The sequence below is a fragment of the Ictidomys tridecemlineatus genome, chromosome 7, assembly GCF_052094955.1.
Source record: "Ictidomys tridecemlineatus isolate mIctTri1 chromosome 7, mIctTri1.hap1, whole genome shotgun sequence".
Classification (NCBI taxonomy): domain Eukaryota; kingdom Metazoa; phylum Chordata; class Mammalia; order Rodentia; family Sciuridae; genus Ictidomys; species Ictidomys tridecemlineatus.
Genome location: NC_135483.1, coordinates 39,026,683 through 39,098,771, shown reverse-complemented (window position 1 = coordinate 39,098,771; position 72,089 = coordinate 39,026,683). Strand labels below are relative to the sequence as shown.

Below are 72,089 nucleotides of genomic sequence, written 5' to 3'. Positions count from 1 at the left end.
GTAAGATAGACAGTAAGGAATCCTCCCCAGAAAGTCTTGATCATCCATTATTTTTTTAATTACCCAATATTGATAAACATGTTAGCCTGGATGCAATTTGTTTCGAAGACCAGAATCTCCTAGGAATGAAGTCCAGTAGTGCTTTGCAAACATGCAGGGTCCAAGTTGGCATACCCAAATTCAGTTGCAGAAACTTGTCTCATGTATAAGGAGGGTAGTTCATGTGCGCCACCTTCTCTGCAACAGAGGCCGCCCACAGATCATAACTGCAGGTGTGCAAGCCAGCAGCCACCCCTGGAAAACTTATCCTGACTTCAGCAACTGCAGCATGCCTGGGGGGCAGTCACAACACACAAGAACTATTCAGGGCTCCTGTAGAAAGCAGCATCAGGGGCATTGAAGCAGAGCAGGAGGCTGGTCTTGGAGGCAGGCCTGTGCACAGGCCTCAGCCATGTGGTCTGGAGCACATCATTGACTCCCACACTGTTACCCTAGACATAAAAGGAAAAGTTTAAACTAAATGATCTCTAAGGGCTCTTTGGGAGGAAAAGCCATGATTATTCTTTAACAATTTCGTGGATTTCAGAGAACTCAGTGGCATAAAAGGGTTTTTTTTTTTTTTGGTGTTGTTAATTATTACCGTGATAAATGACATACTTGGAACATTATTAGTGCAATAATCAGGTGCTAGACAGCACACAGCATTCTCCTAATATTTTCTCTTGGGTTTTACAAAGTAACAACTGATCTAGCAGAGATGGTCAGTGTGTGAGGTAAGCCCCCTACTTGAATGTGACACATATAGTTTAGACACCCTTATTTATGACAAGGCACATTTTGGTCACATCTCTTACATTGGCTCTTATCCAAGGGAGAAAAAAATATTTGAGCTCAAGACAGAGGATATTACAAAGATTAATAAAATATTATAGCAGCTTTAACTGATGTCAGTACCTTAGAGGTTGCAGGATGGTGGTTAAATACATGTTGTGGCCCCTGAACCATCTGTGCAGAAGGGACTAAGTGCATATTGCAAGCAGACTTCTGCATATGTTTGCCAACAAAAACACAGTGCTAAGTTCACACTAAGCTTGGACTTTTGAAGGAAATTCAAGACTGATTTAGAAAAAGCTATTACTAATAATAGTTACTTTTAAAGTGGACAAAATCATAGACAAGACATATTTTTAAAATTAGAATAGTGTACTAATTAGGTTAAATAGCTGAAGGCAAATTTGAGGAGACATTAGGCAAAAGGAAAAAAAAACTTCAATAAAACTACTATTAATGGACTTTCAGAAAACAGAAGATATTAGAACCATGGAAAAAGAACAAGATGCTATAAAAAAGGAACATTACAAAGAGCAACAAATGTTCTTGGAAATCAAACATCTGAGAGCAGAAATGACATACTCAATGGAAGTTTTGAAAATCAAAGTTGGGAAAAATCTCACAAAAATTAGAGCAAAAAAAAACCAAATAAAAAATAAAAGATCAGAAAATAGAAAACAGTTCTAGGTGGTCTAATATTCAAAGGAGAGAAATTGGAGAAAAAAATGGGTAAAAGAGAGAAAAATAAATCACTGAAAAAGTAATTTAAGAAAATTTCTCAAAATTGAAGGATGCAAGGTTCCAGATCACACAATAAAAAAGTACTGCACCAACACATACTATCATAAAATTTTAGAAGACTACAAAGAGATTATGCAAAGTTGATAAAAATAAATAACTTATTTCTAAACAAGAAGTCAAGAAAAGGATGACATTGACCTTCTTAGCAATAACAGTAGAAGCTAGGTGGCAGAGGAGTACCACCAGGAACATTCTGAAAGAAAATGATTCACACTCTAGAATTCTATGCCCAAATCACAGGTAGAGGTAAAATTTTCAAACATGAAAAATATCCAAACAAAAGCAAACCAAAGCATCCCATGCACTCTTTCCCAGGAAGCTATTGGCAATCATAACCCTTAGTGAAGTTTACTAACTTAGAGTCTTTCGGGTTTAGACCTCTTCCCTGCCGGCTCTGTTTGGCTTTGTACTGCCAGGTCCATACTCTGTAGAAAATTTCTGCTTTCTTAGCAGACTCCATGTTCACTTTTGCCAACAAGTGGCACCAGCAAGAGAGAGAGAGAGAGACTATAAAGCTGGAATAAGAAGAAGGAATCTTCTTGTTTCTTGCTGTTTGCTTCCTGTGTCTATCAGTGTCATCCCTTAACACCAGTTAGTTCCATTGGCAATTTTTATGACCTATCCTAGTAACAGCACTAGCTGGTGCCTGCATCTCCAAGGCACAAACTCCAGCAGTATCTCTCCTCTGTGCTCCTGAGACATCAGTCCCAGCTCAGCAATAGTGCTTTGCCCATAAGCTTGGATCCCAGCTTTGGAGAGAGCCCTTCCTGAGCTTTCCCAATTGTGCACTTGTTTTCCTATTGATAGTACCGATTTCCCACAGTTACTGCCTCTGTGACACTCTGATTTTGCCCTTTAGTGCACTTTATAATTTACTATGTGAAACCCACTATGTTAATGAGTGTTGACTGCCTCCTGACTAGACCCTGACTGATAAAATGCTTCTCTAAACTAAGGAAGTAATTAAAGAGAAAGAGAAAGACATGGAGTCTAGAAATTAGATCTACATAAAAGTGGAAATACAGTCATGTACTGCATAATGATGATCCCCTAAGGTTCTATCATCTTTTGACATCGTCATAGTCACCTTAGTGCGTGATAGTACACTCATGCTTAGTTTGTCTAAGTTCCCACAAAAATGAAGATGAAATCAGCTAGCTCATTTCTCAGAACTTATCAAATGTTGTTATTCAACATTCCATTGCTTGAACAAAATACCTGGGATAAGCAACTTGAAAAAGAGGAAAGGTTTACTTTGACTCATGGTTTCAGAGGTTTCCTTCAGTTTATGGTCAACTTGGCCCTATTGCTTTGGGCCTGCGTCAAGGCAGTACCTATGGCAGAAGCACACAGTGGAGGAAACTGTTTACCTCATGATACCTGGGAAGCCAAAAGAGAGAGGAAGGGGCTAGTATTCCAATATCCTCTTCAAGGGCATGTCCTCCAATGATTTAACTTTCTGCCACGAAGCCCTATCTCCTAGAGGTCCCACCACTTCCTAGTGGCACCATTAGCTGGGGGCCAAGCCTTTAACACATGGGCCTTTGGGGTACACTTAAGATCTAAACCATAACACTGTCATTAAGCAATTCATAAATAAACTGAAGAGGATAAAGAGAGACACCAAAACATCAGCTATGTAGTTGACCTGAAGACCAACTGGTTCATTTTAGAGCATATCTAAAAGCTCCCAGGGCTTTGAGCTGTAATGTCAGGTCGTTTATTTGTTGACTTTTTCTTATTTTAATGAATGAACGCCATGCAATGAATGTTCCCTTTAGCAATGCCTTCATAGTGTCCCAGAGATTTTGATAAGTTGTATCAGAGTTCTCATTTACCTCTAAGAATTTTTTTTTATCTTATTCCTGATGTCTTCTCTTTTTCATACATCATTCAATAGCATATTGTTTCATCTTCAAGTGTTGGAGTAGCTTCTCCTTTTAATTTTATCATTGATTTCTAATTTTATTCCATTATGGTCTTATAGAATGCAGGATGGTATCTCTATTTTTTTGTATTTGCTAAGATTTACTTTGTGGCATAACAAACATATGGTCTATTTTGGAGAAGAATCTATGTGCTGCTGAGAAGAAAGTGTATTCACTTGTTGATGGATAGAATATTCTATATGTCTGTTAAATCCAAATTATTGATTCTGTTATTGAGTTCTATAGTTTCTTTGTTTAGTTTTTGTTTGGAAGGTTCTATTCAGTGAGAGAGGTTTATTAAAGTCACCCAATCAATGTTCATAGCAGCTCAATTCACATTAGCTAAACTGAGGAAGCAACCTAGATGTTCTTCAACAGATGAATGGATAAAGAAACTGTGGTACTTATATACAATGGAATATTACTCAGCATTAAAAGAGAATAAAATTATGGCATTTGCAGGAAAATGGATGGAGTTGGAGAATATCATGCTAAGCAAAGTAAGTCAATCCCCAAAAAACCAAAGGCCAAATGTTCTCTCTGATAAGTGGATGCTGATCCATAACTGGGAGTGGGGAGGTGTGGGAAAAATAGAGGAAATTTGATTGGGCAAAGGGAGGGGAGAGGGAGGATGCATGGGGGCAGGAAAGATGGTGGAATGAGATGGAGATCATTACCATAAGTACACGACATTGTATACAACCATAAAAATGTCAAGTTGTGCTACAATTGTGTACAATGTGTTCTGCTGTCATATATACCTAATCAAAATTAATTAATTAATTTTTTAAAAAACCAAAACAAAAAAAGCTCCAAGAAGGAGTGAGTCCTTCATGAAAACAAACTCAGTTTATATATACTGGGAAGAGATCTATACTGTTTAAGAAACCTGCAGGATTGAATAAACATAACAACTAAACAAAAACAAATGAATAAAGAAGGTGATTATAAATACTGGGAAAACAAAATGTTAGGCAGCTAAGAATGAGTGTCCTTACCATACAATATGGCTCTGCTATGAATAGCTTTTATATGGATATAATAATGTAATCACTTATTACTGATCTAACACCAAGTCAAATATACACATATTGGGAGAACTGGGGAATATAAACCCTGTGTGTGTGCACCATGTATATCTAAGATCATATTTTCTTGTGAGAAAAAGCTAAACCCTTATTTTCATAATAGGAAAATCAGTCAACATCAAATAAATTGATTTATATTTAAAACAATGGTCCATGGTCACATATATAAGCATTTGTTGAGTAGATTATCCATAGACATAATAGGAATAAACTTTCCTTTATGCTTCCTGAAGGGCTGCAAACTGCATCATTTCCAAAGAATTTTCACTGATAGCTCAAAACAAATAAGTACCAAGAATTGTTTCTTTTATCTCTCCTATTCCAGATGTCACCAAAGATGATAAAGAAGACACATGAGTCACAGGTTTCTAGAATTTTGAGGGAGACATAAGAAATAGCAGAGATGGTCCCTGGAGTAGGCCAAACTAGGAGGATAAAGTCATTCTTCCAAACTGCCAAGGCTGCCTACGACTTCTGACCCCAGAGGCAACAAATTAGGACCCGGTAACAAAATTAGAGGGAAGAGACCACAATGTTTTCCACACTCTGATATTAACTGAGTTCAAGGTTTTCCCCTGAATCTCCCTGGAGTTTCATGAAAGCACTAGAAGACTCACAAACTCAGTGAAGCCTATTATATTCACAGTCACATGTACCACACACTGAAGTCAGCCAAAGGAGGAGTCACAGAGGGAAGAACCTAGGAAAGTCTCAGACACGAAGCTTCCATTGTCCCCAGGATGCACCACTCTTCTAGTTCAACGTGTAACTACACACACAGTTTTGTCAACCTTGCCTGAGTTTCCATGTCTAGAATTTTACTGAGGCTTCAACACATAGGCAAAATTGGTTAATTGTCCATATGGATGAAGTCAGTCTCTAGGTCAACGGATCCCATGTGACCCAAAATTCTCCATAAATCATAAGGTTGATTTTTCCAGTCCCCACCCTAAAGACTATTGGGTCTGACCATCCAAAGGAGAGAAAAATGAAGGAGGAGAAGCAGCGATGGGGAGAAGAAAGAAAAGGAGAACGCTTTCTTCTGGAAAGGAAGTGATTGATTTCCTTAGTTCATGACCACTACTCAGTAATAACTGTCATTTGTTTTGACCTCCACATGAGCCAGAGCATTTGTATGCTTCTTATACTTCCCAACTAGAAAGAAAACACTGCAGGACTGGAAATTAGATCTTCTGTCCCCACAGTCCTGTTCTTTTCAATACCATGCACGCTATCTATTCTCCAGAGTTATAGCCTTCTTCTTCCTTTTACTCTGACTCTGCAAATTTTAGACTTCTGAAGTGCTCGTGACAATCTTTTTTCTTCTCTGTTAACTTCACATGACTCTCGTTAAGCTTTGTGATTAATTAAATAAAAATATTCGAATCCAATAACTTTGTAACCTGGGAACAATAATTCTGGACCAAAATTTATTGCCATCAGGATATGTAAATGTTTGTTTTGTTCTGAATTTTGTCACAAAGAAGCAGTCATTTGTTTCTTAGATCTTTTCTCATTCCCTCTACTCCTTCCACTACCTACTGGTGGGATTGATGTTTGCATCAAAGAGCTAACAAGAGATCTCCACGGAATGCAAACCAAGGGTTTCTAGGCTTGGGTATCAAGGGCTGGTGAGAAGCAGGTGCAGGGCATTTGACACCAGTGTTTAGATTCTATCTGCATTTGATTCCTATGACGGCACTTTCTGTCAGCTACTCTAATAAAAACTTATTAACTAGCATCGCTTTATCTAATTATTTTTTTAAAAAATTTTTAGAGAGAGAGAGAGAGAATTTTTTTTTTGTAGATAAACACAATACAATGCCTTTATTTTTATGTGGTGCTGGGGATAGAACCCGGGTCCTGCCCGTCCTAGGCAAGCACTCTACCGCTGAGCCACAAGATTTTCTTTAGCCATCTAATTCTTATTGAACATTACTAGAAGCAATAATCCACATAGAATAAAACGAGCACTGATTAAAACTGTAAAATTTCTTATGAATGAAAACCCAAAGAATTAGAAGTGGGAAACAGATTTTGTAGAAATATTTTTAACAGCATCTACTGTTCCTAAAATTGCACATGACTTAAAATGCTTATTAGCTGAAAGAGAATGGAATAAACAAGTCTTGATATATTTGTTTAATCTGACCTGAGAAGTAAGCTTGGTAGAAATAATTTCTGTGAAAGAAAACTCAAAATCACAAAATATATAAGTAGGTAAAAGTTGAGTCAAAATAAGCAAATTACACCAGATAACAATTGATTCTAATAATAATTAATATTAATAATAATTCTTTTATTGAAACTAAAATGATTTAACTTCTATTAGAATATCATCAAAAATTGAATTAACAAAGATTAGTTCTTACAAAGCTTTTTCAGTCAAAATTCATCAATTTTGATGGAATTCTTAATTAAATTATTTTATATAATATCTATGAAATTGATGTGGAAATCCAAAAGAGAGGGGTCAAAATAGCAAGGTCAAAATCTTATTCATTCTTTTGTTCCTTTCTTGTGAGACTGATGTAAAACTATATAACCATTAATATTATCAGATACAAGGAGTTGCTGTTGAGAATAAGATCAATATCTACAAAAAGTTACCTATGCAAATAATTTTAATTTTATTTTTTTTCACATCATCTAAAGTAGAAGTTCATTGGATTAGATAAAGGGGAATGAAGGGAAGGGGGGATGGAAATAGAAAAGATAGTAGAATGAATCAGACATAACTTTCCTATGTTCATGTATGAATATGTGACCAGTGAAACTCCACATCATTTATAATCACAAGAATGGGATCCTAATTAAAATGTTTATTCCATGTTTGTATAATATGTCAAATTACACTCTACTGTCATGTATTGTTAAGGTCTATAAACAAGCCAAAATAACACCTGGTATTTTGCCAGGGGAATGTTAGAGTTCATAAACAAGTCTGGATGGTGCCTGGCAAAATGCCAGAAGGAGTGGTTTGAAAAGTAACAAAAGCAAGCCATTAAGTGTGGAGATTCCTTATTGATTGACTGATGTATCTAGTTTATGCTAATTAAGATAAGCTGTGCAAAATGTATAAATAGCTCTGTTGTCCTACAATAAAGGGCTTCCACTCCTGCTGTATCAACTCGCACAATTTATTCGTCGTCACCCCCCCCATGGTGGCCCGTTACGGGGAGCCCCGGGACACTCGGGGGTAAGTGACGAAAAAAAGCTGCCCGTTCATAGATAGGATGGGAGCAATCTGCTCGTCCCTGGACAGATAGGGCAAGAGGAAAAATGGCCATTTCGAGAAAATGGAGAAGATTGATGCAGTATGTTTGTGTCTTGTTTTGTCTCAGTGTACTGTATTGTCTTTGTGATGAAAATATGGAAGGGGTGAGAAGTAAATTGATAAGGGAAAGAGACACCCCAGTGGAACCAAGAATAGTTAGGGCATGTGTTGATAAAAGCCCAGGAACTCTAGTCAGAAAGAAAAAGAAAGTTCAGAAGAAGAAGGATTATCAGAAAAAAAGTTGCAGCAAAAGGCTATTACTAAATACTTTTCGTTACCGGAGGGTGCGTGAATCGGAATCTGTGCAGCGGCTGCCATGTGCGCAAGCGGGTCATGGTGCAGCAAGTACTTTGCAAGCGGCAGCAGCAGCCGGCTCTTCCACTGCCGGGAGCCCAAATCTAGACCTGACCTGGAGGCACAGTCTCTCAGGCTCTTGCTCCCTGTGCCCGGTGGCAGTTTGAGTCCCGGACACTCCCCGTCTGGGGCTGCCCGGGGACACTGCAGCTGGGCAGAAGATGCTACAAGCGTCCCTGATGTTTGGTCATTTTCAATGCCAATAACTAAGCTACAATGGTTCTCCCACACCAGGAAGCTAATGAGTAATGAGCACTCTTAAGGCTTATTTCAAATGTAAAAAACCTTAAGATAATGTACTAAATTGTTCAGAAGGTTGTTTTCTTAGTGGAATGCTACAAGATTTTCTTTAGCCATCCGGAGTTCCTGCCCAGTGTTGCTAAAGACGTAGAAGAATTTCCAGTATTGCTGAAAACCGGAGGAGATTTCGGCTGACAAACAGAGGAGACCTCGGATCAAGCTAGCTGCCTGCAGAACTTACCTGGACTGTGATTTAAGCTAGCTGCCTGCAGACCTGGACTGTGATTTACCTGGACTGTGAGTTAATCTGTTGAGACACTGCTTTACCTGGACTGAGACAACAAACTGTAACATACAACAAATTGTAACTCAGTATCTTTGCTAATGGTGTCACTGCTGGTATAATTTTTCCAAGGGCTTCTTGCATGGAGCCATCAAGTGGCTTGGTATTGTGGCATTTTGTATCCTCCCTTTCTGTTTGTAGCAGGATATTTATGGTGTTTGTGTAAAAACCACTATAGGGTCATTATTTAAATTAAACAAAAGGGGGAAATGTTAAGGTCTGTAAACAAGCCAAAATAACACCTGGTATTTTGCCAGGGGAATGTTAGAGTCCGTAAACAAGTCTGGATGGTGCCTGGCAAAATGCCAGAGGGAGTGGTTTGAAAAGTAACAAAAGCAAGCCATTAAGTGTGGAGATTCCTTATTGATTGACTGATGTATCTAGTTTATGCTAATTAAGATAAGCTGTGCAAAATGTATAAATAGCTCTGTTGTCCTACAATAAAGGGCTTCCACTCCTGCTGTATTAACGTACACAAGTTATTCGTCACCCCCCCGCCCCGGGGCTATTTTGCTGCAGCCAGACTGCGGCAATGGCAATGTATATCTAAAAAGAACAATTTTTTAAACTTAAAAAAAGAAAGAAAGAAAGAAAAAGATGTCAAATCTTGTCTTGTGTATCTGCTTGAGTTTGCCTAGGACCTGAGACATTAAAGCAGACAAGAGCAGATGGTGAGCTCAATTGCTGGAGTCCTCCTTACCTCAAAAGTTCTTGCAATGACTTACAAGACCCCACATGATTTAAATCCCCTCCTATGACCTAATTTCCTTCCACAGCACCCCCTAAATATTTTCCAGCCACACATGCAGTAGAGGAGGGCTAGGGGAGGGAATGAAAGGAGAAGAGGAGGACTTTAAGTATTTTTGATCTAACTCGTAGAAGATTCTACATCAGCTTACCAGATTTCGAGTCCCAGTTCTCACCTTGAAATGCAGATGTGCCCACTCTTGAGCCTGCTCTTCCAACGCCACCCCCACAAGCATCCTCTCCAGCCTCAAATTAACTTTAAACATAAAATCCTGCCCCCAACTCCAGCCTCGTGCTTACAGCAACCACCTGCTACCAGGCTAAGCTGAGCTGCCCACTACAATGGCTCTGTCACATAGGCCTCATCCTATATTTGTTACCTTCATCTCTGTTTGCCTGCACTGTCACCATGACGCCCCAGTAGTGGGTCTAATCTGAGATAAATTTCTATGACCCACTCTTGATTCTGACTCTACCCCAGACACCTGTCCCAACCCTGTATCCATGTCTGATTCAAACTACAAAAACTCCCTGTCTGCCGCATCCCTGTTCTTTCTCAAGCCAGTCCTAACAAGATGAGCTGCTCGCTGCTTTCCCATCAGCACATTCACCGTCAAGCTGTTCCAGCCCTGCCAGGCAGTGTTCCAGGAGGCCCTGGAGACACGTGGTGATGCAGAAATGGCCAGGAAGTCCCTCTCAGAGATCTCTGAGTTAAGTTGAGGACACTATAGATTCCATGAGTTGAAGAGGTCAGATTCTTATCAAATCCCACTGTGTCCAGACAGCGCCCCATCCCCAGATCTTTCTTCTTTAAAACCAGTCAAAACTATTCTCCCTTGATCTCCCCACTCCTAAACCTCCTCTCCTCCTTCTCTCCTCCGTCCAGTCAGATTCACTACAATTGGTGGCTCACTGAATTCCATTTCCATCTCTGGTTCCCACTTTGCCTGGCAATTCTAAATTCACGATTCACACTTGTTCTGTAGAGCTAGCTTTCCAAAGGAGTCTTGAGTTTCACAATTAATGGACATGTTACAAAACAAAAATAAAACAGAACATCACCCTGGGTTGAAGCCATCTCGTGGCTTTTTTTTTTTTTTTTTAACCAGAAGTGGGGATTTGTGATATAAGCAGCTGCTCCAAAACCAAACAAACGACAGCACTCAACTCAGAGTTTGAGCCTATCCAGGGGCTGAATTATGTTTGCTTTGAGGTTTTGTGAAAGGTCGCGAGGCCTAACAAAGTTCAGATGAAACTTGGCTGTTTTTCCGTTAGGCTCTGGCTCAGAACTTGTGGCGTTTCATGTGGTTTGGAGTTTTCAAACACAGCGCTTTGCACAGTGCTAATAAATGATTTTTTTCTCAGCGTGGAAAGCAATTAAATGTATGGCCTCTTGGGTCTTGGTCTTAGAATCAGTATTTATTTATTAGGAGCTGGGAGAAGAGCTAAATGGCCGAGAAGAGGGATCACACATAATGAGGTGGGTAAATTTGCTGAAGACACCACATTTTTGATGACTGGAGGCCTAAAAAGCAAGAGAGGAACTCCTGAGGAACCCATAAAGTGAGGCCACTGGGAGAGTTGCTAATGAATGGAATTTAGCATCGGTCCACAAGGAACAAGTTAGAATGGCTTGCAAAGCCCCAGGAAGGCCACATGAAAGGACCCCAGCACCATCTGTCTTCAACCTTCACCCACCACTCTGAAGGGGTCCCCTGAGCTTTCCCCGCCTTGCAGCCCCCTCTTGGAGTGTCCTCTAGCAGGAGGCCTCTCACAGGCAGTCAACTTGCAGTCACCCCCAGGCTCACCCTGGATGTGGGGCTGGGGGATCCCCTCCCAGCAAGTCTCCCTGTAGTTTTGTTCTCTTTTAACAAAGAGAATGCATTCGTTTTCTAGGGCTGTAATTACAAAGTACCATAAACCAGATGAATTAAACAACAGAAATTTATTTTCTCACAGTCTGGAAGCTAGAAGTCCAAGATCAAGGTGTCATGGTGGACTCTCTCCTTGGCTTCCCTCTGTGTCTTCACCTGGTCTTCCCTTTGTGTATATTGTGTTCTAATCTTTTCTTATAAGGACAGCACTTGTATTAGATAAAAGCTCACTTTTAAAGACCTCATTTAATGTCACCCCTTTAAAGACCTTCACCAAATACAGTCACATTTTGAGGTACTTGGGGTTAGGATGTTACTATGAATTTGGGGGGACACAATTCAGTCACCACAGGAGCCTCATCCCTCCATAACAGTAATGTATCTGTTTGAGCTGTGGCACTAAACCAACTCCCCAGCCATAGAGCAATGATGAGGTGAAATATTTCCTAATGGTGAGAGGGCTCATCTTCTCCTTGTACTTCATGCCTTCACCTGGGCCTCATTGGATCAAACCTAGAAGAAGGAAACGAAACATTGATACAGAGGCAGAAGGAAAACACATCTGCAACTCATTTATTTTCAGGGAACAATTGTCTTCCTACTAGAATAGACCCATAAAGACCATTCTCCAAATAATTCTTCACTGTGAGCCCAGGAGCATTCACTTATGGCTTCAATGAAAAAATTTACAGAGCATGTATCATGTTAGATCACTGGAGGTACCGCTGTGTTCTCACAGGGCTTACGTTTCAGTAGGAAAATCTCACAATCAGCAGATAATTTGAGAGATAACAAATCTTCATTGCCTGGGATAAGGCATCTAGCAATGATGAGTCCATGGATCGCATTAATTCTCCCAGTTCTTTATCAGCTCCCCTAACCATGTGACCTTTGCCACGTGACTTTTCAGTTCCTCTCATCAAGAAGTAGAAGCTATTTAGTCATGACCCACTTTGACCAATAGGATGTTGATAGTTGTGACACACATAGAGGCTTAGAAAAAGCCTACGTACTCCATTTCTTTTCTGCTCTTGCCTCTGGGCCATTGTGCCAAGAACCTGCTGCAGCAATGGAAGACACAGTAGAAGAAGAATTTCATCAAACATTGCTTGACCATGGGCCAATCCCCAGAAGCCAACAGATTTGATGACCTTCAGATACGTGAGCAACCCAGTGGAGACCAGAAAATTTCCAGCCCATGTCATCATAGGCTTCTAGAGACTTCTCAGCTAAATAAATGTGTCCCATTCAGAGCCCATTTAGAAGTGCTCCCATAATCTGATCCAGGCATTTAAGGCTTCTAATGAATCAAAACATTACCTGAAAGGGGTACACAACCAGGCATTATTGGCCTTTAACCCCCTGGCTGGCAAAGAGCACCTAACATCAGCTTGTCAAGCTGTGAGAGATGGGATAAAGATTAGAGATAGAGGGTAGGTAAAATCTTTACCCTAGGGGATAAAGGTGATATGAGTAATGAAGTGGTAAATAGGCTTATAGAAAAATCAGAACCATTGGTTGGCCTGCTTAAAATACTTCTGGGACTCTCTGAGGCCTTCAATATAAAATCCAGGTACTTTATTCACAGCATACAGGGAATATACAAGGCCCTCCAATCTGGTACGTGCCATTTTCTGTGCATATCTATTCTCTTCTGAGTCACAAAGGACTAAGTTTCAGAGACTGTATTCACCAAGCTCTACTCTATGTCTTCTCATTGGGTTTGCCAATGGAAGGTTAGAGTAGAAGATCGAAAAATGGGAAGACCACCTTTAAGTCAGAGATTGCATTCCTCTGGCTCTGTCCCTGCTGAGTTATATTTTGGCCATGGTGTCTTTTTGGTTTTGTTTTATTGTAGACTGTGACTTCTAACAGGTGGTACCCTCCCGTAGTAGAACCTTTCACTACCTCTCAGTGACTCTTCCCTCCCATGGCCCCCAAGTCTAGGGATGATGACACTTCTGGTGGTTGCTAGTCCTGGGAGTTTACCATCCCTTATTGCCTTCAATTAACCCAGCTCAAAACTGTAAGTTCACACAGTGTAAAAGGACTTTTCTACTTTGCAGCACTCTCTTTAAGAATGCCATCTGTTTCCTCCTGGAACTTCCCATGTGCCCACCTCTTCCAATCTAGCTGATTATGCACCATTCTCCCACCTAGACCCCACATTCCAGCCACCATTGCATCCTCTGCCATGCTGCCATACTCTTGCTTATGGTGTACCCTTTCCCTCTTTCTTGGCCAGGCTTTCATACAAACCAAAAGTATAAATTAAAATGTCACATTTTCCAGGATAATGTCCCTAACCATTGCCCCAACTGTCACACTATCCCCCCTTAACTGAGTTAGGTGCCTCTCTTGTGCGCTCCCAACACAGCACCCATCCTAGAGTTTAAGGCTCATCTATGAGTACATCTGAATCCCCACCATGGGCAGAATGATGGCCTCCCAAAGTTGTTAGATCCTCTTTCCCAAAACTTGTGAACATGTTGGGTAAAATGGCAAAGGGTAGTCAGGGATTCCTAATCAGACTTAAAGATGAGGGGATCGTCCTGGATAAGCCAGGTGAGCCCAACATAATCACGTGGTCCTTAAAAGGGAGAAAGAGAGCATTCGGAGACTTTAGCCATTGCTCCATCCTTTGAAGATGGAAGGGATCACAAGATAAGAAAAGTGGGGTGATATCAAAAGCTAGAGAAGGCAACAGGCTCTTCCCTAGAGGATACAGCAGGGACCAAGCTGCTCAGCACCTTGATTTGGGTAAGATTTATTTTGGATCTCTGACCTTCAGAAATGTTGTTTAAGCCACTAAAGTATGGTAAGTTGCTACAACAGCAGCATAAAACTAAACAGATCTTGAGGACAGGGATCACATCTTACGTTCATGTCTTCCAAGCTCCTCCCACAAAACTAGTCTTGGAGTGGCTCATGAACATCCTTGTGGAAGAAAAGATAGAAGTAAAATTATCTGGTTCAACCCATTGTTTCTGGATCCTTCTAGGTCTATTGTCCATGTAGCAACAGTTTTTCTGAAAGAAGAGATCTGCATTTGTCCATAAAATTTTTAAAAATAGCTTGTAGTTATTAATCTACCATGTAATCACTGAGAAAAATAACTGAGCCAGTTGCCAAGGAGAACAAGGAGCAGGAATGTGAAGGCACACACGATGTCCTTCCTCTCAGGAAAGCAGCTGTGGTAACAGTGGCCTGCCTCAGGACATGCCCAGCTCCCCATATGGGCAGGGAAGGAACAATTTGTTCCTTCCCCTGGAGCAGCTGGCCCTGGTTTTGGCTGGATCTGGATTCCTGGGCTTCATAGGCACTGGTTGCTACAGTTTGGCAATCACCTCCAGCTCTGGCTTTTCCAGAAGGCCTGTTCTATTGCTAATCTGGAGCGGACACCTCCTATCATCACCATGATCTTGTTCTTATAGCAGCGTCAACAGCAGACAATCTGCAAATCCCACAACCTGGTCATGAAATGAGAGCAAATGCCTTGGTGGAAAGTCCATGTGATTTTGCTGAAAGCTCTGGACCAGGAGCCAAGAACCCAGGGGTCCTCTCTGGTTGTGCCTCTAGCCAGCTATGTGACCTTGACTGATTTCCTCATGTAGCACATGAAAGAGGAGGACTTATGCGGCCACTGAAGTCTCCTGTAGTCTAAGTCTATGACAGTTATACAATTCCCAAACGCACTGACGCTTAAAAAATACCAGTGACAAATTGTCCTCTCTAATGAGAGCATTTCACCAAGTCGGAAAATAAAGAGACTGAGAACATGGGAAAAAAAGAAGAGGGAAGGAAGGAAGGAAGGAAGGAAGGAAGGAAGGAAGGAAGGAAGGAAGGAAGGAAGGAAGGAAGGAAGGATTGAGTACCTAATAAGTACCAGCTCCTTTTGCCTATTCTAGCTCAAATATGCTCTAAGCCAGACTCTCACAAAACTGTCAAGTAGGAAAGGCCATCCAAGTAGGAAATCTTGAAGTCTCATTTTATCTTAAAATTAATGTGAATGTTGTGTTCTGCTCCATAAACAGTTTTCATTTCTTCTGAGGACTAAAGCTGTTGATGCAGGAAGACCTATCTATTAAACCTGTGGGGTACAAACCCTCAGCCCACTACTGTTTCTCTCTGACATGGAACATTCCAATTGTGGAGGCAAGAACCTGAAAACTGAGAGGCAGGACTTATTTCTTCACCTTATCCAGGCCGTGAGAGGACTGGAGGTTACCCAGATTATTATAGCCAGAGAAATCAAGCAAATGAGGTAAAAACTCAACTAACCCAAAAATTTTGCTTCATAAAATTGGGATGATAGGTTTACCGAGACAGTCCTGACTCCACCACAGACTGTGCCACAAAATAGAGGCCATATCTGCTTATTACTCTGTTTATTACTTATAGAAAAGCATGCGAATAACTGTCTGCAACATTGCTGGCAACTTGTAAAGGCAGGTTTGAGGGCATTCAATCACAAATGCAGTAGAAGTTGGGACAGGGGAGCAAATGCCCCAGGAAATGGATACTGTATGCTTAGGACTTAAGCAGGAGGCTCAGCCAACAAGAAACCTTAGTCATCAGAAGGAGGAGGACATGATGGGACTTAGTCACAGACCCAGCAGAGTAGGGAGGCAATCCCACGTGAGATTTCTGGAAGATCAATGAGGGCCAAGTCTAGATGCAAGGGACCTGTTGGTGGTGAATACAGCAAGTCCCATAAGTCATCCTCAGGACTGTGAGGGGGAAATGAGGTGGTCTCTGTCTGCCATATAGTCAGTTTGCTAGTAGTATCATCACTTATCAGGTCACCTGCCTTGGTGGCAAAGTCAATAATAATACAAAATACAAAATCGGGCCATAATACAAAATTGGGCAGCGGGCAGGACAAGGGAACTGGGCCTACACTTGCAAAGCTACAGGCGTTCTGAGAGGGGGAAATACAGAACAGATCCAGAGGCCAACAAGTCTGAATGGAAGAGAACTTTGTCCTGGGCTGGTAGGAGTTGAGTTGAAGGATTCAACACAATGCTGAGTACAAAGGAAAGGAGGATCGCAAAACAAGAGCATGTAACAGGAAATAGGAAGGGCAATAGGGAAGGACACAGGCTTACAGATAGGTTTAAATCCCAACTACCACACCTGGCTGTGTGAGTTTTCTTTTGGGGGGATTGAGGGGAAGCGAGCCATGTAACCTATCTGAGCCTCTGTTTCATCCTAGTTAAACTGACGATAAATCTCTCTCCCATAGGATTCTGTGGGATCCAAATGAGATAATCAGTGGAATCTGAAATGCTCTATACAAGTTCATTTTCTTACAGTTAGCTGTTGTACAGTGATTGGGAAATAATTATGTTTTGTTTATATTTAAGATTCTGAGATTGAGAAGGGAAAAAAAACTGGGGGAAAGTGCTTTGTCAGAGTCTTTAGATTTTATTTTGGAAAAGTCAAGATTTGGAAAGAATGAAGTTAAAAAAGGAAAGGAAAGGAGGAGAGGTAAAACAGAGAGAAAAGAAAAAATGGTGGAAGAAAAGAAGATGATGGATGAGGGAGGAGAGAGAGAGAAAGAAAAAAAAAGAAGAAGGCAGGGAAGGCCAGTTCTGGTAATTGCCAAAAGACAATTCAGCATGAGAATATTCCAAAATAAATCACCAATTGGCTCCCTCCTCTCAGCTTCCCTCACTCTTCCATTTCCCCCTTGCAGACTTCAGTTCTCCAGAGGCCTGCCCTTCACTTGGTCCCTTCTTGCCTCACAAGATCTGGATGAGCAATGCCATCCACTCCCATCCCTTCACTTGCTACTCATTCTCTAAGCATCAAATGTTTATTTTGAACCTGGATCTCTCTCTCTTGAGCTTCCAATTTGACCTGGGTAGATCAAAGTCAACACAAAATAAATCTTTCATCTTGCCACCCACCCACAAAAGCTTCTCTTTATCTTTTTTTTTTATTCCTTATTGAGGTTAATAGCACTTCCATATAAGATAATAAAAGAGTCTCCTTTTCCCAGGCCCTCTGGCATCTCTCTTGCCTAAATTTTCTTTGAATCTTACTTCAGCTTCCCCTTCTCCTGTTTCCTGCCTCAGTTCTAATACTTAGTCTCCAACCATACCTTGGGAAGAGCTGACAATTGGTCTTTCTGATGCCAGGCTTGCACCCATACGGTCCATCCTCTGTAATCCAACCAATGTGATGTGATGCATAACATTCCCTGGGAAATCTTTCAAGAATTTCAATGTACAGGATACAAACATAAAGTCCTTATCTTAACACACAAAGCCCTTTCCCTGATACCTGACTGCCTTTCCAGCTGCATCTGTCTTCTTCACCTCTCTTCTGCAGCCCAAATTTAGGAACACACTCCATTCCATCTGACTAAACACTTATTTGAAGACATCCTTTACTCTGTCTGGAAAATTTCTGATTATCCCATCTGCCTATCAAACTCCTGACCAACCTTCCTGGCTCTGCCACCTCCTCTAGAAAACCTTCTTTGACATTGCTATGTACATAATTAATCCTTCCTATAGTATAGTTTTTCTATGAACTTGCTATATTACTTAACATAACATATGATTATCTGCATATAATAGGGTCTTTCCAACTGGACCGAGTCCCAGGTGAGCAGGGGTTATGTTCTATTCATCATTATATTCCCTGTACTAAGAAAAGGCCCATGACATGGTGGTAAACAATGTGTTACACAAATAATTGAAAAAGAGATGAATAAATAACACTTAAAAGAAAATGAATATAGTTATATCTATGAACCAAATACCAACTAAGCAGAATTTCAACACATTTTTTAACAAACTATCATTCAACTCTCTCACATCTACAGTAAAGGAGATGAAGAGCTCATCTAGAGAGCCAGGTGGCCTCTCCTACCACCTTGGACATAGTGTCTCACAAAGTCATTATAGGTCATCTAGGATTGGCTCGGCAATCCTAGAAATTCTATTTGGTCTGTGTGCTGCATGATGTTTAGGCTTGGGAGATTGTCCATTTATTAATTAGACAAAAAATATAAGTACCAACAACTTTAGTTGCCAGTTTTCTGCAGTCATAACTTCCTCACTAAGAGAATCTGTAATTTTGTGGTATTGCATTATGAGCAACAGAAAACATTCCTATATAGTCAGCAACACAGAAGACTACTATCTATTGTCTTGGTTTATCAGTCAGGATAAGCTAGGTGATGCTACAGTAACAGATAGCTCCAAAACCTCAGTAGCTTAAAACAACAAAATTGACTGGTTGGTTGAGTGGTTGATGTTTCTTATCCTTTTATAGCTGGCTGAGGGCTTTGCTTCACATCATGACCACACTCATTTCAAGACCCAGAAAATGAAGCAGATTAACATTGTTTCAACATTACCAGGCAGAGAGGTGAAGGAAAATGTGACAAACACACCACCACACTTTTTCTCATCTTCCACCAATCAAAGTAAGACACACAGCTACACTTGATGCCAACTGGCCAGGAATCCTGTCAGCACAATCCTGACATGTGTTGGGGGAAAGGGAGCCAGATTATTAGATTCTAGCCCTGGTGACTATTACACTGGGATAAACATCAAGGAATCTGGCCCCACTGCAGAGCCCAGCTCCAAGGCTCAGTCAAGTCAGAGGGTCCTTCACATATGCTAAAAGCACCATTCTGGTGCTGGGCAGAGAATGGAGGATGGGAAGCAGAGGCTCAGTGAGGTGTCCAGACATGGATGAGGATGGCTTGCCCTTGGGGAAGAGGATAATGGGGAAGTTTCTGAGTCTGTATTTCCAAATCGAGATGAAGGGATTTGCAGAGGGATTGGGTGTACAGAATGAGGGAAATAGGGGAAACCAAAAATAACCTCTAGGAAAGTTGGTGCCCTCAATAGTGTGCCATAAATCCTTCTCCCCACAACCTCACAAGCACGATTTTTCCTCTTTGCCAAGATGATAAGCAAAAATGTTCAGTTGTTTTACAGTTCTTGATTACTACTGAGGTTCGGTGTGTTTTGTGTTTGCATACCATGTATGTTTCCTCTATTGTAGAAATAATATTTTTTTAACTAAAATGGCCTGTTTGAAAAATAGCAAAGATGGGTGTCTGTCTTTTCAATAGAATGTGAATTTCACAAAAGCAAATGACAAAGGGACCTTATCTATTTTGGTTACTATTTTATCTCTGGTCCCTATGACAGTGGCTTCTCTAAAGTGGTGATAAAAACCACTGCATTTAGATACTTTAATATGGGCCAAGCACTGCTGTAAGTGCTTCTCATGCAATGACTCATTGGTAACAATCTACTTGCAGATAAAGAAACTGAGCCAGAGAGGTTAAATAATTTGCCTAAAGTCACATAGTTAGTAGGTAGAGTAGGGGGTCTGAACTCAGAGTCCCCCTTTCAACCACTGTGTTCACTCTTTCTGTAGTTAAGTGCCAATAAGTATATTTGAATAAGAATTAATTAATTTTCTAACCTGTAAAGGCTAGTAGTAATATATATTTAATCTTAATTGTTTGGAAGAGGAAAAATGAAAGTAATTTAATAGATAAACTAAGCCAAATTAACTATAGAAATAGAGGATATATTTACTATAAAAGAGAAATTATATAAATCTATTTCATTAGAAAATTTTAGTATATTACACATTTACTATAGGATTATGCTTCAAGTTCTCAACAATGAAATTCATCTAACAATGAAATGTCTAACAATGAAATTCATCTGTGGATAATGAATGACCCAGAGATTCTAAAATGAACATTAGCCTCCAACCCCTCTTCTGCCCCGATAAAGCTCAAATCCATTACATACTCTGCCAATGAATCTCCTTGAAATGTTGCTGAACATACATCCTCATCTTTTTCTCCTTGACAATCCTCATCATGGACCAGAAACTGTTCTTGTGGAAAGAAGTTGGGATACAAGGGAAACTCTACTTTTGGTTCCAGAAATTGCTAGGTATGAGCCTCAGCTCTCCTGGTGGCTAGCAGAGTGGACACAGGAGGACCAAGCAGGTTATCATCCTCTGTGTCTCACCATAAAATGGGCCTCAAGGCAGTTGCAGTTGTGAGCCCCCAGTGAGATTAGGTGTGTGTGGTGGTTGATTTTATGTACCAACTTGCAGAGGCCACAGGCTAACCAGCCATCTGGCTTCTCAGAGGACAGCCAGCCCTTGATTTCTCGGCCCTTGATTGAATGTTTGCTGGGCCCAGTCAGGAGCATGCTCAGGTAGACAATACTTGGGTCTTACCTGGTCAATTCATGCTTTTCTTTTCCTTTATCTACTTTATTCTTCTTCTTCTTTCTTTCCTTCTTCCTCTCCTCTCCTTCCTCTTCCTCCTCCTGTTCCTTGTCCTCTTTATCCTCCTCCTCCTCCTCCCTATCCTCCTGCTCCTTTTCTTTACAGCTTTACTAGGGTAAAATTCATATATCAGCAGGTGATAAATAAATATTTGTTGGATAATCAAATGTTATTAAAATCATCTGGAAGTATCAACCCACATAGCTACAATGCCTTGAAAAGAAAATGAAGCCCGCAGTTTCTATTTTGCCACAATAATAGCTGAATAGTTCTGAAGTGCATAAAACTAACCCCGTCTTTCAAGTGATCTAATGTTCCGATCCTCTAGAAGCTAGCCTAAATTAATGTGGTTAATTCCTTCTGACTCACCAAGAGCATTTATCAACACCCAGCCCTCAGAGTTTGTGATTCAGCAGGTCTGGGGTGGGGTGCAAGCATTCGCATCTTTAACAATTTCTCGGGTGAGACAGGTCAAGGGATCACACTTGAAAAAGCACTGCTGAAAAAATCTGCTTTAAAATGTTCTTCATGTTATAATATAGTCTGGGCCCTTTCAAAGGGCCCTCGATGATTTTCATTATCTGATAAAACTCCAGTCTTCTCCAGCTTTCTCCACATGTCAACAAAGTTGGCTTTCCAGAAACAGCAAACAGAACAAATGAATCCAAGCCAGGCCGTGTCATGTCTCAGGCTTGCCTTCCTGGAGGCTTTGCAAGAAGCAGTTCGTTTCACTTTTCAGCCTCAGGTGGGAGCTCTGAGTCAGTGTGCCAAGCCTGACCACCCTCCTGGAGCTTTCCAGAAGTGGTGGCCAGGGTTCACGGAGACACTGCCTCCCACTGGAACAGGGCTGGCCTCTGTGCCTAATCCTGTAAATCTCAACTGCTCTTCTGCTCCCAAGGCAGATAGGAAGCTTGCCTGTTTCCATTCAGAGTACTGACCACAGTCACCCTTCTAAATAAACCACACTCTGCCCATGGGCAACACCTTTCTCTCCGTATTCCTGACAGGCATCAGGAAAGTGCAAGCCCAGGGTCTTCATTACACATGAAGGTATGGGGAGTGCACCTAACTCTGAAGGCATCATCTGTCAACGTTCCTACTAGGAACAACAAGACTTTGACAGGGATGCTGAGAGAGCTTAACTTGGGAAGATTGCTGAAAGATAAGATTGGACTCCGGTGCTGCTTTTCCACAGGTCACTTCTAGTTCCTTTGTGCTTAAATTCTCTACTTCCTCAGGAAAATAAATAAATAAATTAAAGAAGGGGAAAAAAGTATTTTGCCCTGAGTCAAACCCCCTAGGTATAATACTTAAGAAGATTTTGAGAATCTTATAACTGTTGGGGACTGGATTCAATATAATTCATGTTAAGACAAAAGGAACAACAGAAAACATAAAAGACATGGAAGATGAGAAAATAGAAATCCAACACATAAACTATAAAAGGACCTAAAGGGTAAAATTAATAATAAAGATATAATTTTTTTTAATCTAGAGTTTTTTAAATGACCAATTAAAAGAATAATTAATTAATTAATTATAAGAACTTTCACTGTCTCAAGTTAAACAAATAAACAGGAATTAACTTTCAAAGGCAGTTATAAAAATTCTTTAAGATTTTTTTAAACTTAAGAATGAAGATTTCATCCTTGCCAATGGATCACAATTAAAATTTCTTCAGATTTCTTTACTGCTATCCCAAGATTACTAGAGTTAGAGCTTCAGAAATCTGAAGGAAAAAAAAAAAAAAAGCCCAGTTCTAAGAATGCTTCCAGTAGCCAAGGCTTGAACTTCAAGTAAGGACAAATTTTCAAATGGTCAATCTTTTAGAAATGTATGAACACCTTCTCTGCAGATATCAAACAGGCATGAAGCAGCTCAGTCAGCCCAGGGGTGGGGTTCCCAGAAGTGAAAAGCTGATTCAGAAAATGACGAGTGGTATCCAGTGAAGCCAATTCCCTTTTTTTTTTTTCTTTTTTAAAATAAGCAAATGTTAATGGGGAAAGGTAGTGAGCTAATTCTGATAGGACCAGAGTGAATAAGTAAGGAATGAAAAAGGAGACTGCTATTGCTAAAGTATCTAATTGAGTAATTGTTTAAACAAAAGTAGAACAAAATAAATCAAAAATAACGAAGGCAAAAAAAAAAAAAAACCTCAACTTAAGCAAATGATGAATAGAAGAAAGAGGAATCACAAAGAAAGAAAACATCTTACCTGCCATAAAGAAGAGACTGAACTAACTGTGTTTAGGCATATAGATCTGAATTAATATGACACTAAACATTTGCCAAAAGTAACTGTGGCTGATTTATAGAAATAAGTTAATGACTACTGCAATTAAGAATGTATACGCCCTGGTTAAAATTAATCATATGTAATGTCAAGGTTAGGACGTTGAACTTTTAAATTATTCTAACATTAAAAAAGAATTACATCCATCAAATCCATGATCTAAAGAAAAAAAACATGGATGTTCTACTTTTAAAAACACAAAATAGAAAGGCAGAGGACAAAGAATATAAAATTATTTATTCACTCATCAAAGGACATATTATTTCATCATGTAAGTCCATGTATAAATTTAGGAAGCACAAAAGTATTAAATCATTTAAAATATAACATGAGAAAATATTGTTAATAAATTCTTTTAGTACAAAGAAGGTTACAATGTTGTGATAGCAACTATAAGTTAATTATAAAAACATACTTTAGGGGCTGAGGTTGTGGCTCAGTGGCAGAGCGCTTGCCTTGCCCACGTGAGGCACTAGGTTCCATCCTCAGCACCACATAAAAAATAAATAAACAAAATAAATATATTTTAAAAATTACTTTAAAAGAAGGTTAGTGTGCACTTAATAAGCATAAACAAAAATACAGATAAAAAATTTTAAGAATAAAAGAATTAACCAAAAAAACTGTATTGTACTTAGACATTTCCATTTTCCTAAATAAAAATCTCTAAATTTTATTAATATTTTAACTAAAGTATAAACTGCAAAAATTTAAAAGAACACCACAACTAGTACTTACTATTCCAAAAATAAAAGTATGATATAGTATTTTTAAATCTAATAAAATGACCACTTCAAAAATCTTTAAAATAAAATTAATTTGTTCATAGGAAGTCATAGATATTTAGGAAGTAAAATAGTGATATTTGGTATGAATTATGAAAAGTCAGTATCACTCATTTGTACTGCCCCAAACTATATAAACTATGTGTCATTTTCAGAAAAATATAGATCCAGAGTCCATTTGCAATTGGAAAAAAACAACAACAACAAAACAGGAATAAGCTCATGGGGAAAATTTTTTGGAAATTTTATTACTGCTATCAATATTTTTAAATTTTTAAATATAAAGAGAGATTAGTGATCTGGTCAAACAATATTCTTAAAAATTATAAAAATTGACTTTTCTGCCCTTATTGTTTTACAATTGCAATATCAGTGTAGCTATGGAATCTAAGAAATGCTGATAGTTTACAAAGAAAAAGAAACATGAAAATGGTAAAAAAAAAATTTTTTTTGAACCACAATAATGGTATTTACTTCTATGGTCATTAAAACTTATCATAAAGAACCAATAACTTAAATGGGATATACTTAAGTAAAATAAACACCACTCAATAAGAATCCAGAAATAGATTCAGCCAGCTATAAAAATTCAACAGATGATAAAATAGGGTCTTTCAAATAATCACAAAATAATTTTAATAAATGATTTAAAATTCCAGTATACTGTATGCAGATTTTATAGTGAAATGCAATATAGAAATGTCTTACAGTATATACCAAAATAAACTGCAGATGAAATTAAAGAGTCAAATAGAAAATAATAAACTGAGTATGTTAAGAATTGTTAACAAAGCTCACCAGCACCACCATTACCAGGATAGAGAAATTTGAATGTTATAGACAAGATAAATGATTATATCACAAAACATGGTAGATTATTCAAATAGCCACAATACTTTGCAATTCCTCTCATCAACATGTGATTTCTCCATTCCTTGAATCTGGATTTGCTTTGAAACTCACTTTGGTCAATAGGATTCAGACACACTGTTCAGGTGGTAGAAGATGTGTTCAAGGCGTCTTGAGATCATTCTTGTTCTTGGAGGCCCTAACACTGGTGCCATGTGAGCAAGTCCAGCCTCACCTGCTGGATGGTAGGACACAAGGTCCAGCAGAGAACATCCATTCAAGCTGAAACACCTGAGACCAGCCAACCCCCAGCTACTCAGGCAGCAGCTAGCCAATGCTTGATGTGAGCTCAATCAGCCACAAGCATCCCAGCCACCCATCTAGGGCAGACCAAATTAGTGGCCCATGAAGTGAATAACTGTCGATGTTTTAAGATACCAAGTATTAAGGTGACCTATTACACAATAATAAATGTGATATTCTGAACACTCAAAAGTAATCATCAGAGAGGTATCTCTGAGAGACTGATGGAAATCTATTACCTATACAAAAGATCAGAATATGTACAAGTATTTTCACAAGAGGATTCTGTCACATGATGGGAAAGGCATGGTACCTCATACCCAGGCATAAGCCAGGATCAAGAAGAGGCCATGGGGCAACTGACTATGGCATTGCTTAGGGCCCTCACATGACTATAGGAAGGCTGGTTAACCTCTTTACATCTTTCCTTACCTAAAAAAAAAAAAAAAAAAATATATATATATATATATATATATATATATATAATTAATCAATTTTTTTAAGTTTTATTTTAATTTGTTATATATGACAGCAGAATGCATTACAATTCATATTACACATATAGAACACAATTTTTCATATCTCTGGTTGTATACAAAGTAGAATCACACCATTCGTATCTTCATACTTGTACTTAGGGTAATGATATCCATCTCATTCTACTATCTTTCCTACCCTCATGCCCACTCCCTTCCCCTCCTTCCCCTTTGCCCTATCTAGAGTTCATCTAATCCTCCCAAGACCCACCCCCAACCACATTATGAATCAGCATCCTCAAGTCGGAGAAAACATTTGGCATTTGCTTTTTGGTATTGGCTAACTTCACTTAACATGATGTTCTCCAATTCTATCCCTTTACCTGCAAATGCCATAATTTTATTCTCTTTTAATGCTGAGTAATATTCCATTGTGGATATATACCACAGTTTCTTTATCCATTCATCCATTGATGGGCATCTAGTTTGGTTCCACAGTTTAGCTACTGAGAATTGTGCTGCTATAAACATTGATGTGGCTGTGTCCCTGAAGTATGCTGTTTTTAAGTCCTTTGGGTAAAGTCCAAGGAGAGGGATAGCTGGGTCAAATAGTGGTTCCATTCCCAGTTTTCCAAGAATTCTCCATACTGCTTTCCATATTGGCTGCACCAATTTTCAGTCCCACTAGCAACGTATGAGTGTGCCTTTTTCCTCACATCCTCACCAACACTTACTGTTGTTTATATTCTTAATAGCTGCCATTCTGACTGGAGTGAGATGAAATCTTAGAGTAATTTTTATTTGCATTTCTCTAATTGCTAGAGATGATGAACGTTTTTTTCATATATTTGTTGATTGATTGTATATCTTCTTCTGAGAATTAATATGTCAAAATGACCATACTATCAAAAGCACTATATAGATTTAATGCAATTCCAATCATAATCTCAATGACATTCCTCATAGAAATAGAAAAAGCAGTCATGAAATTCATCTGGAAAAAATAAGAGATCCAGAATCTCTTAGCAAGAAGAGTGAAGCAGGTGGCATCAATATACCAGAACTTAAACTATACTACGAAGCCATAGTAACAAAAACAGCATGATGTTGGCACCAAAATAGACTGATAGACCAATGGAACAGAATACAGGACACAGAGACTAACCCACATAATTACAGTTATCTTATATTAGACAAAGGTGCCAAAAAAGTACATTGGAGAAAAGATAGCCTCTTCAACAAATGGTGCTGGGAAAACTGGAAATCCATATGCAACAAAATGAAATTAAACCCCTGTTTCTCACCATGAACAAAACTCAAGGACCAAGGACCTATGAATTAAACCAGAGACACTGCGCTAAGAGAAGAAAAGTAGGCCCAAATCTCCATCATGTTGGATTAGGCCCCAACTTCCTTAATAAGACTCCTATAGTGCAAGAATTAAAATCAAGAGTCAATAAATGGGACTAGAGCTCCTTCAGTCTTCTGGAGTCCAACACAAAGTTTGATAATGCAAGAAAGTTTGTGCAGCTATCCAAATGGATGTGAGGATGACTGAGAAGCAACATCTATTAGGATGTGTTGTCTCTGGTCCTGATTTGGAGACTAAAGTATGTGAGTATAAAGAGCCTCTGGATTATCTGAAGTCATCTAAACTTAAGGAGGACAACATTGAAGTGCGTGATAAATGTCAACGATGTACTCAATGTCGAGTTGATGGTATGTTGATTCCTACAACTGTGAGAGGGCTAAGTCCAAAGTCAGTAAAGCACGCAAGTTAAATTTGACCTGCAGTGAGAAGCCACATCAAAGAGGACCTGTGGCTTTGGGGTCTGATTCGAAGCCTGACGTAGGTGCAGAATTTTAAAAGGAAGATGATATTGAAGTGCACAATGTATCAGAATTACCATACAAGGAAAAACTTGATATGCCCTCCCCAAAGTTACATTTTTTTACATAACTACCATCAAAGAGAGAGAGCTAAGATCCAAGTAGATGAAACTATCCAATGCGGTCTGAGCTGTCCTAAGAAGACACGTTACATAGAACGTATGTATGTTAAACCTGATTGTGACTCAGGTACACTATCAGAATACCTTGAAAACAGGGAAGAAATAGTCGTGGTTGAGACAAGTTCTTCTGAGAATGTCTGTCCCCTCCTCCCTGGCCGGCTCAGTCTAGTAGAATTAAATCAATGCAGTCAGACAGGAGTACCACTGAGAAGACCCCTACAGCAGATGGCTTTGCAACTGTGAAGTCCTTGAGAAGTAAAAAGACCTCAGGAAAAAAGTCAATGAAGAGTAGGAAGTACAAAACAGATGAAGAAACGGTCCTGAAAGGTGACATTGAGGAGGCCAATGATCACTTGACAAGCAGCCTCAAGAGTAAGAAGAGTGTCAAAAGCAGGGAGACAGAAGCCATTTCTCTCTCTCTCTAAATCAAAGGACAATTTGTATGTTGAAGAGAGACCCTGAGTATACATCTTACTTGAAAATTTAGAAGACAGCAAAGATGATTGTTTATATAAGGTAGAAGGCCTTTTTCAAGAAGTTCATGCGGAGGACCATCTAATTTTTAACAAGGGCAGAATTTATCAAGAGATTGGGAGAGCAAACCCTTGAAGTCTGAGAAACCTATCCCTCCCCTTCTATTATTCAGCTATGGTGGAAAGAAGGGTGAATTGAAGCTCCCTCAGCTTCATAGGCTGAAGATAGAGGAAGGCTGTGAAACCATTTATGTTGAGTAACAGAAGAAACCAACCACAGTCAAGTTGGAGGAATCACAGTCCGAGACAGGCTCTTCTGAATCAGACAGGTTCTTCTAAATCACTGGAAAGCTAAGCTCCTCCAAAGAAATTTTGCCTAATTTGTGTTATAAAGGGAAAGAACATCTTTCAAAATAACTACTCCAATGGACTAACAAACAAGTTATAAAAAATATGAAGCCTTTTGAATAATTCTTAAAACAGAATAAATGAAATTGTATTTTAAAAAAACAAATGATCAATAAATGGGATGGATTCAAACTAAAAAGCTTCTTCTCATCAAAAGAAATAATCAGTAAGGTGAATAGTGAGCCTACATTTGGGGAACCAATTTTTACCACACGCACATCAGATAGAGCACTAATCTCTAGGATATATAAAGAACTCAAAAATCTTAACACCAAAAAAACAAATAACCCATCAATAAATGGGCCAAGGAACTGAACAATCTATCAAAATTTGATGGATGCAAACAAGACAGTGCTTACAGAGAAATTGGTAGCATTTGATGTATATATTAAAGAATACAGATTTAAGCTTCCATCTTATGAAATTAGGGGGGGAAAAGAGCAAATTAAATTCAAAGTAAGCAGGAGAAAAAGAAAAATGAGGGTTGAAGATATAGCTCCGTGGTAGAGCACTTGCCTAGCATGTGTGAAACCCTGAGTCCAATCCCCAATACTTCTGAATAAATAAATAAAATAAAAATTAGAGAATAAATCAATGAAAAAGATCAATAGAGAAAATCAATACTGTAAAAGATTGTTTTTTGAAGAATAAATCAAATTTGTAAACCTCTAGACAGATTAATGAAAGAAGAGAGAAAACATATAATTACTAATAAAAGAAGTGAAAGAGGGGGCTGTGGTTGTGGCTCAGTGGTAGAGTGCTTGCCTGGCATGTGGGAGGCCCTGGGTTCAATCCTCAGCATCACATATAAATAAAAATAAAATAAAATAAAATAAAGGTGTATATCCATCTACAACTAAAAAAAAAAAACTTTTAAAAAAAAGAAGTGAAAGAGGCTCCTTCCATGAGTATTAAAAGGATAATAAAGGAATACTACAAGCAACTGTAGGCCCACAAGTTTGATTACCTAGATGAAAAGAATTCATAGAAGGACCAAGAGATCATATTAATAAACAAATATATGTGTTCCTAGCACAGAGAAAAAGGAAGAGAGACTGTTTCCTTAGAAAAGTTTTTAAAATGTTTATAATCATTGACCCAATAATTCTTTTAGGGAAACTAACCTTCTATGAAGAAATTCAATAAAATAAAAAGTCTATGCAGTATCTTGTGTCTAAACAAGATGGTATAACAAAGCATAGGTTTCTTTCATCTTAAAAGGACCTAAAATTAGGCAAAATATATGAAAAATTTTGGACAACAGACAATAACACTGAAAAGGGTAAAACAAAGAGCCCTGGAAATGCATTGATTTACTGCCAAAGTGCATACATGTGTACCAAACAGTGCTCAATGTTCTTGCTAAATTGGGGAGACAAAAATTGGAATTTTGAGATGGCATTTAGAAATTTGTGGGGTGGAGAACTGAAGGTTGGGGGTATTTTGAGAGAGAAAAAAACATTTCACAGATATATGGAGGTTCCACCTGAGTCTTTGACTCACTCAGTTTCATTCCTTATGTGAGAAGAAACCAAAACAAGCTGGAGGAAAGAAATACCACAGAGCAGAAGGCTAACAAATCCTGGAATTCACACACACACACACACACACACACACACACACACACACATATAAAATAAAGTCTTTGTGTTTTTTCCAGAGGCATAAAAAGACCTTGAAATAAATGGAACATCATTTCAAATAGTCAGGAAAGTTTCACTTAGTACTGAAACTAAATTAGTCCTAGGATAAAGTCTTCTCTAGAAAAACACTTTAAAAAGTTTAAAACCAAGCTTCAAAATAATCCCATTAGATGACTTAACTACAAATCCAAATATATTACAGCACCATTGAAGACAAAGCCAGCACTATATAAAGTCAGAATGTCCTGTATCACCAAAATTGCCCCACAAGCATAAAGGAAAATGACCCAGAGGGAGAAAAAAACTTACCAATCAAAACACATAGGGAAATTAAAGAGATCATGGCATTAAGGACCTTTAAACAAAGAAAAATATGACCAGAATGAAAAAGTAATGTGTGATGGTTTGGATATGAGATGTTCCCCCAAAGCTCTTCGTTAGTGCAGGAATATTCAGGGATTAAATGATTGAATTGTGAGAGTGGTAATCTAATTAGTCCATCTTAGCTTGAATTGATTGACTGGATGATAACTGTAGGCAGGTGGGGGCATGTATGGAGGAGATGGGTCACTGAGAGGGTGCCTTGGAAAGGTGCAGTTCTCTGTGGTCCCATCCCATACATCAAAGCTAAGCAGTTTTAATCTGCTGGGCCCTTCCCACATGATGTGGTGCCTTACCCTGGTCCCAGAGAAATGGAGTCAGCTATCTATGGACGGAGGCCTCTGAAACTGTGAGCCCCAAATAAATTTTTCTCCTCTAAGTTTTCTTGTTGGGCATTTTGATCACAGCACCACCAACAACAACAAAACAACAACAACAAAATCTAACTAAAAGAGAAGTGGGGTTGTTGCTGTGATTTATTTGACCATGTGGCTCAGAAGATATTGGAGCTGGTTTGGGATGAAGGGGATGTTGAAATGTTTAGAGATGTAAGCTGGAAAAGTTTTAGAATGTTGCAAGCATAGCTGAATGAGCAATTCTGGTGGAAGTTCAAAAGACCAGAGTGGCATGACCAGAGTGCTCATGAGATTTCAGAAGAAAATGAGGACTCTGTTGGGAATTAGAAAAGCAGCTGCTCATGTTATGAACTTGGCTACATTTTGTCCATGACATGATACTCTGTGTGAGACTGAACATGAACTAATTATTCTGATGGAAAAAAATGTCAAGGAAGCACAGCTTTCAGTCAGTGTTGTGGATATTGCTGGAAGCTTTCAGTCAGGTTTACTGTGACAAATAGGGGCAGGTAACAGAGATAAAGGATTTTAAAAATTTGCAGTTTGGCAGAAAAGTACATGAAATTTGAGGACAGAAAAGATGTGCTTATTGAAGAGATTACAGCCCCTAAAGTCATACTAAGTACTTTGTACAAGGCAATAGGAAAATTGGCTTGAGAGTATCTCAGAAATTTGAAAGACTACACCCATTTCAGGCTCAAGGATATACACGGGAAAAGTTCTTTAAGAAGAGATCATGGGGGCACTCTGCTCATACAGAGAGGGTCCTAGGAAGTTGTTTTACCATGCTGAGCTCTGCAGACACTCAGAGGTTTCTACAGCAGGGACCTGACTATTCTATAAGCTGCCAGAAGACCGTGGTTCCATCCATACAGTGCTGGTTTTGCAGGATTGCAGGATGCCCAAGTTAAGGGGTCATCAAAGCTTCCACTGAGATTTCAGAGGAAAGTCTGGGAGGCCAGGCATAGTGTAATAGGGTCAAAATTCCTGCAGGCTTCCCTGAGAAGGCAATATGTGGAGTTATAAAGTTGAAGCAGATGATGGAATGAAGACTTCTTTTCCCATGATATGCTGCCTCACTTTGGGCCCAAAGCAGTGAAGCCAGCCATCTATGGACAAAGATCTCTAAAACCACGAGCCTCAAATAACTTTTCCTCCTCTAATTTGTTCTTATCAGATATTTTGGTCACAGCGACAAAAAAAAACTGACTAAAATACCCATAAATCTAATAATTTCAAGGAAATCCAATAAAAAGAAACAAACCACATGAAGACACATCATAATCAGATTATTAAAAGTGAATTAAGGAGAATATTTTTAAATGGATAGAGGAATTAGAGATACAGTGATAAGAATGACAGCCAAATATTAAAAGTGAATTAAGGAGAATATTTTTAAATAAATAGAGGAATAAGAGATACAGTGATAAGAATGACAGCCAAAAGGAAAGACAATGGAATGAATCTGAAATAACTTTCCTATGTACATATATGAATGCACCACATTGAATTTCACCATCATGTACATCTACAAGATGTGGGTCTTAATTAGAATAATATTTAATGCTTGTATAATCATATGAAAATGGATACTACTGTCATGTATAACTAAAAAGAAATAATAGAATTAAAATATTAAAAATTTAAAAAGAATCACAGCCAACTTCTCATTAGAAACTATTCAAGAAAGAAGAAAAATAATCAGCATATTTAGAGACTAGAAAGAAAAAATAATAGTTGGTGTAGACTTCTTTAATGAAAATATCTTTTAAAAGTGAAGATAAAGACTTTACAGATCAAAAAATGAGCAAAGAGAATTAATCTCCATGCGACCTGTATTACAAAATATGTCTAAGGAAATTCTTCAAGCAAAAAAGAAAATAACACTGGAAGGAAATTTAGATCTACAAAAATAAATGAAAAGTACCCAAACTATTAGTTTGTAGGTACATATAAAAAATTTCGTTTCATTTTTTACTTCCCTAAAAGATGATTGTCTAAAAAGTAATAATGCTATTGTTATGTGAGGCATATTGTTATGTGAGGCATCCCCCCAAAGCTCACGTGTAAGACAAAGCAAAAACCTTAGAGGTGAAATAATTGGATTATGAGAGTCTTAACCTAATCAGTGTGTTAATCCACTGAGAGGAATTAACTGGATGGTAACTGTAGGCAAGTTAGGGTGTAGCTGGAGAAGGTGGGTCCCTGGGGATGTGCCTTTGGGGTCTGTATTTTGTCCTTGGTCAGTTGAATGCTGTGTCTGTCTGTCTGTCTGTCTGTCTGTCTGTCTGTCTCTCTCTCTCTCTCTCTCTCTCTCTCTCTCTCCCCGTCTTGATATTTATGTCCTGAACCTCCTTTTTCCACCATGCTTTTCTCATGATGATCTGCTTCACCTCAAGCCTGAGGTCTATGAACTAAGACCTCTGAAACTGTGAGCTCCAAAATAAATTTTTCCTCCTCTAATTATTGTATCCAGGTCTTTTGGTCACAGCAATTTAAAAAATCTGACTAAAACAGATGTATTATGGGGATTAAGGCATCTGTAAAAGTAAAATGTAGGACAACAATGGCATAAAAAAAGAAGGGAAAATGGAAGAGTAAGTGGAATTTTTAAAACTAAATGGCAATAAGCTAAAGATGTATATTGCACACTAAGAAAAACACACACTCAAAATGTAGCTAACAAGATATTATACTGTAGAATATTAAACTAATGTGAAGAAGGCAGGGAAAGAAGAAAGAAGGAACAAAGAACAAAAGAAACGAGCAGAAAGAAAGAGCCAGGTGGTAGATCTAAACCTAACTACCTGAATAATCATATTAAATGTAAATGGTTTATTTACTTTGCCATTTTAAAAGCATAGATTATCAGACTGGATTAAAAAGTTGATATATTTTTACATTTTAAAGCAAAAAATATCTGTGGTCCACTTTGGGTGAATTTCTGTGTGTTATGAGGTGAGGGTTTAGGGTTGTATGTCACTTTGGCTATCTAGCATCATTTGTTGAGAAGATTACCCCTTCTCCCATTTAAATTCCTTGCAACCTTTGTAAAAAATCAAGCAACCATAAAGTTAAGATTTATTTTTGGACTCTGTCCTGTTCCATTGAGTTATATATCTATCTTTGGGCCACTGTAACCCAGTCATCATTACCATAGACATATAATTGTTTTGACTTGGACAGAATAAGTCTTCCAACATTGTCCTTTCCAAATTTGTTTAGCTATTATGAGTTCTTTGCATTCTCATGTAAGTTTTTGAAAAAATTTGTGAACTTCTTCAAAACAGTCTTCTGGGATTTTAATAGAGAATGTTGAATACAAAGATCAGTTTGAGGAGAATTGCCTTCTTAAAATTTTGAGCTTTCAAATTCATGAACATAAAATGTCTCTCTAATTAAATTTTCTTTTAAGTTTTCTTAGCAACAAGTCACACTCTTCTTTTGTTAAACTTTCCTGAAGTATTTTATTTTCTTTGATGCTATAATGAATGAAATTATAGGCAATTTCATTTTCAGATTGATTGCTCATATATAGAAACACAATTGAATTTTCAATCTTTTATCTTGTGACCTTTCTTTTTTGTTTCTTGGTTCTAGTAAGTCTTTTTGTTGTTTTGATTTGTTTTGTTTTTTGTATACTATGTATAAAATTATGTCTCTCTATAAATATAGTTTTACTTTATTTCCAAAAAAAAAAAGTAAAAAGAAAAAATGTAAGAAGAGACAAATACTAAGTTAAAATACCTATAACACATCAGATAAGAAATATCACAATGGATAAAGATGGCTAAGTTACAATGATAACATAATAATATATAATAATCATGAATGTGTATTCTAATAAAAGAAGCTTAAAAGACATGAATTAAAAACTAATAGAATTAAAAGTAGAAATAGACAAATTCCTAAGTATAACTGAAAATTTCAACAATCCTATCCCAGTAATTAATGAAATGGACAGAAAATTTTTTATGTAAGATATAAAAAATGTTATCAATCAACTCAACAGTTATTTATACAACACTGTACACAAAAACACCTTAAAGCATATTTTTGAGTGCCTAAGAAATATTAACCAAAATAGATCACATTCTGGACTACAAAGAAAAGTTCAATAACTTTTAAAGTAACTGAATTTATGTAATGTATAGTCTCTGTCCACAAAGTAATAAAGCTAGAAATCAATCATGGAAAGGTTATAGGAAAATTCCCAAATACTTGAACTTTCATACATACTTATAAAACATGATGCCTTGAGGAAGAAAACACAAGAAGAAAAAATATTTTGAAATGGATGGAAATGAAAACACATCAAATTTTATGGAATGAACCAAGGAAGTCCCTGGAGGAAAATCTATATCAGTTAATACATATACTAGAAAAGAAGAAAGGGCCTCAAATCTATGATCTAAACTAAATGATGAAAACAGAAATGAACAAACCCCAGAATAAGCAAAATTAAGAGCAGAAATAGTGAAATGAAAAAAAAATATACAGAAATGTCAATAATGCCAAAAGATAGTTCTTTGAAAGATCAATAATGATAAACTACTAGACATAGTGACCAGGAAATGAGGGTCATCACAAGAGATCATATAGATGTTCAAAAAATAATAAAGAAGTATTGTGAAGTGTTGGCGAGGATGCAGGGAAGAAATACACTCATACACGACTTGTGGGACTGCAAATTGGTGCAACCACTCTAGAAAGCAGTATGGAGATTCCTTGGAATACTTGGAATGGAACCACCATTTAATCCCAGCTATCTCACTCCTCAGTCTATTCCTAAAGGACTTAAAATCAGCTAGTATAGTGACACAGACACATCAATGTTTATAGCAGCTCAATTCACAATAACTAAACTGTGAAGCCAAACTAGATGCCCTTCAATAGATGAATGGATAAAGAAACTGTGGTATATATGTACACAATGGAATATTACTCAGCATTAAAAGAGAATAAAATTTTGGCATTTACAGGTAAATGGATGGAGTTGGAGAATCTCATGCTAAGTGAAATAAGATAATCCCCAAAAACCGAAGGCCAAATCTTTTCTCTGATAAGTGGATGCTGATCTGCCCCATGCGTGAGAGGGCAGGAGGGGGCGGGGAGGAAGGAACTTTGTATTGGGCAAAGGGGAAGGAGAAGAGGGGAGGGTGCACGGGGGTAGGAAAGATAGTGGAATGAGACAGATATCACTATCCTAGGTTCATGTATGATTACACAGATGGCGCAACTCTACATCATGTACAATGAGGTAAATGGAAAGTTTTGCTCCATTTGTGTACAATAAATTGAAGTGCATTCTGTTGTCATATATAATTTGTAGAACAAATTTTTTAAAAAGGAAAAGGAGGAGGCATAAATGGTACTTTCTGAATATAGCCTCTTATCATGTAATCAATGTATGACCAACTATTTATAAAAGTTTTTTAATTAAAAAATTAATTAGTGTGAACTTTATGCCAATTAACTGGGCAATTTGGATAAAATAGGCAAATTTATATTTTTTAGAGGGGTAGCGGTACCAGGGATTGAACTCAGGGATACTTAACCATATCTCCAGCCCTATTTTTGTATTTTCTTTAGAGACAGGGTCCCACTGAGCTGCTTAGCACCTTGCTTTTCTGCTGAGGCTAGCTGTGAACTTGTGATCCTCCTGCCTCAGCCTCCTGAGCCACTGGGATAACAAGAGTGCACCAGCGCGCAAGGCAAAATAGGTAAATTTTTTTAAAGATATTGATTATCAAAACTGATACAAAAAGAAATAAGAAAATATGAATGGTCCTCTATCTTTTAAATGATTGAATTTATTAATTAAAAGCTTTCCAAAAGATATATCCAGTTCCAGAGAGTTTCACTCTAGGTTCTATTTGCATTTGGAAGAAATAATACCAATTATACATGAAGTTTTCAGATAGAAATGGATAAAAATATTTATAAGGAAAAAAAGCTATATATCAATATTCCTCATGAACATAAACATGAAAGTACTTAACAGGAATCAATGTGTGACACAGTGTGTGACTACAAACTGAAACAAACAGGATGCTACCCTCAAAGACTTTGATTTTGACAAGAGTTGACAAATAAAGCAAAGATAATTAGAGAATATCCATCCAACCACAGAGAAGTGGCAGAGGCAGCAAAGACCTAATTACAATGCTGCTGGTGATACCCAGTCCTTGAGGGAAGCATTGGCTATTTTCTGTGAACAAGTTTTCCTTGACCCTAGCCAATTGTCTACTCTTGGGGGTCCTAGTTTTCTAACAGCTCTGTGAGCTACCAAACATCTTTCCACAAATGCATTTCTGCTAAATATAGCAACCAAGAACATGAGTAATAAGTCTATCCCTAATTTATGCTCTTGCAACCAAGACCTGAACTTGTTTAGAAGTCAGTACCCAAAACTGGTTTGTTCTGGCCCCCAAAGAAATAGAATTTAGGAAAGTAAATCTGACTTCATGGAAATGAAGACTATGAGAATTCCATTAGTATTTAGGTATAATAATCTGGCATAACACCCAATAATTTATCAATTATCATCATCAGAAAAGTTCATCAAATTTAAGGCATTGAGAAGATTGTTCAAAAAGTGTATCCCAGATTCCCTTTATTCATCTCTCAGTCCTTATTTCCCATTATTAGGATCTATCATGTACTTTTACAAATAGCTACATTTAGCTTTGATCCTATAGAGTTTGAGAACTTTCAGAGTTTAAAAGAAAGAGTGTGTGTGTGTGTGTGTGTGTGTGTGTGTGTGAGTGAGTGTGTGCCTGCCTCTCTGTCCCTCTCCTGGCATTTACACAAATCTCTGTTCAAAGAGATTCTGGTGATGCCTGGAACCTATGGTACCCTGGAAATACTATCCATGGCATCAAAAGATAAAGGATAGGGGCTGGGATTGTGACTGAGTAGCAGAGCACTTGCCTTGCACATGTGAAGCACTGGGTTTGACCCTCAGCACCACATAAAAATAAGCAAAATAAAAATATTGTGTCCATGTATAACTTAAAAAAATATTTTTAAAAAAAGGTATTTGATTGGCTACCCTATACCACATGTCCACTCTTGTAGCAGAGAAGACAGGCCACAGGATTTGATTGGCAGCCCCACATAATTTATATGGAGTAGGTGAGAAACCATTTGCAAAATAAATGGATAATGGGGAAATGAAAAAGTTCACAGTTGACCACTACAGAGGAAAAAAGATAAATATGAAGAAGAAATGTGAGATGATCTATTGATGTGAGTCCCCTTTGAGAAAGCTGAAGTGGATGAATTCAAGAGCAAGTGTGGAGGGACTGACTTCAGATCCCAGGAGGGATAAATGCTGTTTTATAATGCATTTATTTACTAAGCTACCTGAAATCCTTAACACATCATATATATATAAAATTCCACTAGTATTTAGGTATAATAATCTGGCATAACATCTAATAATTTATCAATTATAGTCATCAGAAAAGTTCATCATATCTAAGGCATTGGGAAGATTGTATGTATGTGTGTGTGTGTGATATATATACATCATAAATGAGGGTACAAGGATATTATATCCTTGAAAGTAGACTACTTTAAGCATCTAGCACCTTAGCTATTTGAACATTTGCTGATGAATATTAATATGATCATTATTAATATAACTAATGAAATTTCTGACATAAAACACAAACCCATGGGATGCCCATTTTTCACAATAGTTTATGTTGAGTAATCCTATGTGAGAGGATTATAACTTATTATGAAATACATTTCTAAATTGATTATAGGGGTTATATATCTAATGGTTAAGAATACAGATTTGAGTTTGAATACAGATTTGAGTTTGAATCCTGACTGCTACAATACTTGCACCTATGTGATCCTAGAAAAGTTATTTACTGCTTACTTCATATAAAACATTCCACAAAAGGCCCAAAATCTAGTAAGAGTTCAATAGTATGTATTGTCTGTGGTTATAATTATGATTCTAGAACTTGAAAGCCAGCATTTAATACATTTTCCTCAATTTCTCATCCTTCTGATTCTTTTATAATTCAATTGGAATTAGTGAGGTTTGACTGTGCATTATACAGTATGGTACATAAACATGGAAGTACACAAGGTCACATCGGTAACCAATCACTTTGCCTTATTTTCCCCCTTAAGGAAAAATTCTCTAAATTTTCCTCACACAGAAATCCTTCCCAGACAGCTCCTTTAAGAACTGTAGCTCTTTCAAGATTCCCCACTATACTGAAAGAATTCGACCATATTTATGTTGTCCAGTCAAATACTTGGTAGTTTCCACTTTTAAGAGCATGTTTTCTAAACATCTCTGGTAAATGGAGATTTTGACTTTATGCCCAGATCACCCTGAGAGCTGCTCCTACAGAAAAAACTAATAGGATAATAAATCCTAAGTCCGTCCTTTCCCTCTCTCTCTCTCTCTCTCTCTCTCTCTCTCTCTCTCTCTCTCTCTCTCTCTCTCTCAGCAAGAGTTGCTTTAGTTCAACTTGCATTTGCTTCTCTCTGCAGGCTGTCCTCCTCTCTTCTCAGACCATTGTGTTTAATACAGGACTTTTGACTTGGCCATCATTACTCACACTTTACTGATTTTACTTTAAACACTGTTGGCTAAAGCGACAATTTATCAAGCCTGTTTTGCCTCGCAGTTGGGGATAATTTATTTTCCCGTTGAAGGGCTTGATATTTATTAGTGCGCAGCGAGCTGGTGAAGGGAGATTCACACCCCAGGAGACTGGATGGGCTCTGAGTGTGCCTCACAGGGCCTGCTCCACCCTCTTCTGCTGCGGAGGCAGAAACCCTGGGGCTCTGTGTCTTGGGAAAAGGAAGCTCAGGGTGCTGGACCTGCAGCTGTGAGTGCAGGAAGCCGGCGATCCCTTTGATGTGACCCCAAAGCCTCTCCCTGCTGGTGGGGAGAGTCAGCAAGACCCTAGCAGCATGCAGATGAGGACTCACCACAATATGCTGCATCAGCAAGGAGACCACCTTCGCCCCCAGCCGCCAAAGAGCACCTGGATGGCAAGAGATTACTCAGGTAAGCTTGGGTTTGTTTAAGAAGTGGAGAGCCCCAGGCTTCTACAGCAATGGGGGAACAATTCTTACACAGAGTAAGTATAATCACAGCGCCTGACAAGAGTAGGCTTTAAGACTAGATAGCTATAGTAGCAAAGGAATAACTAGAAGAAAAGAAAAGGAACTTAGATTTGTGATGTGCCTGGCACTGTGCTAGACTTATATACATCATTTCATTTAATCTTTGCAATTACCCCAAGGATGGGTATTTCCAGTGGACTCTGGGAGGTTATGTAAATTGCTTTCTATTCCACACATAGTAAGAGGAGGAGCCAGGAACAAGCCCAGATCTTTCTGACCACATGTCCTTCTGATGTTCCTATACTCTTTCTGTACTGAATAGGAGCCTTGGAAGGTGTCTCCAGCCCCAGGGCCTCAGCTGGTGCCTGGAGGTCCCACCACTTGGAGTCGCTTCTTGAATTAAGGCTTTATGTAATGGAAGTAAGCTATCTGGGAGACACAGCTAAGAGATCCATTAGCACTTAGGCCACATTAGTGGGAAAATATGGAACATGTTTCCCACCCCACCCCCACCCCCAGAACAGAGGGAATGGGACATATTAAATGAAGAGATGGCACAGTCAACCTGTGATGTTTCAAGTTCTCACACTTCTGTATGTGAGTGTGTAAGGAGGAGCTGCCTTATGGAACACCGTTGCGTGGGCTCTACCGACCCACAGGAGCATGAGCATGTGAACCCATTATTTGTGGTGAAGCCATAAAATGCTGACGCTAAGGCTATAAAACCAGATCGCACACAGTCCTCATGCCTGAAGAGTTTATGATCTCTTTCCCCTGAAAAGAGAAGCCTTCGGGATGCAAAATCCATTGGCTGAATAAGCCTTGCTTATTCCCTACGAGCCCATTTGGAGGTGAGGAAGGATAGATCCCCTAGGCTACTAGGGAATAAGGAGTAGAAAGAGACTCTACTGGTCTTCGTCCTGCTGGGATGACACCAGCATTAATACTGCCCAGATCCACCCCTTTGTCACTTTCTCCTTTGTAATTCCTGCTGGGTGTCTACCCGCCCCTCCTGTTTGTTGCCTGCCACCGCTACCACCATACCCCAGTTGGGATTGTATAATACTGCCTTAAAGAAATGAGATGGGGAAGCATTCTCCACCACAGAGTAAACTCTTCGGAAAAGAAATACACTGAGGAATGACTCGGCTTTGAGAACGTCAGTGGAGGCTCATTTGGTACTTGCAGAGCTGGGAGATTGACAGTAGCCTACAGGCCAACCAATAGACAGTGCCCAAGTTCCACCAAGATTGAGTCAATATGGAAACGGTTGAGGCAGAGGCTCACCCAAATTGACCAGCAGCAGTTCATCAGGCCTCCAGGCCTCCCTCTCCAGCCAATCACTGCAGGTCCCAGCTCATTGTTTTATTGAGTCCACCATGAAACGAAATTCTTTCCAGAGCCTTGATTAACCTTATTAGAGCTCATAAAACTCAAAGTATTTCAGTATGTCTGAATGTCTTCATTTTCTGGTAGATATTTGTGGTTGGGGGTTATTTTTGCTGTCAGTTTTCAATTAGAAAAGAGATGTGGCAAAAAGAAAAGGACAAATTAGAATTCAGGGCACCCAGACCCCAGGAAAGGGACAAGGTGCAGAGAATACCTCCAACCTTCTCATATCCCAAGTTCGAGTCAAGTGCTGGCATGTGGGATGCATGTCGTGCCATTCAATGACATAACATTTCATTCTTGTCACAAACTGAAAACTTTGCTGATGAGTACCCATATTTATTAGAATTATTTTTGTTCCAGGGCTTGTGTGTGGTCATGTTATCCATTAATGATGGAACATTGACCTGGGCCATATTCTGGGCTCGACGAACAGTTCTGTAGGATCTGGCAGAGCCCAAGGCATTTTTGCCAAACCTTTGTCTGCAACCCCCTGTCACCCCCTTCACTTTAAAGCCCATGTGTATTTTAACAAAAATATCATCCATCTGTTTCTGATTCATTTACACTCAACTCATAAAATTTCCTTTTGTCAGGGATGGCATGTCCTGCTTTGGTGCAACATGTTGAACCCTTCTGTCCTGAATATCAGGTAGTCTTGCTTAGCCCAGAGATGACATGCTCCACTCCCAGGACTAGAAGGGGATAGTTGGAGCAAGGGTTCAAGGAGGAAGAAGCTCCAAATTCCAAATCCCTAGTGCTTCAGTCCACAATGGGCTTGGCAAAATGTCTGCATCCATTCACAGTGCTGACTTAATTGAGCTGTTATTACTATGGTGTGTGTGTGTGTGTGTGTGTGTGTGTGTGTGTGTGTGTGTGTGTGTATGTGTGTGTTTGTAATTGTCTATGATTAAACATGTCTTCTGGCATTAATTCAGACTGGAGGTGAGCTCCATTTCTCTTTAGTCCAACCACCTGACTCTGTTTGACAGTGTGGGACTGGACTGAATTCCTTCTATGACTTGCCTGTGCTGAGTTTTATCTGCCTGTCGACCCAAAGCAGAAAAATGAAAGGCAAGAATGCTCAGAAACAGGGGGAAGAACTCAAGTTCTGAAAGCTCTCCTAGCACTGTATTCCCATTCAGGGCGATGTATGTTGGTGACCACAAGGGCAGGTTTACTCACAGTGTGAACAAGGGAGAAAAGCAATCACTGCCACTGCAGCCGTGGCAGACACTGGCATAATGCAAGGCTATGCAGAGCCTCCCCAGATTGGAACCCACATACACCTCTGGGCCACCTAAATCTGCCCTGGGAGCCCAGATAAGAGTTGCCATGCCAAATGGTGACTACTTTGCCCTGCCCATTACTTAAGAAACATATAGAGCTATCTAAATCTGAATTCAAACCCAAAACTAGCTTTACAAAGAAAAAAAAAGTCTATTGAAATCTTAGTTGTTCCGCATCCTGCCACCTCTCACAATGTTTAACATGGTGGAATCAATTGTATCTACATGCCCACTTTTCCATGATAAATTTTCTTTTCCCATAGACTCAGACTAACCCATTTCTTCATAGCTTTGTATAAAGACCTGAAACATGTAAATAGGTGGGGGAAAGTAACACAAAGTTACATGTGTAGAGTGACATGAGATAATTGGGCTAACATGTTAAAGTTCCTAAGGAAAAGACTTCAAACCAAGCATAGCACTTCACAGACAGACAATGGGGTGACATAAGCCACAACAGCATCCCCGAAAGACCAGAGTCCTGAGTACATGTTAGAGTGACAGTTCTCACAATAGTGATGGTACAGGGACACACCTGAATTCTGTGACATATCTGATTTGTTATTAATAATAAAAGCTTATGGGTGGCTCACTTTTTTAAATAACATGAGTTTCAATCCCCAGCACCACAAAAGCAAATAAATTTCAGAAGTAGTATATAATAATAATAATAATAATGTTGTTTTAAACCACTGCATTCCCTGATATGCCTTAGTGGGTTGGAGTGAAAGGGTTCATGTTACTCAATGACTCCTAAAATCACAGATAGAGACCCAATGGGTACATTTGTGGAAATGTGTTCTGCCTGTGAACATCATCCATCATGCACACTGTAGCAGAAAACAGCTGGAGATCTCTACACCCCAGGTCTCAGTACATATCATTGTTGCAATTGAGGTGTTCTTTGTCACTTTTTAATGTAGAGGGATTCTATTTTACTGTTCTTTTTTCTTCCGTTTTGCTATTCTTCTATTTTATGTTCATATTATGCAAAGCAGAATCACAGAAAAGGATAATCAAGAGTTAGAATGGCCAGAGTGGCCAAAGTGGCCTTTAATAAGGCACATTGAGACAGCACGACATTATGATAGTTCTCTTCTCTTTGCCTCTCCCTCCCTACATCCACACATGTGTGTGTCTGTGTGGGCATGTGCACTCGTGTATATGGTTGATTGGTTAGCTGGTTGTAGAAAATGAGTTACTGGTTCTGTGAGATATTGCCACAACTGTGTCTGAGAAGAGATCTGGGAAAACACCCAAGACTTTGCAGATGGCACTCAGCACAGTGCTAATGAGGCAGCATCACGGCTTCATGTTCAATCTATGTATTCAGATTACTCAGACCTACAATACCTCATTACCACAGCCTGGAGGGTTCCCTAAATCCACCCCCACTCCAGACTCATACAGCATCTTGCAAATACATGCTATGGTCATGATCTGGACCCAAAGATCAAACATGACAGCCAATATGGAGAACTGAAAGCTCAATGCTCCCCAAATTCCACTTATAACCCAAAATACTTATCTTCAAGAGAGATAAGAAAGAGCTCTCTGCAGGGGCATTTTTAAAATTTTTGAAACTCCAATTCTCAGCCAGAAGTGGTGGCAGACACCTGTAATCCCAGCAGCTCAGGACCCTGAGGCAGGAGGATCATGAGTTCAAAGCCAGCCTCAGCAATAGTGAGATGCTAAGCAATTCAGTGAGACCCTGTCTCTAAGTAAAATACAAAATAGGGCTGGGGATGTGGATCAGTGGCCGAGTGCCCTGAGTTCAATCCCTGGTACCCAAAAACAAAAACCCATTCTCTGGATAACTATGTAAATATGCATTGCAGACTGAGGTTTCATTACACATCCAAATGAGGAGGATGCCTCATAACTGCCTAGGCCAACATGCAGGGCCATTTATTCTTGTCTTCTTCCAGCATGTGCTCATCACCTCTGTTTTTTACCACCATCTGACCTTGATACAGAGGCTGTACTTCTACACTTGGACAAATCTTTGGCTATGATCCATTGAGAAAAAGAACTTTGACACCTGTCATTCTTCCTTTCACTTATATCCACTAATAAATAAAAATATAGGGTAAGGTAGATACAAACCCCAAATGACCTAGCCACGCTATTCAAGGTGAAGTTTGCCTTATCTGTCACTTCCCCAGGTAATTGCTAACTACTACTTTTCTCCACTCTCCTACCTCCCCCTCATTTTTAGGACTTATCAGTCCAGAAGCTTTTAGCTGCAAGGAGCAGAAATACAATTCAAATTACCTAAAACATCAAGGACTCGTATTGGTCAAGTAGCTGCAAATCCAGAGGGCAATGGACCCTGTTCCTGGTTCATTCCGAGCTCCATTTCTCTCATCACCTCTGTTTTTTACCACCATCTGACCTTTCTCTGTGAGTCTCTGGTGTCTTTCATTTGTTTGTTGCATCCTGAATCTGAATCCCCCTCTGGCCATAAGGTGGCAGCCAGCATCCAAAGGTAGGGAATCCCTCTTCTTTATTCCCATTCCTTGAAGGGAGACACTGACTTCAGACCTTTTCTCTTAAAGACAAGGAAGAACTAGTCCTGAAGTCTCCAGCAACCCTCTCCTCCACCACAATCAGGCAAGATGCCCATTCCTGAAACATCCACTGACACAAAGACTAGATTCCCATGGTTAGCTTGGATTAATTCTCACCTCTGAAACAAGAAATGGGGCAACTTCCCCTAAATCATACCAAGATAACTGAAATATCGTTGTGAAGGAAGAAGCAAATGGATGCTGGATAGGCAGGCAGTCCAAAAGAAAGATCTGGTAGGTTTGTTTTGTCTTTTTAAATGATACACTATTGTAAGCAATGAATAAGAAAGATTCATTGTGAAGCTCCACTCCAGTAACTGTTTGGATGGTGGAAGATCAGAGAGCTTTATTGATCTATGGGGGCCACAGCTGAAAGGTACTGTGGTTCAGGGGTTCATTTCTTCTCAATGGACAGAACTTACACCAGGAAGCATCCACCAGACTGCAAGCTCTCTGAACCTAAGCTCCCTGCCCGAAGAAGTGGCCAACTGCACATTCCCATGGCCCATAGCACTCAGGCCCTGCATGCAAACTCCTCACTTCTACTCTTTCAAAGAGCAAGCCATTCCTCAGATGGGGAAGGCCACTGGGCAGGGCATAGGCACATGGCTCGCATTTTCCTTCTCACGATATTTTTTCCATCAACTCAAGCAGCAGCTGCTTTTTGGAGGGCCATGTTTGCTTATGATGACACAAACTGTTTCCAAACTCTGAAGTGGTCATCTTCAGATTGACTGATGTGATATAACCCCCTTGGATTCCAACTTCTGTTGCCCTGACTGCCCTTGTAATTCTAAAATAGGATCTAGGATGGTAGAATTATCCATTAACATGTAGCCATAGCAGTTTCCTCCAAGCAAAAGAAGAAAGAAACCAAGATTGTTATCACTGATTCCTTGTCATTGGCTGGTCCAGAGTCGCCCTTACTCAGCTAATTCATTCCTTATGTTCTACCCTGAAGGTCCCAGAACACCCCCACCCTCCCACCAGCATACCTCATCCACATCCTAGGGCTCCTATTAGAGGTTCAAGGCTGCCCCAGGGAGACTTCCTGCCTCCTCACATCCTTACCTGGATGGTCCTAATCTCTAACCTCAGTCAACTCAAGACCTCTTTCTTCTCCTCTGCCAAAAATCAGTATTTCAATACTACTATTTTTGGATTCCTGGCTTACACCTAGGCAAGTCTAGCTCCAGTTTTGCCATTTTAATATGTTTGGAGTATATTGGTTTGCATAATTGAAAACAGTATACAAAGTGTATACGTATTAGTGTGGCCTCAATGAACTACTATGTGAATTGAAGCACATGTTTTACCTCTGTCATATAGTCAACATGTATTTATTAAAGGTAAGCTATGGACCAGGCACTGTGCTAAGTTCTAAAACTCAATTCCTTCATCTATTAAAAAAAATGAAGAAGCTAATAATAGAAAAAAATCTCAGAGTTGTTCTCATGTATTAAATGAGATAATACATGTCAAGCTGAGCACAAGATGCAAAGGGGGCATCCGTAAGTGCAAAGAACATCTGTAAATGGTGGTTCATCTGATTCTTCCTTCAGTGTGATCTGAGTTCAGGAGTTCCTCAATTCCTTCTTCTGAATTCATTCCAACTTGTCATGTTTCCTGGATATCCTACAGCTTTAGACTCGGCAGCTACTTAAAGTAGGTGCCCCATGGTAATGTCAACCCAACTGTGTCCCCACATGTGGAACTTGGTGCAGGCAAAGGTTCAATGGCCCCAGGTTCAAGTCCCAAGTGCTGTGTCCCTAGTCTACCCTGGAATGTGAGAGTGCTATGCCTGTATAAGAAGTACAAAGATCTTTTTAAAATACATATATTTATTTTTTTAGTTTTAAGTGGATACAATATCATTAGTTTATTTTTATGTGGGTGCTAAGGATCACACCCAGTGCCTCATGCATGCTAGGTGAGCACTCTACTACTGAGCCACAAACCCAGACCCAAGAGGTGCATATGTCTTTAACCATAAATGTGGTGAGACTGTTATAAACCATGAGGTCTGGTAACACTACAGCAGCTTATCAGTTTTCAAATGTGCCACATTCTTCAGGCTTCCAGATATTCTTTATCTCCCCTCCCACCCTCTCTTTCTCTCTCTCTCTCTCTCTCTCTCTCTCTCTCTCTCTCTCTCTCTCTCTCTCTCTCTCCTCCCCCCACTCTCCCTATCCTCATTTTAAAGTGTCTTGATTACTTACTTCAATCCAACATTTTTAAATTAAGTCAAAACTTCAGGAGGGGAAAATACAGCTGGAAGTTTATATTTAAGGAGAAACAGGAGTGGAAACTTACCACATGCCTCACTGTGCCATGAAGTTCTCACGGACCATTCATTGCACACAGGCTGACCAAATGAAGGTGGCCCAGTGCTCTCCAACCAAGGGGAAGGAAATGATGCGAGGCGCTGGCTTAGTGTCACCCCAAATTTTCAACTTATGTGAAGCTCCTTGTAGGAAAGGTGAACATTCACAAATATAAGGTCTATTCTGTTAACAACAACAACAAAAAAAACCCTTAAGAGGGTGTGCTAACTAGAAGCCACATACGATTTCAAGACTGCAAGGGAGAGCCCTTCCTATAAAATTCAAAACTCTATTTTGGCAAAAGCAGCATTACTAATAAGAGAGAGAATTTGGGTAAGTGGCTTTTTCTTCCCTGACTTACCTTCTTATTTATAAAATAGAAACAAAAAATACCTAGGACTACGTCTGTATCAAAAAGGATCTTCAGCACCTCCCAATAATCTCCCCGCTGTCCTATCACAGAGTTTTAGAGACTCTATTTACACTTCCTAAGAAAATTCCTAAGAAGATATTTGTTTTAAGGTAGAGCAACCCTTGGAAGGAATAGCAGAGAAGTCAACCCACTAGGAATTTTATTTTTCCTATTATTGATTGCTACTCATTGGCAGGGAGACAGTGGGTGATGAAATCAGACACTGGGCTAGGAGCCCTTGGTGGAGACAGGAAGCTAGGAGTCAGAGCACCTTAGCCTAGAGTGGAAATGTCCCTCTCAGAGTGCCAGCCGCAGAGAGTAGGAAAGAGCATCATGAGATGCTAAGGGGAAAAGAGCAGACACAGGGAGATGTGTTTAAAGGATGGAAGAACATGATCTACAGAATTCTCTTGGGCTTTCTGATCCCTACGATACAGTTACACCTCAGAAAAACTCAAGACACCCAGTTTGTGGCACTTTGTTACCATAGCCCTAGGAAATTAATACAGGTTTTGGTACCAGAAGTGGGGTTCCTGAAAACAACAGAATGTATTGCCTCATATTTCTAGATGCTAAGTTGGAAATCAAGGTATCTACAGGATCAAAGCCTCTCTTAGAAATCTGTGGAGGAAAAGTTTTTCTTGTTTCTTTCTCACTTCTCAAGGTGGCTATCAATGCATGGTATTTCTTGCAAGTGTATCACTCCAGTCTCTGCTTCTACCATTAATGGTGATGGTGTTCTCCTTGTGTGCTGTGTCAAATTTTCCCTCTTAATGATGACACTGGTCATGCTGGATTAGGGCCCACCCTAATGACCTCACCTTAGCTTAATTTCATATTCAAAGATCCTATTTCCAAATAAGGTCACATTCACAGGCCCTGAGAGTAAGGAATTCAACATATTTGGTGGGGTGGGAGGAGCAGGACACTATTTGACCTCCAATCAATTCAGTGGACCTCTAATTAGCTACAGTTAGCAAGTGGCCTCTGAGAGTGAACCGGGCTGAACTGTAAAGGCTAACTTGTGAGTAGATGTGCGATCACAGAAGATAGAAATGGACGCTGAATGTGAAGGATACTCATGACTTGGGCAAGTTCTCCTTTTTATTTACTCAACAGCTCTCCAAGCTCTCATGAAAGCCTGGAGAACTCTAAGAGGAGCCAGAGACCGTTGGCTCTTGGTGAAATGGAAGTTGTAAAGAAAGTGGTACAAGGTACCAAGTGGTTTCACAGGACACTGGATGCTGTCTTCCCAGCAAGCAGGCAGATCTTCTCTGGAACTCAAAACACTGAATTTCCCAAGACACTGGACAGAAATAATCATAACTTTCAGATATACAAATCATTCTGGCAATAGATTTTCCAAAAGCAAAGGATCCAGGATTCTTTCTTGGTTAGGCAAATCTAAGTGATGACACAGAGAAGCACCAGGACGTCTGTGTCTGTCATGGTAGAGGGTTACGCTTGCACTTCTTGGTCCAAGTGTTTTCAGGTGCAGTCAAAGCTCAGAGCTTGATTATTTCCTCTCCACACACAGAGGCACTTTCGGCATCTGGCAACATGGATTTCATGACCACAAAGTAAAAAATGAAATAATGCACATACCAAAACATAAACACATTGTAAAGTGCATTCAGCCTCAGATTCCAAACCCAGCGACCCTGCATGATTTAACAAAGGGTAAAGCCAGACTCCTGTCCCAGTGGGGAGAAGCTAGGCCTCCAAACTGACAGCTGCTATCATTCCAAAACAAGTCATTGTTTATAAATGAATATTCTTTGTGATAAATTATTGAATTACATGAAAATTCTATGATTGCCTGCCACTGCCAAATTTGGTTTTGTCTCAGAAGCCAGCATGGAATGTACTACAAACAGAGAGCAAAATTAAAAACTGATGGTCTTTTCTAAGGAAATTCTCCTCTGGACTCTGTTCCCCTCCCAAACCTGTAATGCTGGTCCTGGCTTTGAATACCAGAAGACTCTTCAGAGCATTTATAATATAGAGAGCTTTAGGTTAGAGACACTTTGACTTATTCTGAGAAAAGAAATGTTGGTATTAATTGCAGCTCAGGAAATACTTTATGATTAGGACTCAAGGTCTAAAAGCCAAAGGTACATGACTTTGCATAAGTATTTTTTTGTTACGTGCCTTACACATTTATCTTATTTAATCCTTTTAACAATCCTGAGAGGTCATTATTATACCCATTTTACTGTGAAAACCTAATGCACACAGAGTTGAAGTGATTTGCCTTAATTCACACAGCAGTAAAACAAGAATGCCAAGTTTGGCACTAGGCATTTCATTCCAAAACTTCTAGTGTTTCCTCAGTAGCAAACTGGTTCCTACAATGTTTAAAAATAATGAAGTTCTGTGCTAGAAATTACAGAATAGTACTGTGCTATTTTCTAAGCTCTCAAATTTATTCCTTGTATACTATCTTTTAAGTGGCCTGCTTTATAAAAAAAAAAGTCACATTGAAGATGAAAAAAATATCACTCTCTTCTTTTGTTTTGGAACTGAATTCTCCTAATCTTTACCATCTTGTGTTCCCAGGGAAAATCAATTAATTCTACTCTAATAATCAGGGCTCAGAAACAGTAACATTGACTTTTGACCCCCATTTCACTCCTCATTCATTATATATATAAGTTTCAGCCCCTTCATGTGCAAGGGGGATAATAAGACTTGCTCCAGCTGCTCCACAGGTTGTTGAAATGCTCAAATGATAAAATATTAGGAAAAAGCATTTGTAACTCAGAAAGCTCATACCTCTATAATTATTATGTCCCAGACTTTTTGATAGTCCAATGAGAAAGAGGGAGATTTTTTAGAAATAATAGTCTAATATTAGCCAGTGATCTACTAGTAGGCAGGATCTCTTTAAAAACAGTGACAAATGACAACAGATTTTTTAGCATTTGCCAATTTCCATAGTATGTACTCCCATCAAGGCGAATTTCAAACTACTGCATGTCATCACTGAGCACTGAGGTGGGAAGAGACACACAATCAACTCCCATAAGCTAGTACAAACCAGATCTAGCACACTAGGCACCCTAACTGAATTTTAAAAGAGGAGAATCTTTTTTAAAGCACCAGTGTACCTAGAGCAAGGACTGTGAAATGCCCAAAGTGTATTTCCCCTGTTTGTGCATTCTTTCAGGGGTAACAAGACCATGCCTCTAGACTGGTATGGAAAGCCCAGATCCCTGTGGACCCTTGTACAGAATCCAGTCAAACAAACCCTGCCATTTGACACTTTGACCCCAGTCTGAGGAGTATCTGCCTCATATAGAATTGGTGTGTTGCCCAGTGGGGGGGGGGAATATGCTCCAAGGAAATGTCAGACACTAGGTGCCAAGAACTCAATCCACCCACTCTTTCCTTGTTTACAGTATAACTGTTAGCATTCAATTTGGCTACATATAACACAGACACAGTGGCTTAAACAAGATGAATTAGCTCTCATGTAAAAGAAGACTGGGAAGATGTCAGCCAGATCTTCAAGTTCTCCTCCTTCTAGTCCTTATGGCCTAAAACATTTGCTACAGCCCCAGCCACCACATGTGAGTTCCAGGCAACAGAATGAAGAAAGGGGGAAAAATAAAGGCATATTCTCTCACCTTCAAGGAAACTTCCTAGAAGTCTCAAAAATGCTTTGCTTGTTGACTAAAAACTAATTGTTAGACCATATATAGCTACAAAAAATTATGAAAAATATACCCGTTTATCTTGGAGTCAATATACCTACCTAAATATTGCATTTGTTTATTAAGAAGGAAGAGAGAACGGATGCTGGGATAGGCAACAGTCTCTGATACATGTTTACTCACACTGGCATACTAATTCATCAGAGGGTAGAGAAAGAAAAGTACTCTTCTTTCTTCTACCTAAAGCTGGGCAGTCTCTTCTTCCCATTCATCTGCTGTAGGTAGGATGAGAAGTTAGCAGTCTATGGGTAATTCAAACTGCATATTCACTGAGGGCCAACTTAAGAGGAACTATATTTCTGGAATGGAAGTGTCAAAGGCTTATAATGCTCTGATTCTCATTAATTGGAAGATAACAGTCATATGTCATTACTAATGTTATGGAAGGTGATGATAGATGGAATTTCCTGTCTCCCTAAGTAAATTGTCTAAATGTAGCTATATAATTTAGTTACTTTGATAAAAGTGAGATATACATCTGACTTTAGCTGATGCTGCATAAATGGGGGGAAAGTCTTCCTTCCACATATCACTCATCTAGATTCTTTGTAGCCTGGAAGTTTATTGTAGGCATTCCATTAAAAAAAAAATCGTATTTGGGCATGAAATCTTCTACCTGTACCACTCACATCTTGCTCCTATTGGAACTTATAACTAACTAGTCAGACATCAAGTTGCCCCAACTCCTCTAAGGAAGAAACGTCATCCAGCTAAACAAGGCTCTTCATCTTTCTTTTTCCCAAAATGATATGGGTGCAAGAGCAAAGACATGTCAATCAACAGAAAAGCTTTCCAGTGACAAATGCAAAAGCCAAATAAGCATACAAAGGCACACATGAGAACAGAGATGCTCATACTATTGAGCCTAAGTACATTTGCAGATTATCAAACCCTGTGCAGAGATAAGGTGTGTCCTGAGAACATCTGCCTGCTCCTATGCCCATTTATCTTGGAGTCAGTATCCCTACCTAAATATTTTAGACCAGAAGAAAAATAAGTGCTAGTAGACATTGAACTTAAATCTCCAATTTTCACTTTGTTTTAATTGTATTCAATGTATTATTCCATGACCAGTCAGATACATCAATTCCTTTCATCTGCATTCAGTCCTAACAAGTTTAAGTCATTAGCTTTCTAGATTTTAGCCGTCTATTAGACAACAGAAGGCAGGGACTCAGTCCTGAAATTGATTTAGTCATTACTTGATTCTTGGCCTTTGGCCCTGCAGTTATTCTTTCATTTATTCACTTCTTCTACTCAGCAAGCCTATGACCACACTAGGGCTACCTCAGTGAGCAAGTTATTCCCAGACTCTGCTCTCAGGAAAGTGTGGCATGAGAGGAAAGACCATCACTGAACAGAGTGGCAACAGAGATATTGGGGACTAGAAAGGGAAGGAAGGAAATGGAAGGACTCCATTAAGCAGGACTTACAGGCCATCACAGGAATTTTAGAATTTTGAGCTTTATCCAGTGGGCAATGGGAAGCTATTTAAATGCTCCTCTTTATTATTATTATTTTCTTTCTTTCTTTCTTTCTTTCTTTCTTTCTTTCTTTTCTTTTTTGGTTTGGTACTGAGATTGAACCCAGGGGTGCTTAACCACGGAGCCACATCCCCAGCCCTATTTTGTATTTTATTTAGAGACAGGGTCTTGCTGAGTTGCTTAGGACCTCAATAAGTTGCTGAGGCTGGCTTTGAACTCATGATCCTCCTGCCTCAGCCTCATGAGTTGCTGGGGCTTTAAGTGTTTTAAAGTAAGATGCTTTATGATCAGATTTGCAACCTAGAAAGATTATCCGTCACCAGAATAAAGAAAGTATTTGGACAGGAATAAGGACAGATATTAGGGGACGAATTATGAGATTATTGTGACTTTTCAGGTTAGAGGTGATGGAGCTTTTAGTAGGCATAGTGTCCATAGAAATAGAACTGAATGAATGTATGGTGATGTTGAATATGGACGGAGTCAAGCACAGAAAGGTCACAGTGCATGAGCATCCTCATCTTCAGCAGGCTGAAGTGCAGGTGAAAATCTCAGGAAAGGTATTGAACTTCTCGTACATACTCTTTCTAGACTAAAAGAATTCCAGTGGCACCCAGGATCAAATTGTCAATCTTGCAAAAATAAGCATTCAGAGGAAGTTTGAAACTCAGGAACAGAGATACAAAAATCATATGCCCCAGGACCCTTCCTGATGTGATTGACTCTGGGTAAGTGACTCACTGTTTGTCCACAGACTGAAGACAGAGAGCTACTTACTCTGTTTCAAAGGACAGTGTTTTTTAGTTGCATCAAAGATCACTTTCTTCCGCCTGCCAGGGCTGTGAGTCCGGAGGCAATGTCAGCCTTGGGTGATACTTATCTCTCCCCAGACCAGGTTCCCCACTTCAATCACTGCTACTCAGAGAAACCCCACCTGGGATGACCCTGTCCGTCAGATGTTTCTGGATGGAATATTAGAATCCTTTTGATGTTTTTCCTTCAAGTCATTTGGATACATCACCTCTTGGTGAGTTGGAGCTTAAGAAAAAACTTACCAGCTTTCCCTGAAATGGACAATGGGTTCCAAAGAAGTAGCTTAGATTCTGGTGGGAGGACTGGGCTGTGTTCAATGTAGGTTTTTCAGACCAGGAGCAACAGGGAGTTTTAGGTCTCACTCAGACACTAAAATTGAGAAATGGAATTTAGCTTTTAGACTTGATTGATCAGTACATAAGAACCTTCCCATCTAGAGAAGATTTTCCCTTTGTATTACATACAGAGACCATCTTTGGGCCAGGAAAATCTGCCCAGAAAGAAAAATCTGCCCAAAGAAAATACAGATAACCTCTACTTGTCCAGAATACAACACAAACTACAACATAACACACGCACCACTAAAGACACAGACCACCACCACCACCATTCCAAAAAAGGTGTTCTCACTTCAACTTTTCTATGTAGGTTGGCTAAAGCCAGGCCCTGGAATGTTAATTAGGACCTGATCACCAACTAATGAACCAGAAATTATGACATGCTTCATGTTACCAGTCATTTAAAGTAGATAGTTAAAAGTCCAGTTATGGTTAGGTTCAAACTGAGTCTTCAATCTAATATATTTATTGCAAGTAACACTGAACATTCAAGTATCCTTATTTTAAATCTAAATGACACCACGTTTTGCATGCATTTCCTGGATCTTTGAGTCATGCAGCAGCTGAATCTGTCATCTCTCTTCCTCATGTGGGCATATTCAAAGTGACACCTCCTACTATGTCACCATACCTGGGAGAAAATAGGGAGTTTGGTTGCCACCCACTGTTTCACATTAGAAGAATTTAGTCTGAGAATCTGATACAGAGTCGGTGACCCAGCGGCCTGGGCTGTAAGAGGGTAGAATCCCAGGGTCACGGTTGTTCCTATTTTGTTCAGTTTTGATCTGTTTTCTTCATAAAACCATTTTATTTTCCTTGGTCCATCATTACACTACTTCTTTTTTCCTAGAAATACCCACTGGGGAATGTGCACAAAATATGGAGATACAAACACAAACCAGAGCTAAGAAGGGCCCATGTCCCTTGACATCAAAGTTTTTGTAAAGAAAAATACACAAAGACAGTCACGCCTCACTCTGGCTTCCTGGTAACCCCAGAAAAAAATTCCAGAAATGCATTTTAATTCTTCAGTCTGAGTGACAAAAAAAGGTTAAAATGTTTCCCAAAGTCCACTTAAGAATAATCCTGACCTTGGGAAAATGGATTTTGTTAGCACCCCCCCCAACCTATTAAGATTAATGGCAAGAGGGGCTCATTATTCTGCCAGAAAAATCTACTTACAAATCTAAAAGGGGATTTTATTCTGTCCATTTCAAAGAGCAGGGAACTTGGAGTGACCAGCAAGCACCCACTGGAATGAGGTACACTGCGTGCAGACTGCAGGGGTCCATGACCAGCTGGGATCCACACTTAGAGCGGTATTGTATAGGTCAAGAAGAGAGTTCTTAGATGGGATTTCTTACATAAATAGTTCACACTGCTCTCAGCTATGAAAACCACCACCCTGGTCACATAACCATATTCAGAAAACAAATCCTCATTTAAGAGAGAAACAACTGTTGACTTTGCGGTCTCTTGGCAGCCCAGAACCACCGCTCCCATTCAAGTGGTCAGTCATTACAGTGACCCCACCACATCTCAACTCCTACTGCCCCTGCTTCTGCCACTGCTGATCAACTGCTTTCTCATATGCCTAGAATGGACAGTCAAAGTGAGGATCCAGCAATCTGGTCCCTCAAAGTGCCCAATCCTCTGTGGGGCAGCAGCCCTGGGTCGGCTGCTCTTCAGGAGAGCAATCCATGGATGGGTAAATTTTGGCCAAGTGTCCATCCCTGGCTATCTTGGCAGTGTAGAGCGGAGCACTTGAAGCCTGTTGCTAAGAGACAGGAATTCTCAGACTCAGAGATGGCTAGACAAGAACTCTGGCTTTGATTATCAGCTCATGGAATTGATGGGAGGAAAATAGACAGGAGCCTTCTAAGTTCTTAAGGAATTTGATTCAGCCTAAGAAACCCAAGCCTAGCTGAGAACAGCCTGTGATTCTCAACCCCTGAGGCACTTCCCAGGCCTCCAAATTTGCACCAAATATATATATATATATATTGGGCTCCAAATAAATACAGATTCCAGAAAGGGCTTATGCACCAATTCCATCTCAGATGGCCAAGGACGACTGACAAAGGAGATCCTTCCAGAAAGTACAACTAGGATTTGACAGGCTAAAGAACTCATTGCATTGCCATGACAAGGACACTTGACTGTTCTTGTCAAGCAGGATGTGACATATGCAGTCAACCAATGGCCAATGTGCATTATCTCACTGTTCAATTTTTCAAACAAAATTTCCTTGAAGTTCTCCTCCACTATTCTATATTTACAGGGTTTTTTTAATAGAAAGTGGTACAGACTTACCCATTGCAATGGAAAGATCTAAAAACACAGTGGCTCAAAGTCAGGAGTTTCTCTTTCATGTAACAGTCTAGAGCAACACTGTGCTAAAGAAATGTAAATTCGAGTGTAATTTCAAATTCTCTAGTATCCACATTAAAAAATAGATGAGATTAATTTAACAATATATCTCATTTAAATCAGTATGTCCAAAATATCATTTCAACATGCAATTAATATAAAATATTACTGAGGTATTTTACTTTTTTTTGTACTAATCTATAGCCCATCTCAATTCAAACTAGCCACTGCAAACACCCAATGGCCATATGTGGCTGGTGGCTGCCATTTTGGAGGACAGACCAAGACAAATGGACAGTTCTCTATAGATTGGCCAGAGAGTTCAGCTCTATTTCATTATCCCACCAGCCCTTAGATTTGGATTTTTGAAACTGAGTGCTATTTACTTCTGAGATCATATTAATCTCGCCACAGGGGGGCTATATAATGCCTTGTAGAATATTTCAGTGTACTGGTCCCCTCCTCACTCGATGCCCACAGCACCACTTCCCCTCCAGTCACATTGTGACAACTGAAAATCCTGCCAAATGTTGAGAGGTATGAAGCAACAAGTCACCCCTGAAAGTGGCTCTCTAACTGAACTATGTATTAGAATGTCCTGGAGGTTTTGTTGAAACAGAGGTTTCTGGGCTCCCAGTGCTATAGTTTCTAACTCAGTAGGTCTGGATGGAACCCAAAATATGCGTTGCTAATACTTTCCCTGAGCTTCTGGTCCAAGACCACTCTGAGAGCCACTGCCCTGGTGGATGTGGTCCTCTGTCTGGCAAGCTCAGCACCACAAGGCAAGGGCATTCTCACTCCCAGGCAGAGGGACCCAGAGGAAATAAAGGACAATCATATATTTTAAGGATGCAACTGGTCACCTCCCTTTGTTGAGAATTCAATCACGGCCACACCTACTCAAGGAGCAAAGGAGGATGACACATGTAGCATCTAACTGGGTAGTATATGCCCAGCTACACCTCAGGAGTTCTACTATGAAAGGAAGATTGGATAATGAGGCACAATTTTCAGGCTCTTCCAAGCAGTGGATAATATTATTTAGTTTTAACTTACCAGATTGTGAACAGCTCTTACCTAGAGGAAGGCAGATCAGCCACAATCCCTTGAAGGAGAGACGTATGAGGTTCAGGTAAGTATGAACTTTTAAAGACATGTGTTTGGCAAGAAGGCAGTATTGATGTGGTAAGATACCAGAGGAGTAGCTTTGCCAGTGGATTTTCTCCTCAGTTTTCATTCCTCCCCCCATTTCTCATAAGACAAGAAATTCTCCAGCTTTGTGATTTGAGAAATTTTAACTCCACTCTCTAGCCACAAAGGTTAGCCCTGATTGGCCCAAGCCAATCAAGGAATCAGATTTCCCTAGTCATAGTGATGGTTTTAAGGATGAGCCCATGACCTCAAATGGTTCAACCAGAGGGGACTCCATAGCGATTGTTGGGCATCTGGGGCAGGAGAAACTATCTTCCCTGCAGTGTGTCAGTGAGGAAACTGTGGCCCTGGAGCAGATGGCAATCACATGACATTAAAAAGGCAATCCAAGGATGAGGCCAAAACCAGAAGGGCAGAACCAAGAGAATCCCAGCAAAGTGGTACTGCAACCTCGGTGACATTCTGAACCCCTGGATGGAACCACCCTGATGTCTCACTTCTGGGATTTTTAAATAAGCCAAAACATTTATCATCTTACAAATCAACATAAGGTTTAAGATTTCATCACTTTTAACCAGAAGTATTCCCAAGAACAGTTTGACCTGAATGTGTTTTCCTTTTTGGTACCTAAAGGCATTTAATAAAGGCAAGAGCAAGTTCATCTCCTGAGCGCCTACCATAAGCACCTCACTGTGTAAGCCCTTGGCCTGCATTAACTCACCAACATTTCACAATAACCCTGAGGGTAACTATAAATCAGAGAATTGAGACTCAACAAGATTAACCAACCTTCCCAGTATCACTCTGAGAAGAAGTGACTGAACCAAAAAGTGAGCCTTTCTGACTCTAAGTCCAAAGCTTTTTCTACAACTTTGGCCCCATGTGTTATTTTTTGAACCATGTATATAAATAACAAAGGTTTATATGTTTACTCAAACTCCACGTGGAAAACTATCCTGACTTTTGAAAATCTGATTCAATGATCAAAAACACATGTAGAATATTAGTTAGAAGGTGGTGTAGACTGTAGTAGGGTTTTATAGGCATCTTGGGTAGGTCCTTCAGAGTAATTGGGATGTGGAATGTGGAAGTCATTTTTATGGGAAAGTTGGGGCATGGCCTCCTGTAGGCAGCCTCAGGCAAAAGAGTGAGTATATCAAGAAAAAAAACCACATTGAACCTGGTGATAAGGTTCACGAGGATGTTAATTAAAGGAATTCTCATATTTCAAGGCTATATTGGTGATATCTTTTCAGGCAATGGCATGTGACTAGTACACGACAGAACTACAAGCTTTTACCCCAAGATGTCAGTATTCTTTTGAAAATAGTATGTATGCTTTAAAAAACTCTCCACAGAATTCCTCTCTTGCTCGCTTACCTTATTATAAAGCTCATGCTTCTTCTCAAATACTCTGGATTCACTACCAATGTGGGGGAGATATCTGGACAGTGGTCACTCCCACCCACAGTTTCAGTTACCTGTAGGCAACTGTGATCTAAAAAAATTAATATTTGTCTTGACTCAGACTTGTCTTAAAGATCAAAAGAGAGACCACATATGATACTTCAACTTTAGTATATTGCTATAATTGTTCTATTGTCTTATTAATTATTGTAGTTGATCTCTCACTGTACCTAATTTATAAATTAAACTTTATCATAGGCATGTATGTATAGGAAAAACATAATATGTACAAGGTTTGATACTTGGAACTTATTTCCTATGGATAAGGGGAGACTACTATATTATATTACTTGAGGATAACAAAGTTTGACTAACCATGCTATGTTTTCAAATTCAAAAGCCTATTATTTGCATGTTATTCACAATGACTGCTGTTGGATTAAAAATAAGAATTATTTCCAGGCACAGTGGTGCACGCACATAGTCCTCGAAATTCGGGAGGCTGATGCAGGAGGATAACAGGTTTTAGGGCGGACTTAGCAACTTAGCAAGACCCTCAGCAACTTAGTGAGACCCTGTCTCAAAATAAAAAATAAAAAGGTCTGGGGATGTAGCTCAATGGAAAAGGGCCCCTAGGTTCAGTCTTCAGTAGCAAAATATATATATATATATATATATATATATATATATATATATATATATTTTATATCCAGTTACTAACACTGGGTTTGTCCTTTGAATTGAAATAAATAGTTGATCCATTCCCTAAAAATCAGATAAAACAACATGCCTTTTGCCTCACTTTCTATTTTTACATCCATAGGTTCTATTTTCCTTAAAACAGTTTACATTAAAAGGGTCCCCAGAACTTCCAAAAGTAGCTTACAGAGCTGCTGCTTCCCGATATTCTCCTGATGATAAATTCAATTCAGATTCGACTTGGGCAAGAAGCCCTTTGAAGATGCTGCTTTTACCACCAAAACATGCACATAATGATGTCATAAATAAGTGCTAAATGTTAGTGGAAGTGGGATTCCTTCACATCAAGCACTATCTGTAAAGTAGATTTAATGCCTTTGCCATCTCATTTATGTTCTTATTTTTTCTCTTATGAAATGAAATGTATTAAAGTGTTTTTTCAGGCACCCTGATTTTGGCATTCAGTTTAAAAAGTTTTCTATATATTATGCTATTTTCCCCCTCCTGGCCTATTGCAGGGGTTATTTAAAATTTAAATGCTTAGGGGAAGGAGGGAAGAGGGACGGGCATGGGGACAGGGAAAACAATGGAATGAGATGGACATTACTACCTTAGGTACATGTTTGACTGCACATATGGTGCAATGCTACATTGTGAACAACCAGAGAAGTGAAAAGTTGTGCTGCAACTATGTACAATGAATCAAAATGCATTCCGCTATCATATATACCTAATTAAAATAAATTAATTAATTTTACATAAATAAAAACATTTAAATGTTTACTAGCCCAGTTTCCCTTCATGAGCTCTCAGCTAAACCACATTTTTTCCATCTCCCTTATGCCAAAATGATGCCATATGAACAATCTTTATCACTGACATTATATATGCAAGTAGCATGCCACTACTGAATGGAGGCTACTATGATCACGGCCTTCCTTTCTACACACTCTTTCTTTGTTCGTTGGACAATCAGATGTGGCATATTCAGCAAAGGGTCTGAGATCGGAGGAGATGGGAAGCCACTAGAATCAAGAAGCCTGGATCCCTGAATGATAGTGTGCAGCACAGCATCCCTCCCTCCAACCCCACTGATCCACATTAGTTTTAACCAAGAACAAGAAAAGAATCCTTGTTAAAATAAGCATCTGAAATTTTGGGGCTGTTTGCTGTAGCATTACCTACATAGAATAATTTGTTGTCCTATTGAGAAAGTACTTTATTATTGTACAGTGCCCCTGGAAGGGCAAAAGCATGCCAGTCATCAATTAACTAAGCAAGCCATAGCTTTAATCATCTCAACCACTCCACTTAGCCTTTGAGTTCATCCTGTCTTGCATTAGCTTTTTCACCCCATCTCAACTATTCTGTACCGTAACTAGCACCACTTCAAGAAGTTTATCATAGTGGTTAATGAATAATCTGTTTTGAGAGTCATTTTTACATTTGGTTGGAAAAGGACTAGATTGGAGGAATGAAAGGAACATTTGCTGAGAGCTCTTTCAATTCCTGATATTATGGTTTAGATATGAGGTGTCCTGCAAAATCTCATATGTGAGACGATGCAAGAAAGCTCAAAGGTGAAATGATTGGGCTATGAGAGCTTTAACTTAATCTTTGTGCATTAATCCCTGATAGAGATTAACTGAGTAGTAACTGTAGACAGGCAGGGAGTACCTAGAGGAGGTGAGCCATTGGGGATGTGCCTTTGGAGTTTATATTTTGTCCCTGGTCTGCAGATCTCTTTCTGTTTCCTGGTGACCATGTTCTGAGCTGCTTTTTTCCACCATGATATTCTGCCTCACCTCACCTCATGCCCAGAGCAATGGAGTAGTCAGCTGTCTATCAACTGATACCTCTGAAACTGTGAGCCAAAAATAAACTTTTCCTCTTCTATGTTGTTCTTCTTGGGTTTGGGGGGTCATGGCAGTGAAAAAGCTACCAAAAACACTGATGCTTTCCTGCCTTCAAAGTTGTAACCCTGATGTTTCTGGATACTATCATCTAGATAAGATCACCTGAAGCCTCCACTCAACACTGAAGAAACACAAGCCCTCTCTGCAAATTTCCAGAGAGATTAACACTCCCATGACCATTTACAGGTCAAAATTCTTGTTCCTGCTGCTTTCAGTCCATTTACATATCATCCTTCCATCCCAGACATTCTCCACCTGGTGTATCGCACATCAACTAAAGCATGACATTCAACTCATCCCTCAGTTTCTACTCCTCCCTAAAAATCACACTTAGAAAAGCTATTGGTGCGTGTGATACACTTGATGGAAGAGTTAGCCAAAGTGAGATGATTTCATCCTAGCAATTCACTACACTGTGGTTCAGATGTTGAACGCTCCCTAAGGCCCATATGTTAAAGGCTTGGTCCCCAGTGTGGCAATATTGTGAAGCGGTGAGACCTTTAAGAGGCGGGGTCCAGTGGGAGAACTTTAGGTCTTTGGGGGCATACCTTGAAGGAGAGAGTGGGACCCCAGGTCCCAACTCACTCTCTTTGCTCTCTGGCTTATGATGGGTGAGTTCTTTTGCATTACCATGTGTTCTAACAATGATATACTGCCTCATCGGGACCAAAAGCAAAGGGGCGAACTGATCAAAGATTGGAACCTCTAAAACAATGAGTCAAAATAAATCTTTTCTCTTTGTAAGTTGATTATCTCAGGTATTTACAGTACCTAATGTACCCTGTCCTTCAAGTCTCTTTGGCCCTAACCATTAGGCATTTTTCTTACAACCCTCAGATTATTTCAGTAACCTCTCCTACTCCTTTTCCTTTCATCCTCTTCCTCATGTCTTTCTCTTTAGGCTACACGAACTGCCCAAACCAGATTCTTTTCACTCATCATGGAAAGGGTCCAGCTGACCTCAGATGCTACTGCCTCTGGCTCCAGGTATACTTTTGAACATAGTCACCCAGAATCAGCTGACCCAAAGGGACTCCCCTTCAATAAAAGGCAGCCTTTCTAGAAAGTTATTATGGCTCACATGTATTTCCTCCATTGCCCACATAAATGCATATAATAAGAAAACCACAAGCCTCTGCACCACTAAATCCAGTGATGCATTCTCACGTCTCATCCTCCTTGACTTTCCAATGGTACTCGACCCTAGTCCGTCCCTCTATCCTCTCTGAACACTTTCCTCGTTAGGCTTCCTGGATATTGTACTCACCCCATCTTCCTCCTGCCTCCCCTGCTTGCATTCCCTACCACTCTTAACTCTAAATTTCAATCCTTGGATCTAATCTCTGTTTTTAAATTGAATTTATCAACATTACACTGGATAGTGTTCTTGTCTATTCTCATGGCTTTAAATACCATCTTTTTGCAAACAATCCCCAAATTCATATCTCCATGTCAGACCTCTCCCCCAAATTCCACACTCATATCTAACAGCCATTGGATATCTTTTCTTGGCATCTTAAATTTAAGAGTCCAAACATGAAGTTCTGATTTCCACTCTATGTGATAGGTTCTCCCCAAACTTTCCCCAGCTCAGTAAATGCTGTCTCCTTCCCTTCTTCCTGTTGTTCCTTCACCTTTGAATCTTTTTTCCTAATATCTCACAACTGAGTTGTTAGCAAATCAGCTTTACCTTAAAAATACAGAGAGAACCTAACCACCCTTTAACACTTCTGTTGCTGCCACCCTGATTCAAGCCACCAGCATTTCTCTTCTAGCTCTTCTCCCTGTTTCTTCCTTTGGCCCTGTCCATCCTACTCTGAACACAGCAGCCAGAGTGAGCCTATTAACATATTAAAAAGCATAGCCCTTCCCAATCCAAAACCCTCCCAATTTAAAGTACCCATAGTGATCCATAACTAAAGTACTTAATCAAAGCACTTATAGTAACCCATAAACCCCTATGTGACCTGGCCTCTGTCACCTCTCAGACCTCTCTGATTTCTCTCCAGCCAAGGAAACGGGGCTACCTTATGACTTAACAATGCCAAGTACACTCCTGCTCAGGGCTTTGTTCTTATCTCCCCTCTGCCTAAAATGCTCTTACACTCTTCACTTCGCCATTTAGATACAGCTTTCTCAAATTGCACACCTCTCTTCCCCTTGCTGCTGCATTTTCTCCATCAAACCATAGGAGATATTTGTTGGCCTTATTTATTTCCTGTCTTCCCCACTACAATATGAGCAACTACTTTTATTGATATAGTTCCTAGCTATATTTCCAAAGGACAAAGTAGCCTTTGTCCCTGAGCAATGGAGAGCCACAGAAGGGTTTTGATCTGAATTAAGACCCAATCAAATTGTTCTGAGCATCAATATTAGCCAAAAACAACAAATCCTTTAGGAAGATATTACTAGATCCATTTCCTTAAAAAGGAAACTGAATCTTCTAAATTCTAAAAGTCCTAGCATGTAGAAGGCACTCCAAAAATGTTTGTAAAAAACAGAATAGCCTTGGGACAGATTTATTGCCCCATTCTGCAGATGAAGCAATGGGAAATGAGAGTGTTCAGGTAGTCAGCTAACCTGGTATTCAAACTGTTTTAGCACAAGTTCAAAGACGATGTTAATTTCCTAAAGGAATATTATCTTCCAGAGGGCCTCAGAGCTTCACAGACATGAGAGGGTCTATGAAATCAACTGAAATTAATCAAGCATTTCTGATGGTCAAGGACTTTGTATACATTATCTCATCCATTTGGTTAATGAACAAATATGGAGAATTTACTCTGTGAAAAGCTACCTGCCTTAAAATTCAAAGTTAACAAAAACAAAGTTCTATTTTTCCCAACCATAAATCAAAAACCATACAACTCAATAAGGAAAAAAAAATCACACCTATACTAAGCACAGAGAGAGAGGATGGTAAATTTATCTACAAATCAGAGAAGACTTCTCTGAGTAGGAACATATGAGGTGAGTAGAGCTAGGCGTGGTGGTGCACACCTGTAATCCCAGCAGCTCAGGAGACTGAGGCAGGAAGATCACAAGTTCACAGCCAGCCTCAGCAATTTAGCAAGGCCCTAAGCAACTCAGTGAGACCCTATCTCTTTATGTAAAATACAAAAAGGGGGCTGGAGCTGTGGCTCAGTTGCAAAGCAACCCTGGGTTTGATTCCTGGTAACAAAAATAGAGAGGAGGCAACAGATGAGATGCAAAGGCCTGCAGTTAGGGAGTGCATGGTAAGTAGCAGAAACAGGAAAAAGGCTAAGGGCTGGCAATCCATGATGCAGAAAGAGGCTGAAAGGTAGAGGCTGAGCCCCCCCCCCCAGGAGCTTCAGCCCAGTTGAGATAAAGTAACCTTTGTTCCAGAACAATGGAGAGCCACAGAGGGGTTTTAATCTGAATTAAGACTCAATCAAGGGGCTGGGGATGTGGCTCAAGCAGTAGTGCGCTCGCCTGGCACGCGTGCAACCCGGGTTCGACCCTCAGCACCACATGCAAACACAGATGTTGTGTCCGCCAAGAACTAAAAAATAAATATTAAAAAAAAATTCTCTCTCTCTCTCTCTCTCTCTCTCTCTCTCTCTCTCTCTCTTTCTCTCTCAAAAAAGAAAAAAAGACTCAATCAAATTGTTCCTGAGCATCAACATTTGACAAAAACAACACACTCTTTAGGAAGATATTACTAGCCCCATTTTCTGAAAAAGGAAAAGGAATCTTCTAAGAGTTCAGTGACAAGCCCAAAGTCAGTGACAAGCTGGCAAGTAGCAGAACCAGAATGTAAATTCAGAGAAGCCCAACTTAGACTTAGGCTTTCTCATCCAGCACAAGAGAATAGGCAGAAATTCTAAAGAAATCAACCATTGTCCCTCACCTAGGGCAAGATGAGGGCAGAAAAATCCCAACCACCTACAGGACACCTGCAAGAACCTCTGTGTTGCATCCTTCTATACCCACCTGCCCTGAGAAAGGGAGCATATTCTTCAACTCTGATCCCTCAAGGTTAATTTTCCTGGTCTCCTGGGCCAAGGCGAAGATGACCAAAGAAGATTTCCAGCCTGGGTGCAAGTGAAAGGATACTAATGTGTATTTGCTCCAAGAATCTCAATGGGTTCTATAGTCCCAAGAATTACAGAAAGAGGTTAGCTCAAGACTGCATTTCACTTAGTTTCTTTGTGTTTTATTTTGTTTGTTTTTCCCAAAAGCCAAATACAGGGGAGAGAACACTGGATTTGTAAGAGAAAGACCTGGTTTCAAGTCTTAGCTCTGCCATGTGAAACCAGAGCTTCAGTGTAAATTGCTGAAGAACCCTTCACAGGATTGCATGAATGTAGATAATGAGTGTGAATGTGCTGTAACACTTCAAATATGAGGTCATCCTTGTGGATAGATTCCAATTTTCACATAAGACAAGACAGTTTTCTTCTCCTTTCCAGTTCCTCCTCCTGCAGGCTGACCCATGAGTGTTGGGGTGGGGAGGCTGCAGAGTGCTGCCTCAATATTCTCTCCCACTACCTGTAGGTGATCGTATCTGGTTCTGTCACCTATATATGGCAATCTCAAAGCCTCTCACTGGAATTCCAGAGCCATTTCCCAACAAGATATCACACTTAATGTCCTGCAAGTATCTCAAATTCAGTTCAAAATGCAACTTGCTGTCTTTCTTCTATCCTCAACACTATGAGGACTTCTTGGTGAATGGTACCACAAACCATTCTCTCTCATCTCCCTATAAACTTTGAGTCATCATAATATAAGTAACATTTATTGAGAACTTACTATCAGGCACTGTGCTATGTAATTTACATACATTTTCTGGTTTAAGCACTAGAAAACAGCCATATGAGGTTATACATTCATTCATTAGCAGCTTTATTTCATAGAGAAGGAAAGTGAGGTCTTTTTTAGCAGGGGAGGGTACCGGGGATTGAACTGAGGGGCACTCGACCACTGAGCCACATCCTCAGCCTTATTTTGTATTTTATTTAGCGACAAGGTCTCACTGAGTTGCTTAGCACCTTGCTTTTGCTGTGTCTGGCTTTGAACTTGCAATCCTCCTGTCTCAGCCTACCAAGCCACTGGGATTACAGGCATGCACCACTGTGCCTGGCAGGAAAGTGAGTTTTTGAGTGATATTGAACATCCTCTCATGGAGACTAGGGCCGTATTACTTCAGAGTCTAGCTTGTTCACATCTTCATTTCACATCCAACTGACTGGTCATCAAAACCTCTTAAATTTTGCCTGGAAAATAAACATCTCACTTCTAGCCAGCCCTTCCTTTCTGTTGCTACTGCCAATTACTTAGTCTTGACTTTCAGTATCTGTTACTCAGAATTATTTATTTTTACTTAGCAATTAATTGCAATACACTTACTATGTATGAGGCATTGTCTTAAGCACTTTACAAATATTAACTTTTAATTCTCCTAGAAACTCCATGAGGTGGACTTTTATTATCTCTGATTTATAGATGGGGAAATAAGTAACCTACTCAAGATCACATAGTTAATAAATGATGAAGTTGGGACTTGAGCTCAAGACCCTGGCTCGGGCTGTGATCTTAACAAAAACATCATGGTGGCCCTTCAATGTCATCATATAGGATCCTTGGTGTCTTCCCTACAACCAGCCCTCTACCCAGCCTCAATTCTAGAATCTGTTTTATGAAAGTATAACTTGGTTCCTTTCCCCTACTTATAGCTTCATTGGTTTTCTCTTCTTGGACCCTGTCTTCTTCAGTAGAGCCTTTTATGATCCAGGTGTGAAGGAACATCTGGTCTTCTTTCCCATTGTGCACTCCACCAATCTCTGCTCTTCACTGTGTCCTTTCCTGCCTCCTATCCCCTCTGAAAGAAGTCCACTCACCCTTCAAGACTCAAATGCCATCTCCTCTTAAGGGAATACACTCCTTTGTTTTAAGAACTTATTGCACTACATTTATTAAAATTTCAACCTTCTCCTCGGCACACCATCTTACCCTGCAGTTATCATTTCAGCACTTGCAGTAGTTCTCAGGACCTAGTGGGTACAAAGTCCATAATTGCTGGATGACACACAATGCCTATATGATTTGTCCAGAGCCTCCAAGAAAGATATTGGAATACTAGTGCTCTGAAATTGTAATGTGAGTAGATGGTAAGTAGTTTTAAAAAACGTAAGGAAAAGATTAAAAGCTTGCATTATTTTAATGGACAAATCCAAGTTCAATGCAGATACACACAACTGGAGAAAATAATTAGAGCCATCCTTTGGGGGAGTTTTCTTTTGTTTGACATTCACGACACCACCGCAGCACGCCGCCTGGTAGCCAGAGCACACACGTGACTTCCCCACCTTCCTGGGGCTTATGTTTCTGGGGAGAGTGAAACATCTGCATGGAATTCATGCTCACAGATATTCCACAAACATTCACGGGTGCCTTTTCATGGTCAGTTAGTCTTCGGTTCTGATTTTCCCTGTTTTGTTTTGTTTTGTTGTTATTGTGTTGTTTTTACTTCTCGCTTCAGTTTGCCAATGACAGTGACAGTAAGCATTCACTGAGCTGTGAACCTGGCACTGTGCTAAAACTTCTGGCAAAATCGGATTTCTCTCTTGCAAGCATCAGAGTGAAATAAAATTGCTGGATCTGAAGGTCAAACTGACAGTAAACATCTTTGAAATTGTATTCTTTGAAAAGCACCCATCTCTGGCATATCACATGTGCTATGATTCCACATGGGAGCTGCAGCATCAAGAGGCTAAGCATCCCTGATTTTGAAACACACTACTGGGTTACAACATATGCTCCCACCTACTAGACCTTGTTCTTTACAATACATGTTGACAAGCCTTTTCAGTGTTTATCAACCTAAGGAATAAAAAGAATGCAGCAAATTACTTCCATTTGCATATTGGTGACCCCAGAGAGTTGATCATCTCTTTATTTATGTTTGGACATTTTCCTTCCCTATTCTGAGAATTATCTGTTTATAAGTTTTGCTCATTCACCACTGGATTTTCTGATCCTGATCAATTTGAGGATGTTCTTCACACTTCAGAACTTATAACCCCAGAGAGGCACAGCACTGGAAATGACATAATGTACCTCCACAGGGGAATGCACAAATATATTGTGACATCAACATGCTATGGAATATGGTATTGAAAAGCAGAATTAGGTTTATTTGTATTGGCTGGAGAGATGTCCAGGACTTATTGTCAGTGAAAGGAAGCAAGTTGTAGGTAATTGATTCAGTTTGAAAGCATTTTTTTTATTTCTAGGAATTGGAAAATAAATCCTACTGTATGCCTTTATGTATATGTGTGTGTATATATACGTCTATGTATATATATGTATATGCACATACATATACAATATGTATATATAAATCCACATTTAATAGGTTTGTTTGTAAGAACACAGAGAAAACTATGAAAGGCTACATGCCAAACTAATATCTCTAGAAGAAGAGAGGGCCTTTGTAGTCCATGAGTTGCATCAATGAGCATGTATTACTAATATTTTTTAAAATACACTAAAAATTATAAATTTTTAAGTATAAACTCTCACCAACTTTACCCAATCTTCCTTATATAAGGGTGTTCAGTTCCTTTTTAAAAATGCCAGAAATGAGAAAATGCACAGGCCATTTAATTTTATCTGACCTTCAAAAAATTGTTTCAGTCTCCTTAAATTAATTTAGAGGACCCTGTTCCTTTCTTCTGAGTTATCAATGACATACATGTAAACCAAATTTCTCTCCTTCACCCAAATTCAAGGGCATATTAAACCTGAATATGAGAATGTAAACCAAAGGAGGAGGAAAGGTAGAAGCCTTGGAGGGTGGGTCCTGTCACTCCCAAGCTGGCCTCTTCCCCACTGTGGTTACCTTGGCAACCTGAAGGGTGTCAAGTGCTCTCCAGAGCCACAGAAAACTTTCCCAGGTGAAAATAGTGGAAATGTACCTCAATCGCCCACTGATTACAAAAGCTGTTCCCTTAGAGTTTTTTTATTATTTCTGTTTATGTCTTTACTTCCTCCTTTTAACAAAGAAAATGTCTCTGGGAGAGGTTGCCTACTAGGACTGATGCACAATTGGCACCTTTCTGAGAATGAGTTTATTTGTTTCTTCCTCTGGAGTAGGGCTTAATAAGAGGGAAAGGGCCAAGAGTCACCTGCATTGGAGGAAGTTATAAGGACGGCACTGGAGGAAGAAATCAGAAGCCACAAGCATGAACAGAAAACCTTGGCTTAAATCACTCCTTTGCTTGAAGTGAAATAACTATCTTTGACCCAAAACTGTCATGGTAGGAGCAGGAAAGGGAGTACATTAAAAAAAGAGAGGGGCTCCTGTGATCTAACTCACTGATCGGCTGATAGGTTTGGATCCTGAATGGAGAACTGCTTACATCAACCAAAAACCATCCTTCTTCTCAATGCCCCGCCATCTCAATCTTTCAGCACCATCTAACATCCTTTGTGGAAGAGATAAGGGATGTAAAAATAAATAAATATAATCCAGTCTCAATCAAGTTATTTAATACATCTCAACTACAGTTCTTTCAAGAGTAACATGAGCGTAAGAATACTTACCTTTCTGAATTAGGGGAGGATTAAATAAAATCATGCAGGTCTGACTCAATGTCTTGCCTTTGGTAGAAGTTAGCACCCTTCCTGTTGAGCAGGGGACAGTACAGTCAGGGCAATCCAAGGGAAGGTCAGGGCTTGGGACAGCTGCCCTGCTCCTCTATTAAGGCCAGAGTATTTTTGGATGCACAATCTATGTTAATTTGCGTAATCTCCCGCCTCCTCTGTGCTTACTCTGGGGATAAATAGATGACTTCAGCCGTCAGCACTGTCACTCCATCCTTCTCCAGAGTGCCAGGAACATGTTTCAAAGAGAGAAGGGAAGAAAGAAAGGATGAAAGAAGGAGGGGTGCACAGGAGAAATTGGTCTGTCAAACAAGCTAGCAAGCTAATGTTCTTAGTAACTGGCACATTTACCCAACCAGGAACCCTGGGAATATGGCAGAAATTCAAAGGGTTCCCAGCACATCTAAATAGGAGCTCTCTCACTTCTCCTTGCCTTTTGCCATGAGTGTTGGGCTGGCATTAAACCAAGGAAATCCTATTTGCTTCCTGTTTAGATGGTCCTCCATCTTCCTCACCAAGAACCACGAGACCTTCATGTGGCGTAGAAGATATCGTTCCACACCCAGCTGGAGTTATTTTTCAAGATCCTCTATCCAGGCATGAGTCAGACTTAGAATGAAGAATTCATCCTACTGGGAGAAAAGATTACAAACTGAAAGAAGAAAGAACCACCATATCCTAAATAAATCTGCCCCCAAATCAACTTTTTTAATTGTCATTTGTTGGGTGAGGGGGTAAGTAGACAAGAGAATTAGAAAGTTTAAACTTATTTTTCCTCTGTTTAGTTTGCTTCTTGTGCACTATCTAGATGTGATCCTCTCTTATACTGGCCCTTGCTCTTGCTGTGTCTCAGGCATCAGGGCCCGACCCCTGCCACTTCCAGCAACATGGAAGCATTCTGAAGCATACCACACACACAGGTGCCCTCTTATTCTAGCATCCTCTGTTTTCTTTTGCAGCAAGAGTCTTAAGGAGTTGCCTACCCAGCCTGTCTCCTCTTCCCCATGTTTCATTTATTCTTGTTCACTATGGTTTCATCCATCGTTTCCCAAAATCTCCTTCTAAACAAATCCAAAGACAATATCTGCATCTCAAGAGTTTAGACATAACAACTCTCTCCTACCCTCCTCCATCCTGGGTACCATACTCATTTCTCCTCACTTCTGCCGGGCTCAGCCAGCTCCTCCCCCTAGTGGACCTAACATTCCTTTTCTCTTCTTCCATTCTTCAATTCTTTATTTTGTCCTGTCTTTGATGCATGTTCTTGGAACTTACTAAAAGAAATGGAGTGATGGTGTTCATGGCTGAAGTCATATATTTACCTCCAGGATAAATTCAGGATCCCCAGGGTTCTTTGCTCCTTCATGTTCATGTCAGGAGCCAGTCATGGGCTATGAGTGTGAGCTGAGAATATTTGAGCACATGAGGGAACTGGAATGACATTGCTTCTTGAAGTGGGTTGTGCGACAATGTATGTCCTTTTCGCTTGCTCTGCTTTTGATCCCACCCAGTACCTGAAATGGGCGTGGCTTTTCGAGATGTCAGTCAAATCTGCTGACCACAAGACATCACCAAGCAAACCCCTGAAACCTAATCCCTTGCCTTATTTGGGTTGAACTTTCTTGAATGTCTTTCTTCCCAATAAATAGAGGGTTTTCAGGTGTCACTCTTTCCAACAGGCCCTTCAGGTTGAGAACTGTCCCTGACTCCTGCGAGCAAAA

General features: G+C 39.6%; 1 long non-coding RNA gene across 2 annotated transcripts; it reads right to left on the bottom strand.

The window, feature by feature from the left end:
- Positions 1 to 11,535: 11,535 nt before the first annotated feature.
- On the bottom strand, positions 11,536 to 70,471 carry LOC144365449 (uncharacterized). Of its 2 annotated transcripts, XR_013423900.1 has the most exons (3): positions 70,309 to 70,471; positions 54,095 to 54,221; positions 11,536 to 11,996 (listed from the first exon to the last, which is right to left on the bottom strand). It is a non-coding gene; the product is annotated as an uncharacterized LOC144365449 (long non-coding RNA). The 2 variants fall into 2 exon arrangements; XR_013423899.1 differs by lacking the exon at positions 54,095 to 54,221.
- Positions 70,472 to 72,089: the final 1,618 nt, after the last annotated feature.